The following is a 70,258-nucleotide window of genomic DNA, read 5'->3' as shown; positions in this document are numbered from 1 at the left end:
AATAAAATACCTTCCTAGCTAATTACTTTCTGTCGTATTAAGAAAATTATGTTGCATGACCTTGAATATACAATCTACTTCAACCTCCTGGGATTAGTGGAAGTCGTAAAGGATCGTCACTAGACGACCTCTTAACAGAAGGTGAATCGTCCACATGTTGTCACTCAAGTCCTCTGGTACTATAAAACACAACTACACTCTCCCAAAAGCCTAATAACGTTAAGCCGTATTGCTGACACTCATTAATACCCAATAGACAGACAACTACATTAATGTCTGACCCAACAAAGTCTGCTGGGATAATGCTTTCCTATGAATTCTATTAACAAAACATGTGTTAGTCATCGTTTATACACTGAGTACTACGGCATCATCTCTAGTGCATGATAACATATGAAAACAAAACAATACTAACTGATCCCGTCTTAATTTGTTCCACTTCATGGTACTGAAATGATGAAATTAGTGTTTTCTAACAAAGAAATAAACTATGGGGAATACTCTCTCTAAAGCACAAGAACTGCAAAATAAGCAGATAAGTGTGTCAAATGTCCTGATAAAGAAATAAATGACATTTAAATGTGAATAAATTGACACCTCGGATATTGTAATATTTAGTGTTAATGAATAGGAATTTCATGCCATCCCTTGTTTTGGATATCTTTCATTTTATATTTAACCAGAATTGTTATCACTCACCTGTCACTTTATAAATACATTTAAAGCATATGAAAAGTTCCCACAAAAAGGAGAAAAGAAATATACACTTATGTTTGACTTCTGTTTTCTAATAGGAAAGTAATCACTTTCACCAAATCTTTAGCTATCTTCTATAATAATTGAACTCTTATGTGAAATAAAAAAAAAAAAAAAAAAATAGGAAAATATCCGATTGTCTTGTAGACACGCATTCAGAACATTTCGCGAAAGGAGAATAGATGTGCGTGTGTATGGGTATGTGTGTCGTGTGGATTATTGGTTGGGAATGGTGCGATTAAAGAGTAAGAGCTTGCATAAAGGGAGGAAGTCACATGTCTTTCAGTGTATGATTGTTTAAAAGCAACCGAAATACCATAGAATCTTAGACAAAACCCATAGCTTTCAGTTCCTTTGCCATCCTTCACCGTTGTTTGCAAATAATTTTTACTTGATAAGTCCTTTGTTGTAGTTGTATTCATATCTTTTTATTTTGATAAATAGGTATAGCATTGAAGTAAAAATCATTTCTTTTAGCCTAAAGACCCTTGGGGTGTCAGATAAGCCATTACGAAATATTTGTACACTGTAATTTGTCTCATTTTCTCATCCACACCCTACTATTGTTTCCTTCTTCTATACCCAAAGTTGTTATTCACCATTCGTGATTGACTTCAATACTTTCTAATTTGAAAATATGCTATATACAACCCCGGATGCAATGTGTTCTCACTTCCATTTCAAGTTGTATCCTACATTGTACTATACTTTACAGTTACGTGACGCTTTGTCAATATCTGTGTGCCATTACCCGTATTGATAATTTCCGCTGTTGTGACAGACAATGGAACCTTCTCAATTGTTTTCTTGTTTTTATGTATGATTTTATAGTTCTATACACATTTTAATTTAACGTAGTACAGTTTCCGCCGGTAATAATTTCCCCCTTTATTTTATTGTATTTTGTTAGCTTTTTAAATGTGGAGACTTATTCTTCAACAACTGAATTCTAACAACAGTATACGAGAAAAGTCATGTCAACAGACAAGACATATTTCTAAGTTGTCCTAATGCTCTCTCTCTCTCTCTCTCTCTCTCTCCCCCCCTCTCTCTCTCTCTCTCTCTCTCTCTCTCTCTCTCTCTCTCTCTCTCTCTCTCTCTCTCTCTCTCTCTCTCTCTCCCCCTCTTGGAACCTAAGTACATTCTGTATGTAATTTGGATTAAGAAATATTAACGATAAAATTGCATGTCGGTTTCCTTGTTTAAAATTACATCAGCAGTTATTTTGTAAAACAGTGATAAGTTCTTTGGCAATAATCCATTTTTACTGACTTTAAACACATAGAACTACTAAGTATCTGTTCAATTTGCTACAGGAAAAGTTTAATAACTAGTTGCAAAGATAAAACGTATAACATATGCTCCACTTATTTTGTAATAATACCAACCACATTTTTTTTATATATGTTTGGACATGTACCATTTATTGACAGTTATTGTTTTACATCAGATTTGCAAAAACTACGGCATCTATCCGTCAACGTAATATGTGTAAGCTAAAAAATTGAAGCCAGCGACAAGATTCAATCTTTAATGGATAAATGAAATCTATATAGAATAGCAAATTATTAAGATAACAACATTTCGAACAGAACATGTATCACAGTTCCTTTACGACATCTACCTGTCTAATGAGAAATGTTTTCAAGACAAGTGTACAACTATAGTCACGAGCGTTTAATAAACAAACAAACAAACAAACAAACAAATCTCCAGGCTTATTAAGGCGAACAAAAACGATTTTTCAAGAATTGAGTTCGTTAGCATGTCTCGTATTTTTATGATTTACATTGTATATAAACACGAACTACTTTGGGAAAATTAATTCAAAGCATAATGGGATGTGTCCCTCTTTCTTTGATTGAGCCTTTAGCAGTGTTTTAAGGAAAATACAATTTCCATACATCATGATCAACATATAAATCTAATGTGTCATTTATCATTCTAATTAAATTGCTACACCCAAAAGAGTGCAAATAACCTATACATAGTAAGGATTGCGCAAACTATCAAGTGTATTTCGGGAGCCTGTTAAGCAGTTTTTGTTAAAGATTGTTCTAAGTAACATTATTTCTGCGTCGTTTTAACTTTTTGTTTCCCCATTGTTTTATTGTTTGAACATGGTGTTACTCTGTTTGGTTTTCGCTATTATGCCCAACAATAGCTTAACAAAGACAGATCTCTGCTGTCAACACTATGTCAAGGCTGTTTTAGCATGTTTTTGTCAATAAGAATCATGGTATCATGCCCACGCAGTTTTAGCAATATTCTAACCGGCTTAATTTATCTACCACACTATGTCGAAGCTGTCGTAACTTTTTTGTCTGCTTTGGTTATTCTTCTGAAAACAGACAGTTAGCTGATCCTTTCGTGTTGTTTGGTCGTTACAACATAACTACTCTGCTGATTTAAGATAAAATACAATGCCACGTCCCTACCGAATCACCTGGTGAGAACGATGTCATTAAAAGAATCTCGGTCTGTATCACGATTAGATCAAAGGTGTTAGCATCCATGGACTCCCTACATCAATGTTTAATCGCTTACAACTTGTAAATCCTTTGGGCTCCAATTGTCGCATGAATAACTTTTCACCATACTGAGGCTAAGAAACTGCTCCCATGTGTCTTCCAAACGATGTGTTTACTGTTTCCCTCTGCCATTCAAAAACATGTTTGTTTTGACCTTGCCGTTCTGTTTCTTTGTTCTATTGTGAGGCTTACTGGTAATTTACACTCATGCAACGGTTTCCATCAGAAAACATGACAAACATATTGCATATGGAGATGATGTTAATAATCTGTTGGTGGTAAGCAGTTGGTTGGTGGACTGTAGATGGTGTTTGGGACGGAGTTCATATTTACTGCCTTGAAGTGTGTTAATGGATTGTAAATGGTGTTTCGGATACAGTTTATATCTACTGTCTGCCTTGGTGAACTGCAGATACTGCCTTGGAGTTTGTTGGCGGACTGTATATCGGGATTGTGATAGAGTGAATATTCATTGCCTTGCAGTTTGTTGGTGTTATGTAGAGTTTATATTCATCGCCTTTTACTCTGTTGGTGGACTGTAGATGGGGTTTATGGTCTGTTGGTGTTAGGTAGAGTGAATATTCATTGCCTTGCAGTCTGTTGGTGGACTGTCGATGGGTTTTGTGGTAGAGTTTATATTCACCGCCTTGCAGTTTGTTGATGTTAAGTAGAGTTTATATTCATCGCCTTTCACTCTGTTAGTGGACTGTAGATGGGGTTTATGGTTTGTTGGTGTAAGGTAGAGTTACTGCCTTGCAGTTTGTTGGCGGACTGTAGATGAGGTTTAAGGCAGAGTTTATGTTCACCGCCTTGTAGTCTGTTGGTGGACTGTAAATTGGGTTTGGTGTAGAGTTAATATTCACCACCTTGCAGTTCGTTGGTAGACTGTAGATGGGGTTTGTGGTAGCATGAGTCCTTACTGCATTGTATTCTAGCTTTCAGTGAACTCTCTAGACTTGGGAGTTAATTATTGTTTTCTTTGTATGCTGTTGGTTGGCTTTAGAGCGTTTTTGCTACCAATTCCCTGTCTTGATTTTAAACTTCTTTTTATCAGCCTACTTCTTTGCCTTTTCTCTAAGGGGAAAAGGATGCATATATACGGCCTCATTATAATAAGTGATATATTATCTTAAAAAATTCCCTACCTCTTCCTAAGGGAAAGCAAAAAGTCGTATTTCTCAGTTAACTACCACATATCTCGCCGACTCTCACATCCACAGGAAACCAGACATACCTACATCACCTCACGTCGCTTCAGGTTACGAGACTAAATAAACCCTTTGTAAATATAGTTGCAACTAAGCGTTTTATTGAAGTCTCCATACACACAGACATTTAATGTCTTCACTAATTCAAGCCTCTAAAGGAATTCCTTACACATTTTAGAAAATCTTAACCAAAATCCCGTCGATTAATGAAATCAGACGATAGACATCATTGGTTTGGTCCAATGTGTATAATGAACCATTCAATATGGACTTTCATAAAACCTCCAACCTCTCCGACGAAACCAGACGTTACATATCAATCTCTCTAGTCAACTTCACACATCCATAAAATTCTATATTTTCACACTCGGTCCCTACTAACTCCTACCTCTGTAGGAAACCAGACATTACACACCAATCTCTTCTTGTCAAATTCGCAAATCTATAAAGGTTTATATTTTACCCTCGATCCCCACTAACTCCTGCTTCTGTAAGAAGTCAGACATTACACAATGTACAGTACAGCGTTATTCAACCACTGTCTTCACAGGAAACGATACATTAAGAACTCAAAATCTTACCTAGCCTAGCTCTCGTATATCTATAAAATCGGATTTTATGTACTCTCACAATCTCCTACCTCTCTGAAAAAAAAAAAAAAAAAATCATTTTTTATTTATCTCCTGCGTAGTCACAAAGAACTGCACCGCCGTTAATCAGACCCTACACATCATTCTCTATATTCCTACATAATATGGATCCAATTCAACCTTTAACTCTATGTCCCATTACGTTCCTTTGAATTCATAAAAATCCCCATAATTTAGGTATATTTCATTTTTTTTTAAAATTAATTGTACATGTATGCAGCCTTTTCCCCCATCAATATCGAATTCTCACGAAGGGAATCAATAGCGGTTAGCCGCATGTTCCACGATATAATGATTGGGTACTTTGATCATATATTTTAGGCCAATAAATAAGTGGTAATCTCCGGAATGTCTGATAAGCGTCCGACAATAGGATATCACTCGCCTTCTAAACAAACTGAATCACACATTGTTAATGTGTCTGATGCATATTTGAAATATACTATGATTAAGTCTTACTATATAAAGCATTAGATGTCGCCTCAATAGAGTGACGAATTAGAAACAATATAAAGACAAAGCATGATCACACACTACACTGTATATCTGTTGCAAAAAAGGCATCCGTGTCTGGTGTAGTAACGTGTAATTTCAATGGGTGTCTTCTGTGGCGATGTCACTGACGTGCTTTTCCTTTTAAGCACATAATTCTTGCGAGACAATTGAAGCTCAGGTGAAAGAAAAAAAATAGACTCACGCCTTGTTTCCATCTTGTGCATTACTGTCAAATATATTCTATTTCTAGCAAGATAATGTGTGGAAGTTAAAATATTGATATTAAGAAAAATGTTAGGTAATGGAATACATTTGAGTAATTTTAGAAAAAAACTGCTATTTTGTAATATGCAAGAATTAAATTAAGACGAGTCCATTATTTATGAGTGTTACGAGGAAATAGTAAATAGTGTTCAATATTAACTTCTGTCGTTCGTGCCGTAAATGAATATTCACATTACTTAACTAATTGAATAATTCATGAAATCATAAAATAGAAATGAAATTTCTCTCTTAAATACCCCCACCCCCATTGCCACTTTTCGCTCTAATGATGTATGTGTGTGATTTATAAGTATGAAAATGCAATGTAATATATATATATATATATAGATATGACTCATGTTTTATAAATGAATATATGTTCTGTTGTAGGTAAAGAGATTAGTATAAGTTGTATAACTTGTGTCCAACTCCCTTATAATCGAAAATCAGTAAAATATGTTGAAATACAAATAAAAAAAATTGTAAATTCATAATGTGCATGATGTATTTCTCCACAGAATGTATTTTGCTGACAATATTTTTTATCCTTTTTTATTATTTATCTAGCAAATGATCTAAATCTGACAGTGTACAGAGGATTTTTATAGGTAGTCACTGTGACGGTGACGAATTCTGTCCTCACATAGTACTTGTCAAGCCCCTTCACCTACCACAGTTTGCCCAACTCTAACGGCACCAAATTACACATACGAAACACATACATAAATATTTTGCGATTACAGTCAAATCATATTGTTTGGTTTTCATGGCTTGATTTGATGCTGTGTTTGTATTGAAAAATAGATGAACAAATTTTTTTTTTTTTAATTTTTTTTTTTTTTTTGAAAATTACTGTAGATGATATTTCACACTATATAAAATAGCAACTGTTACAGAAGGTTTCGTCTTACTTCTATATTTACATATGGTATTTGCTGATATCGACCCCGAAACCAGAGCTGCGTAGATATCAGAGGCGGGTGATACATGCCAAATTATCGAACCCATGTCAAGGACATGGAAGACCAATTTGTTAATATTAACGTCTTATTTAATTATCGTAGGGGTCACTGAATAATGCGATAGATTGGAAGCAATTAATTGCTGTCGGGAGAAACAGCTTGTTCATTTAGATGGAGACTTGGTCAAGTGAAACAGCGACCAGACGCGGAAACCAGTCATCTCTTTACGTTTAATCACATTTGTTTTTGTTTATGGTGAATGTTTAGGGTTTATACAACGTTGATATATGTCTATTTTCAATCGATACTTTTTTAAAACGTTCATTCTTTTTGTTATTTGTAATCGCGAAAACTAGATTGTAGTATTAAAACATTTAGTATTATTGTAGGGAAATTCTGTCATCATTATAGCATAAATAAAACTTATAATATTTTTTTAATAAAAGGGTTGTTGCTAATAACGATTGTATATTTACAGCAAATGCCGATTTTTTTATTTATCTAATTGACACATTTTTGTCTCATTAAAATCAACGTCATGGCGCTCAAGAGTTCCTTGTGAAACACACGCGACGATCTTCGCCGTATGCTGTATTATGCGTACGTCTCTAAACGCTGTGGTAGTGTACGAGCATCTCTCGGGAATCAAAAGGGAAGATTCTTCTTTCATGTATTGATCAGCATAGCATCCGTAATGACATCCTTAATTTTGTCCCCAGTAGGTCAGATTTCGATAAATAAGGATTAATGGTCTCTTATACGTCGTCACCCTCTACTCTGACCTCGTTCTCCTCAACGTATGTGTGGTAAACTTCGGTTGTAATTTTACCCATAGTAGTACATGAAAGTCACCAGCAGGCTCTTCCGCCATTAGACCTTCTCCTTCCGGCTCTTCTATATAAAGATGCATTTGGACACAATTTTCACCGGAAGTAGGTTGTAGTTCTGTAACGCCATTGTTCTAGAGCAATTTAGTGAAACCTTTGCTGGTCTGTACCTGAAATAAATATTTTCCTATGAGACAACCTGTAAGTAACCTAGCTAATGAGCCGTTGTTGACCTTATTTGCTTGACCTATCAAAATCACACATGTTTACTGCTATTGGTTTTGACAATATCTATCTGTCTTCTGGTTGGTATGTGAGAAATAGCACTGTACCTTAAGGAACTGTGTGTCGCTCATTTCCGGAATACCGTGAGTTTCAATGACAACGACCATGCTTTACAAGGTTAATGTACAACTTCACCAGCGCCCCCTAGGGATAAATGCACAATTTCATCAATGTCGTTTCAAGCTGGTTGACTAATCGAGGCAATCAATATTCACATTTTGAAAATATAATTACATAATATTACAGTAGCAATGTTTCGATAGTATATCTAATGCACATCAATTGCCGCTTGCAAGGATAGAACAATTTAAAAGTACAGATAAGCTCAATCGATCACCTATTCATTGGGTTTTGTTTATCATCGGCAATGTGTATTTACCTGAAATGTTCTCGACATATGTAATTTCCCAGAAAATAATCGATCTGTAATTCCAGTGTTTCGCTTAAGTTTCCTTTAAGACACCTAAATCTTCGAAATTTATACCCTCGTACGTGTGTGTTAGCTACAGTAAATGATACGATGTCGTGAACAAGACATCGGTCAGAAAGGAAATGCACGTGCACGTTAAGGAAGTGCTTATGCCTTTTTGTCTATGTCGATTACACGGCATGTAAAGACAAGTCAATTATTATGCTCTGAAAAGGAAGCGTAGAGTAGATATAGTCAATTCCTTTTTATACAGATATTTTTTTTTTAACTTTATTTCGATGTAAAGTTAAATAAGACAGAAATCATTTTCAGAACTGGCAAGTGATCCATGTGATTCGAAATTTATATCAGCGAACACAATATTTTAACCAATGAGCTGTATTTTCGGATATGCCATCATATGTGATCACAAGCTGTTTGTTTTGACGACTCATGATATATAAAATACTGACATAAACAGAAGGTCGTCGGTATTTACTACAAAACATAGACATGATCTTATGTTGGAATTGACATGTTAGACCAAATCATAAAAAAAAAATAAAAAAATATGGGATCTCTTCTGGTTATATAATGTTTACAATTATCTCAGACTTTTCATATCTTAGCCGCCTTTTTTGCTTCAAACTTTAGGCCCTTAGCATCACTGACGAGTCCTAGAAGGAGGAAACAGCTGTATGATGAAGTTTAATTCACTGTTTGGCTCCACTGTGTATCACTCTAAATTATGAAAAGGTGCTATCTACTTGTGTGTCTTTTGTATAATCCTACCCGATGTTACCGAACACCGACTTTAATCTAGTGCATGTATTTTTTAATATATATATATAAATAAATTTTAAAAAAATAGTATAAAAAGATGTAAGACGTACACAGTAGTCTCTGATTATCCAGACATTCAGGTGACAAGAGGCACCATGATCAAACAGACAGGTGATGCTCACTTTGCAAAAGTTCCAATATAAAATGAGATTAATGCACATTTGTTATACAGAAGTGAATCTTCCTGGGTACGAAATCTCTGGAACCTACGACTGGACTAACATTTAACACATAATTAACATTACGCCGATCTCAAGGAAACAGTGTCCAATGAAACCTATGATGCAGTATACTACATTATATATGCTCTAGTGTATCTAAGTTGAAACCTCTATTGAAAGGTGTTATTCTCTTGGTCTCTGATAAATGAATGGTGAAATGTTATTGCAACATGCCATCACCTAATATTAATTGTTAAGGATCGAAATTGTTGAAATGTAGGAGGCGACTGAGGAAAATTGAATTTTTTCGAAAAGAATTTAAAAAATCTGGATGAGGGATGCGCTAGCAACAGAGATAAATGATATTGTAATTTTCAAATAATGTATCATTTCAAAAGAGCGCCAATTAGCATACACACAAATATACCCCTAAAAGTGCTACTATTTTCTGAAAGGATTAAAACTGATTTATTTGATAGAAATTGCTTACGATATATCCAAGAACTTGTCATAAAAGATAGCATACATAAGAATTAGAAAACAAGAAAATATCTGAAACTATGATTAAAACGTCTTTTTCACCATTGTAATAACATTTTCGTTTTTGTTTTTTAATGAGAAACGATCTAGGTATACCGTGACATTACAGTTATTATTGTACATTAACGAAAGCATTTCGGTTTAGGCAGAACTTGCAGGAGGCTTACCATCATACACTCAACACCATTTATAACGCTGTCGAAACGCTATTAACAGGACCGCAAATCCTCCAGAACACGGTCAAGTTGGTTCATCCTTTAAAAGCAGGATTACACCACATCGTCGGAGTGAGTCGGTTAGCAAAATTATTTCTTATTCCGATATCGACTTAGGGAGGATTACTCTTTATTGGGAACCGATTACATACTTTCATCAAGTTAACAAGGCATCGGTACGATGACACTACGTTTATGCGTGTAACCAAGTTACTAAATTGTCTTTTTTTATCGTTAGTGACCCCGAAAGGAGTCCACTCCATGTAACCAAAAATGAAATTTTCTTCTCAAGCCAGTTTTAAAAGAGTGGGCGAAAATAATTCCATGACAGTCATCAATTTGATATAACAGCTAAAGTTCTGACTTACGCTTTGTACAAGATTGTACAGTGGCCTTAAACCAGGCAAGTCATAAAGTCGAAATTCTACACAATTTTTAGCTGAAAAAGGGAATTTTTTTTCAAAGTCATAAAAACTAAATGTATTAAGTTAGAGCTAAACTTCATTTTAGATTGATGTAAAGTTCTTCACTTTCCCCAAATAATCAGACTGAAATGTCCAGACAATTTGAAGTCTTATGTAGCAATATCGGACGATGTTTTTCATACCATCCACTTCCAATGACGTCTTGGACACGTCCCGCGTTTTCCTCAAACATGGATGCCTTTAACATTACTGACGAGTTCCAGAAGGACAGCACACGATACTCGGAAGAAGGCGATACACGAGCTAGTCAGAACGACACAGCTGTATAATGTTATTTAATTTAATATTTGACTCTAAATTATTTTTGTCTGTTTTTTTTTATTAGTGTGTCTTTTGTGTAAACTCGTAACAAAACGCAATATCGAAGTCGACATTTATATGTATTTGATTGTTTTTATTTCTGATTTTTTCTTCGGTTTTAGTTGAATGTGCAGTTGTATTTAGCTTCGTGTTCGGAAAAATAACCCCTGCTAATGCTGTCTGGTGACCTAAAAATCATTAATATATTGACAGTCGTGTATGATGCTTTATTTTTTTATCGCGTGCGACGACGTCAAGGAGCGGGACATTAAAGTTATTTTTAAAGCTTCGTCTGGGTCAACTTTAGTGTAAAACTTAAAGTTGTTCAATGATTTCAAGTGCTACAATCACCAAACCTGGTTTATTGTTATCTATATGCAAGAGCCATTCTCAGCGCATGGTTTCAACCATGATTTTGCCATATCTTTCATGCTTAAATTGACTTTGTTAACTAGCAAGTCGTGGCCGAGATCTCAGGTGCGTGGTTCGACGCTTCCTACCTGCGGTGATTTGTGTTTTACAAGATGATGATAAACGGACCGGCCTGTGCTGACATTGCTGTGTCCTTCGGCAAGAATATTTAACCCAATTGCTCTGGATGACATGCAACGGGCCCACGTGTGCTGTTCATTGTAATAGCCATCAGCAAGGTAACTCCGCCTCAAATTGAACCTGAATGTTCAAGGGATAATACACGTAGCAGACAGACAATAAAATGATCAAATCAATGTTCTGCAAGTTTTCCGTCGTCCACTTGGAATTTATTTGTAGATATGTATGATCTCCCCAACGCGCATAACGGATTGTTCTTTATTCTAAAGCTGACCGTTAATGTACTGAGTTATAGTTTTGCATTTAGCTCGCTGGTGAACTCATTTCAAAGAGCAACTGCTTCATAACAAGTGCTAGGCCAACCAATTATGAGTCAATCAAGTGTTACAGCTACCATTGTAGCAAATATCAGATCTATATCCGGCTTGAGCGGTTTTGCTTTATCATCTTTTATGAGTTTGTTTGTGTTTTTCAGAACAATAAATTTACAAAATGTAATATGTTGGACTAATCCTGATGATACTGCGAAACGGTCGACACGAGGGACATAACATTACGTATAAATCTTGTTACACAGATACTCCTTGATATCTTATATAATGCCTATCCAATGATCTTAATGCATATTTGGGTGTAAATCATTTGAAATACATACAAATCAACAAACTATTGGGACAGGGAAAGAAAACAAGCAGTCTGCAATAATGAATTATTTTCTTAATCACATTGCAATGCCGAATGGAATGAAGATTTCTACATGTTAAAAATCTTTGAACTTGCTAAACCCTAGTTTCAACGTAGAGTAATCATGGATTGATATACAAAATTTGTCAAAGCAAAGGACATTGATATACAAAATCTATTAAAGCAAAGGAAATTGATATACAAAATTTATTAAAGCAAAGGAAACTGATATACAAAATGTACAGTGTACCAAAGCAGAGGAAAACAACTATATTCTCGTCTTCCTTTAACTTTTAACAACCTTACCATATATACTGTACACTCTAGTGTTAGCTGTACATTTCAAATTAACTAAATGTACCTACTAAATGTGTTTTTGTAGTAACGTCTTAAGGAGTAAACGTCTCTTAACCAGAAAAGGATTTACCATGTCGCTCTCTTGTAACATTTGAACATTGACCCAGCAATGGTGTCAGCCGTTTCATTAATTGCTCTGACGGAGACACAACCCCAACCTCAAATGACCACGGACCTTCACATGAACTAAGACCCGATCATCAATTCTTATCCGACGCCTTCGTTCCCATGCTAATTAAGATGCTAAATATACATATTTGAGGAATCATTCATACGCATTGACAGGAGTAAGTGTAATCAAAACCAAAGGCTCAAAATGTCATGTCCTATCCCAGGATTGACAAATACGTTAATGCATATCATTGCTACAACATCAGAATGTATATCATGAGAATAGGGCAGCTTCTTTCTGTCAAAAAATGTTCTATGTTACGTCTTTGTTGAAATTGTTGTATTTTAAACAATCTAGAAAAGAATCCTTCATTTGCTATTATCGGTATGCTTCCTATTGAATAGATCAATCATTAGAAACAACAGTACAAGAACAATTCATTTAACATAGCAATTCAACATGGCGTGCAGTGATGCTGTCAGGACAGATAACAAAGTCGTGATGGATGAAATTGTTGGAAAATATTCTACACTCATTATTTATCTAATTAATATTTGAAGTTATTCATTCTCTAAGAAACTAAGTTCCTGTGATAAAAAACTTTGTTTACTGTCATTTTAGCATTATTTCTACAATATCGCCTTCGTGGAACATCAGTATGTTCCAGTTTCTCTACATTGTATGATGTATACCAATAGTTACATTCTATACCTTCTGGTGTTTCACTTTGTTCGTGATTGTGTCATGTGCGTGCGGCTCGGTTTTTTCTTACTTCATTGTCATGTTGTTATTACTAATCTATAAAATAGCGTGTATCTATGTAATATATCATTCTTTACCGTGTTATCTAAACGTTTGGCACCGATTTACAATCTGGTATTGGTGTCATTATCTTATGAAACTGCCAAGTGATTTGATAATGATGTAACTCTTTGTTTCGAAACTGAAATGAGTTTTCATTTGAAATGAGATTTTATGAACTGAGTCTTTGAACATTTCATTTCTTTGATCCTGACGAGATTTCAAAATGTGACTAAAATAACTTTTTTTTACAGGTTTTGAAGTCATCCTGTGAAGGTGTGAAGGACAAAATAAATCAGAAATGGCCATTTTGTTGAGTCATTTTCTTATCATGTTTCAGTGGCATTTTTATTTTATGACATCGATTCCTGGCTAGCGAAACCGATGAAAAACTCTCCATGGCATATAACATTAGTTACGTATACGCAAAAATATAACATGGGCCAATTTACTTAGATAACAGGCGGATATTGTGATAAATCTTAATATGTTGACTAGAAAACCAACATAAAGGAAGATGTCTGCCAAAATATCGTGAATAATTTTGCACTTAGTAAGACACCAATAACCAACATTTTTTTGTAATGTTGGGAACATGGCTATAGCAAAAATTGAAAAAAAAGAAAAGCTTTTAGCATGTTGCAAAAAATGGTTACGGCATTACGAATTTGATGGTTTCATAATCGCTTCTTACCACCTTCCCTTTTTCATTAAAAAAATCCGGTATACATGAAGGTAACACAGTTTGAAGCACATTGTATCAGTGTTCGGATTCATGCAGCGAACGTTATTAATGCACACATGTTAAAAATATTTTATATTTTTAATTGGACGGGCGATCTTTTGGTTATCGAATCCATGTGTCAGACAGCTGATAAACTTTGACATATAGTGACCCCTGGAAATGTAATCTCTGAGAAGAATAACGAAAGTGATAGACTATTCACTTCGGTGTTTTACCCATATTTCAATTAACATTTTGTATTTTCAAGCCGCCAGTAAAAAAAACTTCAGTTTTCATGTTCCTTGTTTTTTGTTAACAAAATAAAAAAAAAGCATATATGTAAATATGAAACCATAGCCAAATTGTGTATCATGATATACATATTCTCTGTATCTTGATTCCCAATCGACATATTATGTTACCGTCTTATACAAGCTAGAGAACTTAAGTTAATTTTGTATTAAACTATTCTGCACAGATCAATCTTTCTAAGGAGTACTAATTTGACAGTCCATGCATTGAAAGATACATCGTATTACACAGTATCCAGGGAATATTCTTCCCTCAGGAGAACATTGGTACAAGTGCATTTTTGCAGGAAACTGGACACTGTTTTATAGTTGAAGATAACAGTTATCATATTTGATTTGAAGTTTGATGTGCTCTCCAATGTTATTTAGTACGCCTAGTGGGTTCGTTAATGGTGTCCATTTTTCTCATGTGTGAACGCAACATTTCTTACTAGTATTAGAAAATGTAATAAATATTTAACTGGCTGAGAGTAAAACGGTAACTGGGAGTTCATTTACTCTTTTTTCACATCAGCCGATTACCTTGACCTTGACTTACAGCGCTACTTCGAATTCCAAAAATAAAATCCCATATTCTACATATCCCAAAGCAGAAAAACATACATTGCGATATGGGTATAGAAACATTGGAAAGATGTTTTGTTTGCTTTTGTTATAAATCTCATGGTTGATATTCAAGTATCTTATATCATTATATTAATGTCATTTTGATGTTTGCTTTAATTGTTTATGATATAATTTAAATCCTTTCATGCATGGAAAGGCAGAATAATTCTTTCCATCAATGCATTGCTGAAACCGATCCTTTAAACACAAAGAAATGTTAATCAGAATATATTTTATTCTGTTATAAACTTGGATTCAATTTGACAAAGTACATTGAATAACTGTAAATTTTGACAGATCGGTAGGTTTCGACGAGTAAGGGTATTGTTTTTTTAAGAATTGTAAAATGGCAATTTAAACAGTAACTGACTTCTGTCAATTCATTTCGTCCTTATGCTGGCAAATTACGACGTTAAATATGTCTTATCATAATACTCATTTCCTCTATAACAATCACATATCATTTCTATTTGACAAAATGCTAAGAATAACTACAAATAAACATCCAACTATATTAACGAAAGGATGAAATATAAATATTTATATGTATCAACTGTCAGTTTGTTTCCAAAGAAAGGACGAAAGGTCGATATTTGTTTTGCAAATGCTCGACAATCGAAATTGCAAATTAGTAGGTAACATCTTCGTTTGTGTTTTTGCTTTTTTTGTCAAAGGACGAACGATATCAATAAAAAGGACCAGTAACAGAATGGTAGAAATCAGCTACCACGAACGTATGAACTTCGTTTCTAAATAGAATAGACATGATCATCAACATCTTTGATCATGATTTAACATGTTAGAAAAAAGTTACAACCCAATAATAATAAAGAATATTAACAAATTCATATTTTATATAACGCTACAGAATACAAGATTCTGACAAGATATTTCAGGTCAAATAAAAAAAAAAAACGAATAGATCTCAAAAGCGGCATTCATTTGCCGGAAGATTTAACATCGGTAAAGGATAGAGAATATGGTCACATTGTTTTCAATTTGGTCTTTTCCATTAAAGGAAGATAAGTTATAGACAATAGTTGTCTGCAGAGTTTCAGTGTAAATGTCAAGTGAGCTTAAGTTTCTACTAATAAAACAAAGATCTTGAGTATAATGCTTAGTGCAAAGAAATTTCGGTCAATTATCCGACGTCAAAAGTGTAATGAAATAATTTTATTGGCTTATTGTTAAACTTGAACGAACCTCTGAAAAACCTATTAGCGGTTAATGTACCGAGTCTACACCTGTTAAATTTGTTGACATTTTCCTTTGTCGTGTTGTGTGAGCAATATTAGGAGAAATGTGTTTGTAAAACTGTTCGTCTACGATGTTGAAAATTACATTGTGCATCTCACGTCAGAAGTATAGTTATCAGTGGTGACAGCTTACAATATCGCATGAACTTAACGTTGTATTGAACTCTTCCATTGTCAAAATATATCAAATTGTTTGTAAGATAATCAGGTTTTGCTTTTTTAAAGTTTACAAACTTGCATTCATTGAGTTCCATTGGCTTTCTCTGTTGAATGACAAGATTGTTTTATAATGCAAAAAGAAAAAGAAGAAGAAGGGGTGCGTTCTTTTTGTGGTATCTGGTTGCTACCACAGAGAACAACAAGAGGGCGTCCCAATGCATGCTTCCAGAGACAAATAGTATTTAGTTCAAAGACACAAACATGACAACAATGACGTGTCCGTCTCTAAGCTTTCCAGGAAACGCTAATCACCGAGAGTAAGCAGCGTCAAACCACGCCCCTTCGGTAGCTAGTAGCAAGGTATAAGTGTATATGTACTTTAAATTTGTATCATATATCTTGATATAGTTTAGCAATATCAATCCCCCACTACGGGTCTTTCCGACGCTCCTATATAATGCTTCTGATTTGCTAAATTCATTAAAATTTTTCTGGCCTCTCCCTAATTGCCTTATTTTATTCTCTCCCAAATAACAGATAAGTACTGCAAATCCTCGCCATTGTCCTTTTATATATCCAGAGGTCATCCCCTTAAGTTATAAGCATCGCTTTTATTTCCGTTCCCGCCCGCTTGCCTCTGAATGTTTATGAGTGCACTTTCCACATTTAATAATGGCATATATTCAGCTGGCACGCAGTGTCTAACCTTTAAGGGGAATGATCTATTTATAATTCAACCTACTTAACATGTTTAAAGTGCATGATTATATCGTCCTCTTGTTTGCATCATTGTGTTTGTACTACTGCCTTGTACAAATGACTGAAACGTCTCTTTGTGACTTAATCCCCATTCCGAGTCAACCATAAGTCAATATGTCACCAATAGTATGCAAATCTTGACTGAAAATGCTTCAGAAAGCTTGAGAAATTTAAGGTTTAACAATTGTCTACATCACCTTAAGAAAAGTGTTTATAAGCCATAAATTTTGAGTTGTTGAGAAAAAAAAAACGTTTTTCATATCTATCATGGGATAGACGTTAATATTACATTCGATCTGTCAGTTTGATTATCAAATAAAATCACAAATAATTTGTATGCTAAAACTGCTAGAAATGCAGTATCACACATCTACGTATGCTTGGACATTAAGATTTACTTGAACTGGACAAAATCAATGAATTTGTTATTCTCTGTGTCGCGAGTGCATCTGTCCGATTGTTCTGCTTAATGGTAGAAACAATCGGGACATCAGTCGAATAATGAAAGAAGTGTCCTCTGTAGAAAATATTGCACCTTTTTACTTTAACATGCAAAATAATAATATTGACAACTATAGACCAAGAGCGAGAGTACTTTAACATCCAACAAGCATCAATAGGCATTGGTGATAACGGGAGATGCGTTTAATGCGATGATGGAAATAGATGAATAGTTTTCGATAAAAAAAGATCAACTTGAAATTAAAAAAGATGATAATTGATTGTTTCTTGAATCAACAAAGTTCTTCAAGCACAAAAACATATGGAGCTGAAGTGTGATTAGTAGTGAGAGCTGACGTGAACTAGACATTAATATCAGAACAAGGCTTGTAATACAACCATCAGCTAAACACGTACTCAGAAGTCGACATGGCAACGGACTACCCTTCAAGGGCAGGCCAATCTTAATTACAATCATGTTTGATATATCACAGTCTATCACGACAAGGTTTTGTCTGACTTAGAGATATTTTTCAAACACCATTGAGACTAGGCAAGCAGATTGCAAATTGCTTGCGGAAATGGAGAATGTTTGAATTGAAATGGCAACGTCCTTTACTTCTGTAGTTGATAGTGTCAAACACCATGAACATGAAACCTGTTACTTTTAAAAAAAAAAAAAAAAAAAAAAGAATCACTTTAAAAGATTATAACGTTTTAAATGTCATCTTATTTAGCTTCTTGTACTTTTGGCCTTTTACCGATACAGGCTATGTTACAACCTACTTTGAAAAACTACCGCTCTTTGAAAAAAATCAAATAGCGTTACTGTTTAGACAAGCTCAACGGATTTTTATTTTATTCCAAATCGCGTCAAAAATTGGCCTTGTCAACGAACAAGACAAAAATTTACGCGATTGGAATTTTTTTTCAAAGTGGGTTGGAACAAGGTTGCCCTTGATGTCCAAATTAAATATTTAAGCGATTTATGGGTACAGCTTATGAGTTCAATGCGTTCGTAGAGACTCAGCATTTGTTAACATCCCTACTAATTGTTTCACTAGACCTTGAGAAGTTGGAAGTCAGCAGAAATTATCACATCATAACATTATCGTTCCTAATAAATGCTCCATTTCTAAGGACTTTTTATTGTGAATTTTTGTTTTCAGTTATGAAGCTTTTAATCACTTTTCTTTGCCCGGATGAAAGCTAGTGAGCGATCTTGATGTGGAAGAAAACCGATGAATACAAGAAAAGTCAGCTGGTTCGGTCTGATGACCCAAAGTACCTGTTCACGTCCGTTCTTAGAATCAAACCACGTATGGCTAGGGCAAAGACTACTGCGTTCCTGATGCGCCACATGACAATCTCTAATTGAAATTTGATTAAGCACTCAGATTCCAAACTTTTCCTTTACTTTACGTTTCAAATGAATATAAAAAAAAATGTTTAGTGTTGGCATCTTTCGGTATAAAGGTTTATAAAAGAAAAAAAAAACACAAACCAAAGAAGACAAACCAAACAAGTCAACCTAGGTAACATTAAAGAAATGGAATGTTGAGTTTAAATTTCAAATTAATTTTAGATAGTAATATAACAACTACACAATTTCACACACCGTACGTAACAACAGGCGACATATTCAAATTATGATGATACTGCCTCTTTTTTCTTTTGTCCAGTCTAAAAATAAATATTGAACAGTTTATTACCGTCTTCATATTTACTATTATGATCACGGTAAACTGCATGTGCATTGCGTTAATGCATTTCTTATAATCAACATATACCTTTTTGCTCATAATCTGGTTGAGCTGATACTTTTTATTTAGATTCAACATATATGGAAGCCGGCGGTGTTTAATGCCTATTGTTTCGTTGTTGTTGTTGTTGTTGTTGTTGTTGTTGTTGTTGTTGTTGTTGTTGTTGTTGTTGTTGTTGTTGTTGTTGTTGTTGTTGTTGACCTTGTTCTCATTTGAGAACGCGACATAACTTACTTGGATTGACCAGGTTTTGCATGGCAGATGTCGTCGATAAAGCAGAAGACGCTAACTCATCTACAACACCTGGTCCTATTATCTTCGTACTTACTTTTCAGAAGCCTCTGGTGTAAATATTTCTTTCAAAGTTTGCTTTAGACTTATTCAATTTGAGTTTTGATTATGATTAGGGTAATATGTTGGTATTTTTCATTTTATTCATTTATCAGTATTCATGTTTCATTACGAAATAAATAATGAACTTTATTATTAAGATGCGTGGGTTTTGCAATTTATTTTTAACAATTTTATGATATAGTGATTTGCATATGCGTAAATAACTGATAATTATTTTTTTTATGCTGAACTCTTTTGAAGTGGAGATTTACTTGGCAAGTAAAGTATCAGACAACCTTACATTCATGTACACTTACATATAGTGTTAAATGTTGGCACCATTTGTGTTAAATGTCTGTATATGAAGTATGAAGAAACAAGGAGTATACACACATAAGGAACAGATTTGTGACGTGGAAAATTTCTATTTATGTTCCATTGATTCCTGGTTTAACACAATACATAACATTTGATTTATTGTGAAATGATAGAGTAATGTTATCAAACAAAAACATTTCGAAGTCTGACATCCGAAACCTTTAATAGTTGGTCCGTTATCGCATGAACATGTTACAATCCACTCTAACTGTTCTATTTACAACAGCAGTGCTGTTTAGTCCGCAAGGAAATTTGTCCCACATGGAATACATTTTTCCAGAGTTCAGTGGGTTTTGTTCTTAAATCGAGATATTGGTAATAACTTCCTGTAGATCGAGCCGCGGTCTTCACTCCTAAGTACCTTCTTTACTTCCCGTGTTCGAGGTCCTATAGTGGTGTGGTATGAATGAATTTGATATTACGCTTTCTAATCGAAAGGTTGCGCAAACATGGCCATGATGTCAAAGACTTACCCAGACTCTGAAATATTTCGGACTGTGTTAACTTATCCTCGACATTTTCTAGAATCCTTGTAAACTATCTAACAGTACAAGATACCTATTCATAAGTACTTTAACGATAATTTGGCTACTGTAGCGAAATCCGCTAAACGATTGAACGAACATTTTGGTACAATGTTCTACAATATAGTTGAGATCCAATTGATATCGTCTTTTTTAACAGAAGTTCATCAAAATACCATGGCTGCCTTCATGTAATGTGATATGAGCTTGAAGAGGTCCGACCAAGCCTGTTCTACTTCCGGCGTCCATTGGTCTCCGACGGAACTCTGGATAGCCCAGATGAACTGGGGACCAATCAGCTGTAATAAAGAAGGATTACTCCATTGATTATAATGCATTTTTATGTAACTAGATGGATCATTATACATCATTATGTACTTCCATATACAGCCCATAGATTTGGCGGGGGGGGGGGGATATAAACTACGTGTTCTTCTGTTTCCTAGAGATACAGGTTGCGTTTAATTTGAATACCATCTCACCTATTGTCATTTTATCTGATGTATTGAAAAACCTATTCATGACAAAGCTGAGATAATGAAAGTATGACCCCACTCTGAACTACATAACTCCGCTAAAGAAGTTTTACCATACATCTTTATGATGAAATTGGTTATTACTTTTAACGTATGAAATCATTCGCAAATACCATTCATGGTTATACCAAAACGAACACAAAAAAAAACATGTATCTTTTCTGAGAATCAATAAAAAAAGGACTTACTCCCAACCAGATTAATTTACCGCTTGACTGCTTCGTTAGGAAAGTATAGTAAAAATAGCATGTTAGAAACACAAAACAATATCATTGGGCGTGCGCGCTGACGTTAAGCAACCGTGCGGTCCGTTGCGCCTGCCTACAAACACATTAGTCGGACCAGTAGTTTGATGGTATGGTCATCATATAGGGACACAAGAGTGACAGACAGACAGACCCAGGCCAGCAACACAAGCCAGGAATTACAGCTCAGATTGGCTATAAAGGACCGACGAGGTCCAAGTCTAAACACACTCGTTTTCATTAGAGTTTCCGCTGTGTGCTGTACACAGCCACATAAACCTGTTGGAGCGACTGATGTAGCCATGCGAGAGAGCTAACACGTTCGGTTTTACTTATTACTGTGTTTCCTTACCTATAATAGTCCTACACCGGCGTCTTTGCTTTGCAACGACAGCAAAAGCAAATAGGTCTGTCTTATGCTTTCTCGCAATGTTTACGAGAGAGCTGTCTCAAATCTGTTACAGATTTGTTACAAAATAAATCGATTTAATTCAAAACAATTCCTATTTCTAATTGTGTATTACAGAATGTTGGTAGATTTAAAAAAAAAATTGTTGCCAATGTCTAATTCCATATATATTTATCGACCGAAATCTTTTAAACATATACAGCATGTATGATAAACATGAAAAAACCCATTCAACGACAAGCGAAAGATTTGGGTTTGATCTATCGAATATTGTAAAGTCGAACATGATTCCATAATAGATATGACCTTGACTTTTAGAGATATTGATATGCCGTAAGGGTTGTGTTTGGTTGCCTCGACGACAAAAAACAGGTGGCCTGAAGGAGGTCCTTGTCCGCCTCAGATATAACCCCAGGTCACAGACAGGACAAGTGGCCTATAACCTTTTCATAATCCACCGAAGTCCCGTAGTCGTTTGACAGAGATCATTGTTCCAGACAGCCCTGCCATCTCATAATGGCGGATAGCATTTTCAATTCTTGATAACAGACGTAACAGAATTTTAATGACCACTTTAGTCGGGAGGGGGTGGGGGGATGGTGGTGGTGGTCGGGGGTATCATATATTTCTCGTTGATTTTGCATTCAGGAAGCAAAAAAACTTTCTAGACGCAATACAAATGCAAAATAGCTGGTCGCAAGAATGTAAATACACATCCATCAACACTCTAACATTATAAAGTATGCGTACTTTAATTATTAATTCGGAAGGTTGTGTCAGTTGTGTCAGCAAAGCGATACAGAAATGTGTTTACGTAAAAGATTAATCGAACTTTTCTTAATGTTTCTCCACCAGGTCGATATTACACACAACGAGAAGCTAGTTTTTTTGACGTAATTGATTTCCATTTTTACGAATAATTGCAACTGTTGACGGAATACTTTTCTATTATCCTGAAATATTAAGCCAAGAATTTAATAAACTGGTCATTGGTTCCTTATTGCAGTTGGAATATTTGATGAAAGAAAGGGCAAATTGTTCACATAAAGGCATTTCCGGGTTAAATTAAGTGTTAGCTATTTTTGCCGCACTTACCGTGAGAAACGAACGTAAACAGAGCTGGACAGAAGTATGATAGATCGAGTTTCTGTTATTACAGAAATGAAACCACGTAACTGCTGTTTTTGTTATGAAATGTATTTCCTGTCTGGTCAATAAAGGCGTGTGATGTGGTCACAATGTTTAATTACAGGGTCGAAAACAATGGAATCGATTGGATTTTTGCCTTGTTTATGACTATATTTAAATCAAATTATTGTATGATGTTTGTATGGAACAAGTAAACAACGAATCACCCACACAGGTTACCTAAACAACCACCAATAGAGGCGTAAAATGATATTTCTGCCTCTCAAAACTATACCAGTTTACCATGAAATTACACTAGCTATAATTCATTTCAAATTACCAACACTAGGTAATTGTTTTATACAATACAATATGTTGCCTTGTTTTTTTTCCTATTTGTAAATGAACTGTTGTTGTAAATATTAATATAAATTTCAAAGTTTGAATGTTACAATTAGCATGCACCTTCTTGCTCTCTGTATACTGTTAAACTATATGTACATTACGGCTCAAAGTAATTAAAGCGAAAAATCGATATACAAAGGACGGTGATTTTTTTTTTAAAACATTTTTCGTTCATCTTAATTGATACTAATGAATGTTATTTGGCAACGTTTTCGAGTCTAGTTTTATAAAGTGAATCTTAATCACAGTCTCTCGGAAATAAATTGTTCACTTATGCACGTAACACGTCAAAACGTCTAATCTTAGTTTATGAATATTATTCAAAATCGGACTTCAAACGACACATCTTATTATCATTATTATTTCTTAAATCGATCTTTAAATATTACTGTTGCAACAGCTAATAGTAATAATTGTCTAAGGACACCCTGCTACTCACGTCAATGTAATCGACCTTGGCACTGTACATGACGTGGCGCGTGCCAAGGTCATGGAGCATTTCTTGTAGCTTTGCAGGCTCATTCATCCGCCCGAGGCATTTCTCCACCGTGTTCATTACTCTCAGCGCATGCGCCTTGAGCTGTGAACTGTGTTTCAAATCCTCTTTTGATTGTCCCTTGAAAGGCATGAAGACGTCTTGTACATCTGGATGTGTCTCAAACAATCTGAAACGTCAGAGAGAAAAAAATAATTCTTTCATAAAAAAGTTCCTAAAGATTGTACAAAAGACACACGAGTGAATAATATTTTAATGAATGCGCAAGCTGTTGATTCCATTCAACTTAATTGCTGACGTGAATAATAATACTTCTGTTTGTTTAAAACGTCATATTAAGGTTATTTTTTTCCAATAAATGATATTGATATGATTAGTAATTTGTAGCAACGCATTTCAGAGGTTATATAAGGACATTGACACACATATGAAAACATGGTATTTACAGGTGAAGTCAAAATATATTTCTTTGCAAATAATAAATATTTTTCATGTCCATTATCACGAATGATTCCGGTAAGTACAAATTAGAATTAAATGGCGTTATGTTACAAACAGTGATACTGCTGATAACCTTCAAAATGTTGGGTTGGGTTTTGTTTATTTGTCAGTAGATGCCGAGAAAAAAAAAGAACAAAAATATTATTAAACATTTATCAATATATTTATTATGTTTATGTGTCGTATATATACGTTTGGTATGCTTTGGGACAATTCAATAAATGTTGTCACAATGAGATCGATAACGTCGCAAAGATGACCAGGTGACCAAATATTGTTATGGTCTCAAAAAAACCTATACAGTCCTTACACTGGGCAATGGATATGTTCACTGTACACATTGTTACGTATATGTTCACTGTACACATTGTAATGTATATGTTCCCTTTACACGTTGTAATGTATATGTTCACTATACACATTGTAATGTATATGTTCACTATACACATTGTAATGAATATGTTCACTATACACATTGTAATGTATATGTTCACTATACACGTTGTAATGTATATGTTCACTATACACGTTGTAATGTATATGTTCACTATACACATTGTAATGAATATGTTCACTATACACATTGTAATGTTTATGTTTACTATACACATTGTAACAAGTATGTTCACTATATACATTGTAATGTATATGTTCACTATACACATTGTAATGTTTTTGTTCACTTTACACATTGTAACGGGTATGTTCAATATCCTCGCTAATTGCGTCAGGATATAGTTGTGAAAAGTACTATCTCTGTAAAACAAACTAGAATTGCTCTTTGCCCACAACCCGGACTTTATTGTCCTGTAACATGTGAATTCTTTCCATTCATTTTTTGTTCTTACACACTTGACGAATTCATTAAAAACTCTGTAACCTTGAAAACACTTGAAAACTAATTAGACGAAGATGCTCACAAAAGCTAATGTCTTTTCATCACTTTATCGCACATACTTATTCTTTTCATAGCAATCTAAAACAATCAGGATAGGATACTGAATTATAACATGTTTATGGTAAGTTTTATCAATGAAGTTAAGCATTTTCTCTAAGTGTTAAGCTAGAAAATATGACACTCATCGCTTTAAATGTCATCAAACTTCCATTGCCGACCTTGAATAGTGATTTCACGATATTAAGACAATATCCGTTAGGACTAAAATTGTAACGTCGTGATACAATAGTAAGGCATTTATAAACGAACCCGTCTGATTTGACATGCTTTAAACACATGTAATATTCATCAAACGAAAGACCGTAATGATATGTAAATATACACATTGATTTATTTTCTGCATTAATTAATCAAATATTAAGATATGTGCATATTTCATTATTGATTATTATGAAGCAGCTTGGTCCTGTTATGACGTAACGGAAAAATTCAAGAACTCAGATAAAATAATTGATACTGTTGAAATAAAACAGAATGGGTACCTATATGATAGTAAATTTATCACATAGCTCCGAATATTCTCTCTGCAATGATAAAAGTAATAGTTGCTAGTTTAACTATTAATGTAAAAACTTAAGAAGTGTTCTATTGATGTACATTTTATATTATATTGTATATTGTACATTGTTACATAGAGTATAGTGAAATTAAGTATGGTTAAGATAGATTTATGTTACTGACGTTAGTAATTTAATAGATAGTTTGACCTTAATACGTTTCCCACACGATTGATGCAAAGCACGAAAGCAAACTTCTAAACATAGACATGTAAAAAAAGAATTGTTCTGTTCAGTCATGTTGTTGTTACTTGGTCAAAGTTGTTTTATGTAAGTCCGTAAAACAGTCGTAGGAGTGAAAACACTGACATTTTCTTTCCTTTTCGAGATAGTGTTTTAGTGTAACTGCTAAACGAATCATTTCGTCCCCGTAGTCTCCATCCTGTTCCGGCCTGAACATGTTTATTTAACCTTTCGGTCGGTTGTGGCGAATTATGTCGTTCTGCAGGGAACAGAAACCGGCGTCTTTGTTCTAAAAGTGACATTAGACCAAAAGTTACCACACTCCGGGGGGCGACAGAATATACCAACGCAAGGATTTGGGAGGAAATACCTTTCCTTCTGTATAAAAAATCGACCTTTAGGGAATGCATTCGCAAATGGCGCAAAGTTTTGCTTAGGGAATGCTAGTGTCAGAAACGTGTTGCACTCTGAAGTTGTGGTTAGGAAATGAAACTTTAAATTCGTCGCAACCCCGTCATTCTCTCCTAGTGGACGTAGTTTCAAAATGTATCAACGCTATCTTGACAACAGTCACGGAATGCCAGTAACCTTGTTGTAGAGATCCCACAAATACAAGTACATCTTGAGGCTCCCAGCATGATTGTACCAGAGACACACAAGTGAATAGCACTTTTCAATACGAACACGAATTACATTTGATAGACCCAAAATATGCATTAAACGGAGTCATACAGCTGTTTCGTCCCTCTAGGACGCATCGGAGGACCTAATATTGGATACGTAATTGGCGGGTAAGAAAAACCAAAAATGATCGAAAGTAATGTCAAAAGCTAGAATGGCAGGTCACTAACCCCACAATTTAATAATTTTCGGAATGCATCTCATAAATTCAAAAGAACATCAAGTTGCTGAATTAATTAAAACAAGACGTTAAGGTTAAAGGAGACCACGGTGACTAAACGTTTACCAGCTCTCCGTATACCACCTGCCACCTCGATTGTACAAATTGTACAAAGGACATACACGTGAATATTACCTTTCAATACATATTTAAAATGTTAAGTGTATAGCCAAATAATGGATTAAACAACATCAATTGGTATGTCCCTCAATGACTCGTCAGTGATGCTAATGACCTGAAATTGGAATCTTAAGGATCGAGAAATATTTCTTAATGTTTGTATATGTTTCTGTCAGATTATTATTCTAAGTACATATACACGAATTTAGTATCCTGGTGAAGCACAATGGTAATTACATAGATTACATAGTTTGTTTGTTAAGCTAGACATGTATCATTCTTTCCCTAGAGTCACGGTTAAGCTTACTCTTCACTGATGCACCGCTCTTTGCTTTCTTAGTTGTTCTGTACTTGAGCTTTATTGTCCACTCTAAACAGCTTTAGGTCGGTATAATATCAAACCTTAATGCAGTGGTTACAAAAGAGGGTTGTACAATGTATTAAATATAGAGACAGTGCCAATTCTACTCGGGTAACATTAACCATTGGGTACCACCCATCACATTGCGGGGTTTTAAGTACAGACATTTGTGTTTATCTTCTACACGTCTCTGTCCTTTGTCCTGGAACAGTTTTGTATATAGTGAACCGTACAATTATGTTATGGTAAACGGAACAGCTAGACGCACATGAAGTAAAAGCATGTCTAGGTAATATCACTTTCTTATTCGAACATGCATTGTACACGTCACCTTGTAATCTTCTGCGCTATGGTATGCCATCTTATTTGCTGTTAAAGCCTAGAAGAGTGCTGCTGGTAACAAGGTGATGAAATAAGCAAAGGTTGTTTTGCTCCTGTTGTTGGTCTAGCCAGATATACGTTGCCTGGTTTGAATTCGAAGGAAAATGCATAACCTAGAAAAAACATGTCTTCTAGGTTATCTGGTACCTTTTTGTCAATCGGGAAATGAGCCTCAATCTTTGAAAGGCTTGTACCTCTTCCACCAATTACAATAGTGCAGATAATAGTGTTGTATGCACAGGGCCAGATCTTGATTTACTTCACTGATATGTATAAACTTCTCCAAAACGGTTTTCTTTTGCCTTATTTGAAATCAGATTTTGCCTGTCGGTTGAGTAATGTGGTTTTATCCTCTATGTACCTCATTTTAAATTATGATTTTTTTCGTCAGTTTCATTAAAGAAGCCGTTCTTTTGGATTGTAAAAAAGATGTATATTTCATTCCCATGGCGTAAATCGGAAACATTAACGGCATTGTTAAGGTCTGAATACATAGTTTATAAATGTATAAGAATGGAGCCACACACAGGGAATGTCGGCGAAATGAAAGAAATCGGTAGGTACGATTATTGTCGCCACACAGGCGCCTGTTAAAGTTTATCGTGTATCTGTTTTAACCTTTCAGAATAACCTTTCGCGAAAAAAACCTTCCAGAATCCTATTATCTCTAAAGTGTTAGACTATACACAATCATTTCCAGTAATTAAAGCTAATTTTTGGAATTTGCATCTAATCCTGAGTGAAGTGTACTATTTTTTTCGCACTTGGAAAGTAAACCATGTCTCCACTTAAACACTAGAATAGTTAAACATTGCCAATTAACGACCATTTCTCTCTCCTCAACATACTTTAGGTGTTTAAAGGTTCATGTTGGTATTTTCTTGATGCAAGTCTATCCTTGTGCCCTAAATTAATTGGGCGTTCTAATGTAAACACATACCGCGGTATGTTTTTTGTCAACAGCTTCGCAAGGTATGCACTCTTGAAACTGATAACATTTAGTGGGCAATACGGAACTGCCAAAATAAATCGGTGCTAAAGTGCTAATGTTTCCAACTATTTCATTGATCATCATTGACTCTGTCTTGATATTAGCTCTGACAGGGTCTGTTCCTATAAACAAAAATATCGCCATTGAAGGCACGAGTTCTTTCTTGAAGGGGCAGTACATAACCCTAGTAACTTACGCCATATACCGCTGGAATAGAGAGAACTTCTCTTTAGCTCGATCGGTTGAGCATAAGCCCAGGAAGAAAGAGGTACTGGGTTTGATCATACAGGTAGCCTTGGAATAATTGATAACATATGTTACTTACATTTTCAATGTACTTAAACATGTCTTTTTTTTCTTTTTTTTTTATAACTAAATTTTCCAACAGCAACCATATTTTGGATATTTCTGGGGGTTTTGATAAAAAATATTTATCGCTGGTAAAATTTAAAACTTTTTCATGCAACGTCTGAATTGACGATTTCTATTATGTACGAAGCGTTATCTATGTATTTCCTGAATAAAAATATGACAAGACGCATAAGCTAGTGTCATTCTAACTACAGAAATAAACCCCATATACTTGTTTGTTTTAGTTTACAAAGCGATCGCTTTCTATTGAAGAGTTTACGCTCAAGAAGTATGAATTTTAGTCATTCTATCGAGGAACAATTTCCTTGTTCTATATTAAGTTCGGCTTCGTGGTTACCTTGCTGAAGTTCTAGTTTGGAAAACGTGACACTACCGAGTTTTGGTGTCAATTCGATAAAGTTTGATTTTAAAAGCTAAGTGAAAATATTTTATATTGTGTTATTTTTAGCTTAATATAGTTTTTTTTTGCTACTCTCATGGAAACGTTGTGGATTTTTTTCATGAAGGGGTGACTACATGGAATAGTTTCAAATCGTGTTTATCTATCTATTCATTCATTTACATGGTTTTTTTTATTTACGATATTTCTCTTGTTTGACTTTGATACCTGTCTTCAAACGTTGGGAATACCGACGGATATATATTACCGTTTTCAATTATTCAACATCTATTGCAGTTCTGACATGATATTGAAATGTTCGGTTACAAATTTCACGCGCGTATCTTTGTTTATATCGTGTTTCTATCATTAAATGTTAACCCAGATACGTCGATATGTCCCTGTGCGGTTTTTGTTTTCTCGAATTGACATTGTCCTTCTTTACGTGTGCATTTGAATGTTTAACGATGATAAACAAAAAATGTTCCTACCTATTTCGAATTTATGAGCACTAAAAAAGTTAATTTAGAAGAACAAAGCATGTGGTATCATCGTAACTGGTGTATAAGCCATGATTAAACACAGATAAGCACATATTGACACAAGAGACGACTGCTGAATATTCAACACAATTTTTCCATGATACTGACTAATGTCGGTGGACTGGTGTCATTCACATTTGTTTGAAAATGTAAAAATCTACATAATTGGTATCTCATTCAGTTTTTAAAATGACATGTACAATATTTGTCGATGGCAAGCGCGCATAAACACCAGATCATTGATATTGATTTTAGATTAGAGTAGATGCAGTTCTGACGAAGTCCCATTGCACATTGGATCGTTCAACCATTACGTCTCACTCTGGCTATACTTGTATCATCATGGACAGGATCATTATCATCCCCTGGTACCACGGAAAATCACATTACGTACAGATATCTTGGTCTGACATCAATTCTCCAAGTGTGTAAAGCTGATTACATCTCAAGTCAAGACGTCGTCTTATGTATTAATCCTTATTTATATGCTTGCAATCTTTTTCGTGTATATTTTACACTTTAAGTGTTTTCTCCTCCTATCTACAATTGGTCACTACGTCATCATATTTCATTTAGTTATTACGCACGGTGAGATAGAGTATCGGCAAAATAGACTGTGAACAATTACAGTGGACAACATACGACGCCAAACCAAAGCCAGGAGAGTATCTCCCTAGATGCTATCAATATATCTTTGTATAGCTTAGAGGTCTAAGATTGTTTGAAGCCATGTATAAAAAATATGTACACTTTATTGAAAATTTAACATTTCGAAGATATATAGCTGAATCAGCATTTATTTGTTGTTGATGATTATACAATTTCAGAAGGTCCTGTCAAGGTCACCTATATAACACAAAAACTCCTGTGTATACACGTGTATGAACTTGGTAGGTTCTGTTAGATTAAGGGATGAACATGTGATTCATCCGCAATTCCTCTTGGATTTGTATAACTTCTTGATTTATATTAGCAGTGTATTACACTACCTCCGAACAGTTATATATAATGAGAAGATGCCCGATAAGCAGTAGACCGCATGACATATTTACAACTATTATCTTCCAACATTACACAGCTGGTGTAATTTCTACAGCAAAAGGAACCAGCGAACCATATTGTATTGACCGTACAGCTGTTACCACCTTTATATCTCAGGATGTTTGACACGTTGCATCATCAATTAAAATATGAATGATTTTATCAATGTGACATACACGTCTGGAGTGACATTTGATAGAAGCCACATGTGTTCCATGGAGTATACACATTTTCTGAAGTGCCAGAATTATTTATATAAACCTGTATACAATAACGGCCAATTGTGGAAGAATATTGTATTATCCTTAACGCTAATCAGTATAGATTAAACTCCCTCCAGACTTCACCCAATTTAACACTACATTACAATAACTTGCATTAGAATATAGGTAATTAGTGTATAATCATTTAAATGCGAAAAGAAATATACAAACACACATACATATATATCTATAAACACTTGCAAGAAATAATGTTTATGATGTTTAACTGAACCTTTAGCTTTCCGCTTTATATAAAGATGTCCTCGGTGAAAGTTAATGTAATAAGAGTTCGTGTTATTTACTTGACGTTATTATATACCCATACACTCATGATAGAACTAATGCCAGCAAAACTGACGTAAAATCAGTGCAGTGAAATCGGCGTTATCATAGACAATTTTCAGAAATTATTAACAGCGGACGACATAGTGTCAATATCGTCTGTATTTTAGATTCCTTGCCTTTTTCGGAGGGTTTTCCTTCTTACGTTTCGTCTTTGTTTCCACACTTTTGTAGCAGTATTCTATTAATTGGGTATATTTAAATGTAATTGGGATGTGGGGGATGTGGGGTTGTGGGGAGTCGGGTGTCGAGGCATAGGGTATCGGGTTAAAGGGTGTCCATGGAAGGCTTGTGTTAAGATATTGAGGAAACAATGATTGAAAATATGGATTATATTTTTCATCGACGACATTCGATTCGAAGAAAGTTTATGTTCTCAATCAGAGAACCAGGGCAGTGACCTCGAAAACACAAGATACTCTTATACAGAACATGATGAAATTGATATCACAAATACAAATTAATATTGTCAAATAATATCAGGAGAAATAAAAAAGAAAATAAATTGTTTTTGGCAACTAATACTGATGGAAATGTAAATTAAAGATACGTATTATATGGCAGTAAGAAGTTTCGATGAAGGTTTCGCTGAACAACTTGACGTGTCAATGTTGTTTATAAGTTTTATGAAGCTCAAAAATTAATTTTGTACAAGGCAGAATTCTAACCATGTCGTTGACTTGTACTGTGAAAGACTACAACATAAATGCGTGGTAACCTTGTTTTCATTTTCAAAAAACTGGAAGTTATATATTTCGGGGTTGTTTTCCAATCAGGAAATATGATATTGTTGGCTGACGATCATCAAGTTATTGTCTACATACATGAATGCAGACTTGTCATATGAATTGTTGGAAGTGGTTTTGTCATCCTGTACAGACAAATTGATACAATTGAGGACTGCTTTTGAATTAGAATTTCGAGACTTATAACACAGAAGTGATTATGAAGTCTGCTGTTAACAGCATATGACCGGTTGTTGTACATTCATAGAATGCCGAGTTGCTTGGAGATTATGGTTCTTGTGTAAAGAGGCTTAATGCATTTTAGTTTATTTTTAATGCCACGCCAAAAATAATCTTATTAATGTCCAATGCACTTCACAAAGGTTATCCATCAAAAGGGGTTTTATCTTAAAGCTGAATCATTTCGTAATGTTGGTTTCGAGAAAATGAACATCTGTGAGAGTTTTGGCCTGTTACTTTAATTCTTATTTAGAAATTCTGTATTTTGGGCTGTATTGATTCAGAAAAAAATGTTATCTGTTGCGTATGGTATATATGTAACAAAAAATAAAGCGGTTGGTATTGTTTTGTCCACACCATCCACTGACCTTCCAGACAGAACACCAAACGAAGGATAATCTTAAGGGAGGTAATTATGACTAAATTATCCAGTGATAAATCCCCTTTACTTGCGATAATTTGTTCACTTTTTCTGTTAAGCACGTAAGAAATGGCAACATCGCCTTTCAAAGCACACCACGAAACATGACATGTAACTATTATTGTGCTGACTCAAACAGCAAAAAAGGCATTGAAATGAAATATTAACTGTAAACAACTGTCTACACCTGTAAAATGGGGCAATTAGACAGGGGATTATTTCCTATACGCTCATCAACAAGCACATAAATGAAACGTTTTTATACGGATTGTTGTCGGAATTACCACGTTTTCCTGTTCCATACGTATTTGTATGGTATATGTAATGACCATACTATAAAATTGCTCGGCGCCGATGTCGTCAAAGCCTCTATATTGTCTCCACTATAACATATTTTCCATGGTATGGACTCGTTGCTTTTCTTCATGTGTCCATTGTTGATTCTCATATGAGTCGTTTCAAAAACAGAGTGCTCTCCCTTGTCATCGCGTAGTGCTTTCATTCCTTGGAAACTATTGATGAAGAATCATTATATTAGTAACGGTCTTAACGATGACTTTGAGGATATCAAGTACCTTATTTTAACCAGCGGTGTACTATCAACAAACCTTTACATATGTTCATATATAACTTAAGCAACATGGTAAAAGCAACAGTGTGCACACAATTCAATCCAATGCGTATATCTGTTAGTTAATTTAGTTAACATAAACGAAAACGTTTTCAACTACATTTACCTCCAATTGCAGTTAAATAATTCTGAGACGGTGTAATGAACTTATCTGGTGACAACATTTTATCGTATCGTATATAATCGCTGTTCTTTTCTCGGTATATATGGATTCTCTTTTCGATAAATGCACGTGTTAAAACCCAAAATAAATTTGATTTTCGTTTAAAGACACCCCCCCCCCCCCCAATCCAATCCTACTCTAACATCATACCTTACTCACTATTCTGTATAAACAACAATCATATATGTAAAACACGTACATTTATCATATATGGCAACGCCTCTTCCGTCTGGTAAATGACACCACGCGAGTACTGTTCATGGCATTTCGTAAGTACGTCTGCGTCATGTCCCGGGTCCGGACGTGAGTCGAAACTAGACAATATATATAAATAAATACCTATCCAGTGAATGTTTGATGTTTGTTTTGGGCTGTTAACTTCCGAGGGGACCAGTCTGTAAGTACGTCCGACATTTAACGTGGACTTAAGGAACTCCGAGGAAATAGAGGCGTCTCGAGAAACCACAGACAGACTAATAATTAAGATCATTCTGGAACGACAGCATTTCGTAATTGTTTGGTCGTATACAATGGTTTGTCGATATTCATGCATATTTAATGAAAGAAGCAACAACCTTTGGAACAAGGCAGCGTATGATATGCTCATTTTACAATGAAGTGACATTTTTTGCCGAATTTTACCATCGTTCTCTTATTGTGAGATTGAGAAATGTCAAAGGGTATCGACTTAGATCCATGATCAGATAAACATCCAACACACCTTGGTACATGAGAAATTACATATTTTTTTTTTGCAAAACTCGGCAAGTCAGTGTATAGCCATTTCATCATACCATATCATCATTTCGCTCACTTGGTAGTCATAGGATATACTAAATGTAACAATGTGCATATGTGGAATGAATATTATACATGCCCAAACACATTGCATAACATAAATTAATCAGATATGACAATACATCCTCAGCATCGCCATATCGTATGTTATATGTCAACCGACAATTTTTCTATATATTCGGAAATGTAGAAACAGAACAGAAACTATGGCATTGTTTTAAATTACTGGTCTTGACTTCACTTTAAATTAAACTAACTTTCAAATGCTTCAGATATTACTTCAAAGCTCTTCTTGATTCTCTTGCCCTGAGAGCTCTCTTGTCCTAGATAGTTGAAAAGTGTTGCACAGTGCGGAGTCACTATGGTAGTTACATGGTTTTCCTGATATTTAACACCTTTAGTGTAAACTATCTCGTAAGCATTCGTCACAATTTGTAACCTGGATTCTCATGTTATGAGTTCCAGCAATTTGTTATACACAGGAATAGAGTACAGTTCATCCAACCAGGAAAAAAAATCGATACATATTTTAGTAGAATGCATAACGACAAAACCTCTATGTAAACATTGTGTGGTCTGTGCTTAAGACAATCTGTAATTTACGAATATTCTTTAATTTTTGCTATCTTCAAAAATGGAATGATGTCGCGAAAAAGATGTTACAAATCACTTAAAGAAAACCATGGCCAGTTGCATAATTAAAAACATTTTGTCCGTCACGTCAGGAAAAAAAAACAGGTGAAACATTGAAACTTCGTAGTAAAAATACAGTAATTTGTAGTATCGTTAGTGTAGCTGTCAGTTCTGACAGCTTACTCACACAATTATCAGTTTTGCTGTTTATTAGATAGAGGCGCTAGTGGTGCCCTCACTGGTATCAACGGATGAATGACTCATATCAGTTGTCTTTAACCTAATACCATCGTGTATATTCGATGCATGTTTACACTTAGTAAGGGTTTATGGCGATACCTGCAGTATCTGTGACTGTTGTCGTTCCAATTACATCGCCGTCAGATAAACTCAAATCAGTATTACAATTTCATCCACATCTTGATCATGTCTGCCAAGCTCAAATCAAAACAAATCTCATATGATCCAAAGCGCTATCACGTATCTGTAATTCATTTGTATTGTTTAGTCGTAGTGTTGTTTTGATAACGATCCTTAATTAAGAAGCTTACACACAACCAGTTTCCATATTGTCCATCTAATCACAGCTTTTATACTTTAATCAACCTGAGAGAAAATGGAATGACGACGAATTAGGAAACATAGAATATACAACCATACCCGCTAGTGTTAGGTTGTTCTCGGGCAGCATGTCATGTTCCAGATTGAAGTGACGATAAATTACAACAGCTGTCCTTGGAATTGTCACATACATCTCGAAGTGTGTTATCTCTATCACGGTGTCATATATATGTTATCTGTTCAAAGGGTTTTTTTCACGGATGACACGTACATCAGTTATATGACGCCTCTGTGAACTGACAGTAGAGATAAAATGTGATGGATTTCCGGTTTGTTACTTCCGGTAGATCAATATTAGTTCTAACCTATCTGTGTCATTTTGATACCGGATAGAGTAGAATTCCGTTTTTAAAGTTCGTTTGAAAAGTCTAATTTTGAAAATGTCAATTTATCACGTAAATGCTTTTGAAGCTTAACATTAATGAACCTTCTGGTGACATTTTCTCCCATTCAAGTGCACTATACTTGCACAGCATTGAACAAGATCGAATACAAAAGTAAAAAAAAACTATAAATAAGGGGGTTATGCTGTCATGAAATAACCTTATGTGTGCTGAAATATAAAATATGTGCTCGATATAAGCGATATACATAATATGTACCATAGTGTTTGGATACCAGAATGTGTTTCATGATACCAGATAATTTCAGTTGGTAAATTGTCCTGGTATTTTAGATTCTACATTTTTATATAATACTTCTGATGGAGGTTTTACAGTGATAATGTGATCTTTGTCTCATCTTTTCCATATTAGCATAATGAAGTAAGGTTTGAACGATGCATGTTCGTTAGTGTTCTGGTGGCTCCGTTTTCGTTTACCTTGTTCTCTTTTTGGAACGTGACATTACTTATTTTAATTTACCAATATTATTTTTTTTATCTTTTTGTACTTTTTCTTGATTATCCGTGTAAATATTTCATCGATTTTTTGTTCTGTTTGCATATCGATATTTTCATTGTCGTTTTTGTTCCGCTATCGAGTGCTTTTGTAGACCCCGTTTAGAAACTGCTCCTCCCGTTTTACATCTACATGTAAATTCCGCATTGACTACGCTTGTGAAAATGACGCTTATTTTTAAATGTAATTTTATTGTTATCGGAATCACGTGCACAATTATTGATTTTGCATGAGAAAATGTTAATATGTATATAACATTTCCTTTTGAAATTAACTATATAGGGAAACGTTTAATTTTTTTTCTTTTTTCTTTTATCTCATATAAAATATGGTAATTCTCAATATTCTAGATACTTTCAGAATTGACTGAAATAAAAGATATCCTTGGCGCTTTAGTTCCGGACCGAGGTGGGACTGTTAGGTTATTAAATCATCACTGGAGAGATACCAGACATGTGAAAATAGGTATTAAGGAAAAAATACACAAAATTCCAATGAAATGTATACTCGTAATATTCTACGATGCGTGGATTTAAACACAGTTGGTTTTCGTTTATGGATGCATGACATGTTACAGCAACCAAAATCGAAATGTGTGAGGTCACATAGGTCAAAAGTTCACGTGATACAGCTCGACAAAATGGCGTCCGAAATACAAAACGGTTTGGAACCGATGTCGTGACGATACATGCAGTGGTTTGTTAGAGGGAATAAGTATTTTTTGTAAACAAATTCAAACTGTAATACACATCAAAATGCTATATGAGTTATCGTTTTATTAATACACGTATAATAGGATAAAGGATACCATCTGGATGGCGTGAATGAGGAGCATAAAACATTGAGTTTGCCATCCAAGGACACAACGCATTAGATCACACGTGTGGAACACAGAAGCATGCAAAGGTGAGAAATATATCGAGTTACTGTCACACAAACACCTATCGATCCCTGAAAACGAGAAACCAAATTGACAGCATTGTTTGTTTACCATCATTAAGTGATAATTGACACCTTAAAAACGTCTGGGTTTAGTCTAAACATAGCACAAAAATGACCTCCGGGAAACATTAATGCAATCAACGTCATAATGTATAAGCTATTGATGACTTTTTTTGTATCTGTCTACAGTAGCTGTTGACTACCTCACTGAAACCACATAGGAGGACCTCCATCTTCCATACAGAACAATTGATACAGTGTTTTGCCCAAGAGCATGACCATCTCAGAAGAGATAGGTTGTTCATTTGCTAGTCTCCTAAGAAACTGATAGCACCATGTATATGGTGCCCCGAGCTTCACCTTTTGATCTTCATCTGAGGTCCAACGGTCTACAGACTAAGCTAGCGTCTCCACGGTGTTTTAATTTGTAAATCCACTGTGTTAATAAGATGAACGTTATACAACTTAAAGAAAGATACCTTGAGACAATATAATAACAGAATAATACCAAAGTTGTCATTTTCTCATTAATGGAATTTGTACTGCTGTGAATAATAAACTGATCTGTTGCTGGAAAAATGAACTATAGCCAAAGGAAGTGACACTCTAGAGGTATTATGCGAAGAAGAGGACATCGCCCTGTATTTATACAACTTAATGATCCTATTAGAAGCATCATGTTCTTCAAACTATGGTTAAGGGGCTAGATAATTTCATGATATCTCATTTTACTCTTATTAATGCCCGTTTTGACATTGTCTAAATCGTTAATTGGAAGCCCTCTGGCTGAAGAGAGGAATATGATGTGATTACCTGCTGGCAGTGAGACAAGTAAGTGTCAACCTTCGTTTATATAGTCACAAATGAAATCAAATTACAAAGCTATCTTATCGGATTTGTTGTCCACATTAAATGCAGTTTGTCTGGTTATCTACTCATGGCAGATGGACAATGATATAGCAGACAAAAACATAAGAAAATGATATCAAAGAGAAACCTTTTCATTTTAACTTTCACTTGCTATTGAAATTGGTCTTATTACAGAAACAAGTCGCTTATAAGCAGATAAAATCGTCAAGTAGTTCCACATATGATAACATTTAGAGACAATGGTTATTGCAAACTGGAACGGCAGAGTTGTCATGCAAGTCGATTTATAGTGTCGACTTGTAACAGTCAACACAAGAGATAAGCCATTTTCTTCCTGCATTCATCAACGATATAAAGACTAACTGTATTTTGTAAATAGTCAATAAATGCGTATTTATATGTACAGACGCATCTCGTTATCTCGAACTCGTCGGGACCATAGACAATGTTAGGATAAGCGTTTTAAGTGAGTTTGCATGTTTTGTGTAAAGTAAGACCAACGAAATGCCTTGTATTGAACAGGGTCTTTGAGTGACACGAGTTCGCGATGAGTTCGAGATAAGGAAGTTCGACTGTATATTTAAGTGCTTGGATGATAGCAAAAGCTATTGATCACTTTAACAATAAATTGGAAATTGATGGTATCGATTAATATGGTATAGAATATATCGCTATCCTTTATAGACACCTATAGCAACAAATATGTTATTAACTGTCGGTGGACATCAATATGACATAGGTTTATAGGTATAACTAAAGGTTACATGTACTCTTAATTAAAGATTGGGAATTTTTCGAAGGATTGTATCAAATATACAGTGTATCATTCAGCTTTTTCGTCCAATTAGGACTATGAAATGAAAAATCGTTTTTTAGTGAAAAACTAAACATAAATATGGAAATTCAAGAATCACACAATTCAACGAATACTTTATTTCAGAACGTCAAGTATATGTATAAATTTGGAACAGTGCCGTAGTTCAAACCCATTTAGCCTTTGCTGCCATCTGAATGAATTGTACAATAAACACATGAGTGATTAGCACATTTCATTACTGTGAATGACATCTTTTGATCAACTGAATCCGTGTTAATGAAGTATTTACTTTAACCTCATCAACTCTATTAAGTATAATGAAAGTTTGCTGACTATGTGAATCAACGTGATAAATGCCTACCATAATCAGACAAATGAGTATGCCAGTATGTGTACCTTCAAATGTCAAATGTGATCAGTAACAAATTAAAGTCGGAATTCCTTTGATTTGTGTTTTCTTAATGGCATTGTACGTTTAGGTGATAGCAATTCATCGGAGGTTTCTTTACACACCAGGGAACATCTGTGGTAGAGCTCATCGCCTGATGAGAGTGACGGGTACATATCGCGACGAAAGTTCATATATAAAATAAACAATTGTGCAAAATATATATGTGACCAATATGTAAATAGCCACCTTTCAAAGCAGATTTAGAGTAAGATACGTTACAGCCAAACAATGAATTGCACTGCACCATAATAAGGACAAACATCGCGAAGACTAGAAGGCAACTCAGTGAAATTCAAATTGTCCTTCAAGCAATGTTAAAAAACCGCTTCAACGCATATACTAACCAGAACGAAGAAACATTTCCAAAACATCGCACTTCATGTACTTTTATTTTGGTATAAACCGACCTTGTTAAAAAACGGAAAATCTTTTCTTATCTTTTCTGGGTTTTTCCGGTTAAGAAAAAAGTAGATTAAATCCATCAGGTAAAGTAGGGAGACATGTACCTATTGGTGTTCCAGGTCTTACATGACCATTGCCTGGGGCGGACATCGAATTAGTGTCTGTAAGCTATTTCCTACTCGTCAATCTATTTCAAAATACAAAAGAAACAAGGCTAACATGTTGTCCTGGCATTTGTCTGATCGACTTAAACCGCAGACTCAACGAGCAGGCTTTTAGATCTCTTAGATAAACATAACCGGAGAACCAAGTTCGATTTGTCAACGCTGTAAATTATGACCGTTCGTTAACTTATTTTTATTATTGTTTTTTATTTATGAAACAAATAAAGGTTTTTCAAAAAAAAAAAAAAAAAAAAAAAAATGAAATATGTTTTATTGCAAAAAGAGGTCACAATTTTCTTCATCATTCACTACAGTTAACAGTAGATTATTATCTCAAATACTATAAGGTTTTATCAGAACAATAACATCGACAATGATCGCTGCAATTAAAGGATAGTAAAACATCATTTAACCGGTTTAAGAACACCTACACTAATATCTTACGATTGACCCAAAGACATATTTCTCGCAAAAATTCAAAAGGCCTGCAATAAAGAATTTGAGGTAAAACATCTTTTTGTTTATGTTCGATCTACGTAAAATATCTGTGTCCACCCTAATGTCTTAATATTCCAATAAAACTCCGCATCACCTGTTTTGTACGGGGACGGCTAACGTACGTAATTCATTATACAATGCTTCCTGGTGTTTGATCTTATCCAATATTTTTGGCTTTTCGTGCTCAAAATATCGTTAAAAAAGGTCTTCATTTATATTAAACCTTTAAATCCTACCAGTAACCAAAATAAATCTTTGAATATTTAAGTCTATTTCTATCGATGCATTCAACGCAAAAACGTTTCGAAATTAGATTGAAAAAATATTGAATGAAAAGAAAAGACACTGTTGTATGAAAGTTTTATGTTAAAATAGCACGGGAACGTATGTATCTATTTCATGACATTCCTTAATTGTCCAGACTTTGAATCTGTCTATTTAGTCTTTTGTACTCATCTATTGATCACTTCTGATAATAGCTTACTTAGCAACCCTAATAATGCGCTTCAATATCAATAAAGTTAAATGTCATCATTGTATATCGTTTCCTTAATATCACTCATCGAACCGTCAATGACATGTATAGTGCATAATGACCGTATTCAACTGTAAGATTTATGTTACTAACCCTATCACGATAGTAATCACAACATCACGTGACCTGTAAACAATTTTAATTAAACTCTCCAGAGTCAGATTGGTATCACTGTTAGTTCGTGGCAGGTGTTCAGGTGTAACGAGTGCACTTACTTCGACAAATAATCGAGTTTACGTAAGTATAGTGTACATTGTCTTGATCACACATTGGTGAACTAAGTAATTTAATTACAAGTGAATGTCTTATTGGCCCCCCAAGCCCGAGAAGATCACTCCATCTGGTATTTCATCATGATATTTCTAACATATCAAATGATGTAAATACATGACATCCCAATATGAAAAAATGCAATTTTTATGATATGATACACTGTATGTATCCCTCTGCGATTCCGAATGAAGCGTCCTGTCATGTGAGTTAAAGCCAGACCACACTAATGATACACCAGTTCTCCTTGACCACCCATTAAACGCCACAGAGGGTCAGCATGTAACTTTCCTATATACTTGACGTTCCCCCTGGAGCATCCATCACACATCAAGTATGTTTTCTATATATTTAGCCTTCTCCTTGGATCAATTACAACTGGGCTGATATGCTCATTGGACCATACGAATCATTAGAACGACTTAAATCAAATCTACGCCATGTTTAAGACACAAATCTTATTCCTATTCAGACAGAACTAATTGTGGTATGCGTCCAGGCGTGCTTGACTTTCACTCACAAACGGCAAATTTCTATTCATTCAATTAGTTGTTCAGTTTGTACAACGGTATGTATACTGAGTGTTATTGACATCGGCAAATTGAAATTATTTTACGTGAAGGATCACGGGCATAACCATCGCAATGTACTTGTAAACACAGTAGATCTGTCTGTGATAACATGACTTGTGGTGATGCCGTATGTGGAATTTAGAAATTCGATTTCCGTTTGTGTTGTCCACATTACTTACAGAGGTTGGGATGCTTAAATCCGCACGTCTGTTCTCAAATGTCAACAACAGCTGTATATTTAGATGCACTATGTAAGGCACCGGTAATTACTGGAGGGCTGATGAATGCTAAGGCCACAAAGAGGATATATCTTTCCTGTGCATACCTAGACATGTGATGCCAATCAAAGATACACTAAATCGGTGTTCGTTTTACTGCAGGATTCTGAGAATAAGACGGAAAAAAAATCAAGACATTGCTTTCATTTTATTGAAATGTGATTTTTCATTTGGAAACTGTCAAATGGAAGATGGACGTTTAATTCAGCACCTTTCTTATAAAAGGCCTTGTTCTGAAATGCATATTCGAACTTGATTAAAAGATCTGACAGTCTTTAATAATAACTTCTAGAAGCTTTTAGGATACTTAAACATGTCAATGGGGTATAAGAAGGGTATGATCTCGCCAAAAGATATGCTTATAGAACACTGATGGTTAAACCGTAAATGTCATGAACTAATAGCACCGGAGAAGTAATTTCTGAAGGCTTCCTCCGAAGTGTATAATTTTGTTTTATACAACAAAATAATTATATAACCTTGTTTGACGTTAAGAGACTCTCGGCGCAACAATAATTTCATCACAAGATGTAATTGCAATATAAAGTCATTTCAAATCTATCAAGTTCATTATGATGATTTGAAACTTTACTACAATGGTAATATACATCCATTATTATATACAATCAACGCGTTATTTAACCGTTGTATACGATGAACGGAAGATGCAATGATTACATTATCCAACCATTGCATCAAAGTGTCATTACATTAAACAGACACAGAGTTATTATAAACACAATTTACAATGGCCTGTTTCCAATTACGTCTGTAATATTGATGATATATACCCTTTAAGATAAGTAAGAAAAGTATTTCGTTCAAATCATTGCAAGATGCAATGATTACATTATACAACTATTCCATCATTGAGTCATTACATTAAACAGTCATTACATTAAACAGACATACACTTATTATAAACCTTTGATTTACAATGGTCTGTTTCCAATTCCGTCTGTAATATTGAGAATATATTCCCTTTAAGATATACAAACATGGCCATGTGTTCACAGGCACTCCTCATAAGATTCTGCAGCTTTATAAAATATTACAAAACATGTTACAATAACTTCAATATTTACACTATACTACTGGTGGTTCACAACTGACATTTAAGCATTGAAGAGCCAAAGAATACGGTCAACTGTAGTCCCCTGCATGATCGTAGTTGGCGACTAGCATTGCTCTTTTTCTTGCAGAATCGTTTTTCCGTGTCGCCTATCAAGAAGGTGATGCCGAATTTTCATTGTGAAATTAACCTATTGTTTATATTAAGTACACATGCATAGAACTAAAATGAATTACTAACCATGTCTAAAACATATAAAGAAAAATGATAAAGTGTAAAAAAAAACTGTTTTTCAAATATTTCATTTTTCAAAATCAGAGAAAACAGCAATATGATATCAAAATATCAGCTCAAGAATCATTCGCATATTCTAATTTATATTCAATATAATTTCTTAAGTGTTATGTTTAAAACCAGTTCCGACATTGGTTCACTGACAACAAATGAGGCTAAAATAATGCAATTCAGCAGCGAGTTTGATTAGAACTTTAATTTTTGATAGAGACGTGCTACACGAATGGATGAGGCTTCGAATGATATCTCTCATTCACAGAAAAGTGATTAAGAATGGAAGACTTTGAGATGGTGTATCAACAGAATAAAATAGCAGGTAATTTAATTTCCTCGCTTTCGTTTGGTGTTGCTTCATTTGAATTATTGATCTAATACAAATATGATTTCATAACGAGTATTAGGTTTTATATAATGCAATAAGCATTTGATTATAAAAGTATTGAAGTAATGAAGTTCTGCAGATGTCCGATTTCATTATCCTTGTTGGTTTTCAAGAAAAGAAGAACTTGTTGAGCTCGATAACTAGCCATTGCAACTTGTCATACGCTGTTTGATGCAACCTGTGTGTGTCGTATCATGTGATCCGAACTTTCCTTCTTAGTTGTGACCTTGACCTTTTTGTAGATGTCCAACTCTTTCTCTCTAATAAATGTTTTTGACCATTGAGCCAGGAGGTACTTCGCTTCGATTAAAACAGACAAAATATTATTTAATTCTACAAATGTGTTATACCTTGTGTGTTTCTTATGAGTTGTGTCTTTGGCATCGCTAGCCAGTCCCGAGGATTCGAAACATCTGTATGATGAAGGTAAAGTCATTGCAGAGTTCTATCGTGTTTAATTCTAGTGTTGTATTGAATGTTGATTTTTGCATTGTGCGGCCTTTCGAACAATATTTTAATTGATGATTTGGGCCCTGACCCATTTATTTGTATTGTCAGACTTGACATTAGAGTAGGAATAGCTTGCAAGTTATGAAAGATGTATTTAATTCGTGACAAATTAAATAGATCTCAAATGAAATGGAAGCGAACGTAAAGTTCTATTAATCACTTAACTTAGATACTTTTTCGTGAAAATATAATTCTATTAGACTAATACAAATTCTAAATTTCTACATTCTCGTTCTATATATTTCTTTAGAGACGTCATAATGTAAAAGACGCCAGGAAGTTACCAAATGGAAACAATGGGAACCTTTTATTCAATCACAAATCCGCCGCACCTGATTAAAAACAAGAAATGTGTATACTATCAACATGGTAGTTACGAAATTAGTATCATTCTGTGTTTTATTTCTTATACTCTTTCATAATATATGATAAATTAGTAAGACCTTGGTCATGAAGGAGATTTGACAGGAAACCATTCGTCCCACGTTTTTGCAACAAAAAATATAATGGCTTTTACACTTCATACGAGACATAGAAATATTTATTTCTCAACAACTTACATGAAACTCCTTCAATCAGAGTAATTTCATATCCAAGTACGTTGTAGTAGCTGAAATGGGAGATGTTTTTCCATTGGTCTTGGACATTTTTTCTTGTAAAACAAATTATGTTGGCTTTGCTTGTGTGTTGCTGGAAAGAGTATGTGAGCCGAATAAAATGATGTTGGATCAGGGAGCTCAGTGGTACATTTTGTTGAGAATCTCAAAACCGCGAAGAAAGATTAAACGGGATCAATTTGCAATTATATAACATAAATGTTTATCGACAAGAACTCATATAGCAAGAATCAGCAAGAACACTCGCTGGCTCCAGTGTTTTCATACACACAACTTCTCAATGTAGTCTCAACGCTACAGCCTTTCCTTATTTCATTATGTTGTCATGATTGCTAAATCTACATGATATACCCTACATTTATTTGTTGGCAAAATATCAACAAAACAACGCTATACAAAATGTGTCCAAGGTTACATTTTCTATAGCAATAAATTCAATATCTCTCTGGTTTTACCTTCTATTGCTGAATGGACTGTCCGATACCACCAAACATTTAGAAATGAAAAACAGTGTTTATCTTAATCCAGTCGAAGAAAGATAATAGATCCGCAACTGCATTACAGCAAACATTACTAAGCTGTTTTAAGCTTAGTCAACTGATTTTAAACGATTTGCAAATAGAAATAAAGAAATAGATTCCACACAATGTGCTACTTTTTCAGCATTTTTTCCGTTTACTAAGACCATATGTTCAGCGTTATCGATGCTATATTAAATACAGTTATTTATCATCATTATTATTTTATATTAACTATCATTAACCAATTCATAGCCATTTCTTTTGACAGAATTTATCATACAAGTCATTGATACTTTGATGTTGTACAGAGTTGTCTTTCCTGTAATTATCGTGAAATGGATAGTTGTGTGTTGTACCACCATGTACTTGTTTCACTGAACTGAAGACGACTCTATCAATATGGTTTCCTGAATACAGCTGCATTCCTGCTGTTCAGGAAAGAGTGAAAATCCAATACATGCCCTTTATTTATTATGGGTTAAAACATCTTTCTTTCGCGGCAACCAACTGTCCTGATTGGCATTTTGTCACATTTTGGGACTGTAATCTTTCGCAAAAAAGACTTAACTTTTTAAAACTAAAACCGTTAGGCATCATCCTTGCCTTCATTTGCAGCGATTATTTGCGCGAATTTGCTTTGATCGCGTAAACAAAAAAAATGATATGGAAACAGCTGTTTGATGCAGCTAAATTCATTGTTTGGCTCATTTTACTTAACTCTAAATGTGTATCTTTTGTACAATCTTCGAGACTGCAGGTGGTAGTCAACGCAGATGGACTTTGAATACTCAATGTTTGCTGTTCCCTGCATGTCACGTTTTAATTCTATGAAACAGTGGCACGGTTTAGTAAATACACATGTTCATGATGTTTCGGATTATCAGATATATGGAAAATGTATTGAACTAAGGGTCCGTGCACCTCCCCAACTATATTTTGACTTTTCTTTCGCCTCCTGGGCTTCAAATTTTAGGCTCTTACACCTCTGATGAGTCCTAGAAGAAAGAACAAGATGTATGATGCGGTTCATTGTTTGACTGATGTTTATGCAATTCTGAAGTTTTATAAAAAAAAATATTATTTTTGTCCACATTAAAGCACGTTTCCTGACTTTGAAAGATCGGGTCTTATTTTGACTTTTGCTTTTGACTTTACAGTTCAAAATATTTACTGATCAGAATAAAAGAAAAAAAATTGTTTACAGAAAATATTTACATTTCCGGTGTGAATTTCTTATATGACCTCACCAGGAACATTGATGGTAAAACTTCGATAAAAGTCAAGTCTAGCAATCCCAAAATCCAATTTATCTGATAAGAACGCAAATTACAAGTGTACATTCCAAATACTTCGATCCTCCGAATGAATAAAAACGTAGACAAGGCAGGTTAAGACAAACCTCAGAGATTAAACCAGCAGCAGAGTCTGTCACAAGTAATTATGAAGAGTGCGTCTATACTGTGTTTGGAGAGACATCCGGGTAAGAGAGAAGATTATGAGTCACGGGCCATGCATCGATTACATCTCGTCACTTTTGATGTTGATTGACAAGATTAGCTGATACCAACACTCATCACATATATATCATCACTTTAGAATATATAACATTTGTATTTGTTCGCTGCAGTGAAAGTAATGATGTCTATTAGGTTGACAATATTTAATACCCTGCTGTTTAAAATTTCAAAGTATACTTTAAAGCTACTTTACAGTAACCAAGTTTGACAAATAAAAATATGAAAAAATTCAAAATGTTGCGCATGGATAAAATCGAACATTTACAAGCGTCTTAATACACTGCAATTAATTATAAATACAGTTTGAAAACAACAAGAGAAATCGGGACGATATTACCGCAGATGAATCTGGTTGGCTGGCGCAATATTAACGCACTCTCCTTTCACCTAGTTGTCTGGGGTTCGAATCTCGGAACGGACGTGAAAAGGTAAGGGGCCACCTGCCCGACCATGTGGCCCACAATAAGACCCCTCGCGAACTTATATCAGAGTTATCAAAAGTGATTAGCATAAACTGAAATGAGTTGTTTAGCAGTTGCTGCAAATCAGTTTATATCATATCGATGAAGACCATTATAAAGCATTTCATTTTAAGACGGTTGTTCTGAACATAAATGTTTTGGCGCCTCTCTTTTTACAAACCCCAAATTTTGATTGAATATAAAGACAGTAATACATTCCAGTCAAGGCTTTAGCTGTAATTATTCATGTATTTCACGTTTGTTACAATCCATTAAAGTCAGTTGGTCCCTTATGGATTATGATGTCGAATTACGACATCGTTTTGTAACGAAGCATACATTTCTCGTAATTAAGGAAGAATTATCTCCTTATCATGGTTATCCGAATTACGACATTGACAGAATGTTCTTGAAATGAGCATTGGCGTCATCAGTGGTAGTTTAGGTATAAAAATCTACTTATCCACATGTAATAAATGACTAATTTTTATGGAGTTCCCGCACGCTGGTGATACATCTTTTCTAAAATCATCTTTTCCTTAAAAACATTTTCTACTCCGTACTCTGTACTCCACCATACCCCAGCCTCTTGTTATGAAAATTTTGCTTTCCATAAAAGTGAACGACAACGGAGGAAGAAATCATAAAAATGACAGAGTTTCTGTTGATAACATCTTCGTCGAGTTTGGAGGTGAGATCTTCCATTAGACTATTGACCTACTTGTAGGAACTAACTGCAGTCCTGCATTGACTGACTTAGTTTTGTTTTCATAGTGGGCTGAATTTATCAGAACTAATCAAAACAGATCTCAAAGACTTTTCAAACTCCTTCACATTAAAATATATTGATAACATCTTGTCTTCAAATAAACAAGAGATCGATTTAACATGTCCATTGTACTTTGTATATACCAATCAGAAATGGAAATCATTGACGCAACGGACTCAAAATCAACCGCTTATTTCGATATTTTCCTACAGCGAAACCAACATGCACAGCTTTCCACCACGCGGAATCATAACAAGAAGATGTCAATTTCCCTACTGTGAATTCCCCATTTCTTGAAAGCAACATCCCTTCATTCCCAACATATGATGTTTACATGTCGCAGTTGCTTCGATATCCAATGGCCTGTTCCCAATATTACTATTTTCGTATATGGACAAACTCACAACACGAGGTTTTTGAAAGATGCAGGTTAATGAACGTTTTTGGAAAGTTTTACGATCATTAGTGATCTCGTTGAGAATCTTTTACTTCTATTAACATGTTTGTGTTTTCTGGATGTTTTGATAACATAATAATATAAAATTAAGAATGATCAAGAGCAAATAGGCTAATTTGAAAAAAAGTAGTTTAATATATCATATTCAGTAGCTCTCTCCTCTGTGTACAATGCTATTCTTTCATTAAAAACTTAAAATAACAAAACACATATCCGCTGTGTGGATTATATAGGATCATTTCATCCAAATAATGATTTCTGACAGTTAATTTATATGAATTTCAACCAAACAGAATTGCCGGCTTAATGAATATTTCTTCACCTATGTACGCTTTTGGCATAATTAAAACGTTAACTATACATTAAGGTATCAAAACTGAAAATTCCAACTAACAAATCAAAAATGTAAATTAACTTAAAAAATCAAACTTTTTGTTTTTCGAAAATAAACGACAAATGTCCAACTAAAAACTATATGCTTTATTGACATTATTGGTTAATCAGGTGATAGTTTGAGAAACCTGTTCATGACAACATATCCCAAAAGGTAATCTATTAAAAGCGGAAATGACTTTCCAATCACTGCAAAAAAGACATTTTGATGCATGATTCAAGATTATGGTGAGAATGTTACAAAAGTTTGTCTAATTATCAATGACTGATAATGATGGATGAAGAGAGTTTATCAGTGCTTCTGTAAATTTTTTAAATCGAACTTTGACTTAAATCGATATTTTCTCATACAAAAATGAAAAAATACATATCACAGATAGTATACAACATTATTTAAACATCATACAACTCAAAACAATACATTTCTCTTGCAATGTAAGCATGTCTCTCCTACTTTGCATCACCTACCTTCATATTTTTAGGGAATATTGCGAAGGTACGGAAAATTTCAAAAGAGATTATTAAGTGCAGACCTCCTCCAGCATCTATCATCGTTCCGCGGCTGCCTAAGTAGTTATTTACTTCAGATGAAGGGAGTGGTGACGAGTACAAAATACAAGAACTTAAAGAGAAGGCGGAAAAACAAGCAAAATCATTTTCAGTTATATTGAATTGTCACTTATCGATTGTCTTGTACTTTCTGAGATATGAACAGAATGGTTGAGAATTGGTGCTACTGGAGAGCCGAAATTGCAAAAGAGCGATCACCCATTGACCCCCTTATCTCGGCTTCTCACGGACGCGACCCGAGAGATTAATAGCCAAACGATTCCTGACATCAAATTAGAACAATTTTATTCGTCCACCTCACCGGTTGAAGGTACTGGACGTTACTATTAAAAATGTGTTTCAGCAGTATTGATAACCAGAACATGTCTTTCCGATTCGCCTTTGGATGGAAATAACATAGTTCAAACAAATTAAACCCCGGTTATCGTTAGAGTTGGTGTTTTGATCCTGAGTAACAATTTGTCTATAAGAAATTGTTTTATGTTTAAAAGTAATAAGTTGTATCAATCATGAAATTGTAAAGTGAAGTCATTAAGATACATGTAGATACATAACATTTGTTATTAAGTTCGAAAGTTTCATAAGCTTTACAAGAGAATGACACATTTTCTTGGGTTCGATAGAGTACAAAGATAAACCAAAGTACATTTTACTGCTGATTTGTTTGCAGAGGACACGTTGATGATGGTAAGGGAGTACAGCATAGATACCAGGGAGGCGATGGGGACGAAAACAATCAAGAACTAAAGAAACTGTTGTTTCAACCATTTTATGTTACATACAAGCTCTCAGCATTCATGCTTGAGTTTTAATATATCAATACAGGATTGCCTTTATCAAATACATTGAAACTTCATCGTCATAATGACTCTGATATCTTGTAATGCATCTTTGCTGGCGTTTCATCATAAATTCAACAGTACAAAAAGGGCCTAACATATTACCGGAAACCATTAGTGATTATCATGTCTCTACATCAAGATGTTGGCCGTCCTGTAATGATGAAAGAGGTATCAACGAGAAAAGCCATTTCTTTTTTTTTTTTAATTTTTAGAGATGTTATGTTTTGAAACTTGAGAGTGCTCAAATTACAGCGATGATTTTTTTTCCTTATAAAACGTTCCTGAAATCCAAGGGAAGAGTAGTATCGGATTTCTTTCCATACCAAAATAATTATTTTAGATAAATTATTCAGTTAGTCTATTGATTGATCGAATAAAAACTCTCCTTAATTATCAAAAACAAAAAATAGCATGAGCTTTATCGATATATAATAAATCACAGTTTTTCTGTTCTGAAAATACAAAGCAAGGGTTGACATCGATTACCTAGAATATTTGAAGATCAGCGAAATTCTAATTTTCTTATAAAGATACTGAAAAATAAGCACAGAAACCGTCGGTAAATAATTAGTGAGTGAAGTGGTGGACCATCTAGATAGTAAGGATTAGACTTGGCAAGAGATTGTTGGATTGTGAATTGTAGGTCAGTCGACCGAGAACTACATTAGTATACTATAGCGATTTCTACTGAATGCTGGCATTTGTAAAAAGGACCCGAATTACACTCCTAACTTAATATTATCCGGAAATAGTTGATATACCATACTTCATTGTTTATATGCCATTAGGAGCTGTTTGTTTTAGTTTTGAATTATAGATGCTTAACGATTTCTTTAACACGACGGATTTGTGTTGATGATTAAAATCATGATAAGTGTCTCTATATACAAGTTCTGTGATTGAGTGTCTAGCAGGTATTTATAAACAGAGTTTATCGATCTTGCTTTCTGCAGTCTTTCACCAAAGATAAGCTGAGCTGCTGTCAATCCAAATCGTCATAACGGTATCGCCTTTTCAGAAAAAAACTCGATGTTTTGTGACATTTAGGAAATATCTTGTATCTACAAGCACTTAAATGTCTTCAAATATACAAAAATATCTCTGATATTGATAACAGTCCCTGTAAATATAACGATCAGTCCTTCAGTCAACACTTTAGATAATAAGCGTGCTCGAATACTTCAACAGTTTGGATGTTGGCCTTACCGTGTACCATTGGTTGTAATAAAAATTCGCAAGGTAATAAAAAAAAACACATTTATCGCTGATCGGTAGATTTTACATATCTGTCCAGGCTTTCTGGCGTTCGTTAGGCCTGAAAAAACTAACTCTTAGAAAACTGCAACACCAGTACCCGCAGAAGGTTGGCGACCAGAAGAAATATATATCCATCAACGTGTTTTTAATTATATCCCCAAGTCGTCGACACCTTCGCGGTTGTTAACTTTGTAGACATGAAGTTCGGTGTCTGATTCGAAAGATTAGCTCGGTGTCTTATTAATGACACAATTATTGACTTTGTAGCTTTACATGTGTGTGCTCTGATGCTAAAAGTTAAAGCGATGTACATTTCTGTAAAGGTATTTTGTTGTTGTTTGTTTTTGGGGTTAGGGGTGTTATATGTTTAACTCTTAAGCATCTGGCTCCACTTGTGTAAAACATCTCAACTTGAGATTTCCTCAGCTAATATCTCCTTCAAAATATCTTGTATGAAAATTCCTCAAGGAATTTCAGGACATCCTAGCCGATGACTTCCTCCTGTTCCTTGAGAAAATTTTATACAAGCCGTTTTGAGGAGATATCAGCTGAGGAAAATCTCGACTTGAGGAAATCTCAAGTTGAGATGTTTTATACAAGTGGGGCCTGAACTTATTACGACACTATATTATGAAACCGATTTTATTATCAGTTCAATAAAACAAAACTTGCTGATATCACATAAACCGTGGAGACTTGAAGTCAACATGTATTGTTTACGATCTGCTATCTCAAAGATAGCACAAAGGACACACAAATGAATATAACATTTAAATACAAATTTAGAGTTTGATACAGTAGAGCCAAACAATGAAGTAAATTGCGTCGTAAAACGGTTTCAGACGACCTTATAAATTCAGATCAAATGATTAAATCACAGATATATATATATATATAAATGACGTTAATAGAACTCTAGGAGCGGTGGGATAAACAATAACATATACACATTGTATATCTGATTCTTGAGATTGGTATCTTGCCTATACAAATAAGTCATAAGGAAGCGAAAAGGTTAAACGTGATTAGACAACTTGATCGCGCCAAACGCCAGAGGTAGTCATGGCTTCCTGTGCCACAGACGTCCCCGTCAACATGTTCCTTATCATCGTTAATGTGTAAGGTCTTCGTAACAATCAGATCGAATCTCTCCATTGTTGCTTGAAGCCACAATAGCCGATGGAAAGCATATAGACGGAATAAAACTGCAAAGAGCAAAGTGTTGATGTTATACGAAACATACTAATTAGTTTGGAAATGTGTTACTGTAATATGAGTTAGATTCCAGCATGAGATATGCTACCTTCTCTTGGAGATGTGTCTCTTAGTTTTGTTATTTTAAAACTTGTGTCCAATCCGCTTAGATGTATCAAACAAAAAATTGGCTTATATCAAAAACAATTACCACGAAGTCCTGAACATGAACATATCTGTTGAACAAATTGGTGGCTAATCTATCATTGCTACGATGGAAAACTTTACATGGGTATACAAGAACGTGTAACGTTAAACGACTTGAAGTTCAACATCTTGCTCCATAAGTGGAATATGCTACTTATTTGAATAAGATGGGAAAATATCTCCAGGAGGTGTCAACTGAACGCTCATTTTCTCGTTAAGTTGAAGAAGAAAACGCGCGTTATTGCAGTTATGTTGGTTCTGGCTCCAATAGAGTGGTACCAGCAGTGAAGCTTTCTAGTAAATAGTTGATGAGGCGTTAGATGGAAGACGAAATGAAGCATGGAGGCAATTTCACGCCTCTTGATTGACTATAGATCGTTGTACGGACAGGTGTCTTTAAAGTCTTATAAACACCAAGATAGAGTTTCTCTGCTGGAACCCTAGACCACCAAGGCGAAGCAAAACACTTACTTTAGAAGGCCTTTGTATATTGAGCCAGAATGCTATTTATATGAAAGTTTCTTAAGAAAATGTAATATTTTGCATAACATTTAAAGTCAGATAAAATGTTACGATAGATCAAGACTTTTAGAGTAATTTACCGCTCTTTGTTGTATCATATGAAATAAAAATCAGGTTGTAAAACTGTTTTCATTAGTTTGATATTTCGTTTATCATGTAGAAAATAAGGTAAGTGCAGCTTATAAAACTAACCATGACATGACCTTCACGCGTGCGTCAAAATGTTGTGCAAGATATAATTTATTTTGTTACCTTGTAACCAAGGAATCACTGTGTACCTATATCAAAGTGTATACCCTAGACCTACCTGACTAAATGAATAATTAATTTATAGGTAAAATCGTGTGTCATGCCAGTACAAAGTTTAGTCAATTTCCCAACTGATAGAGAAACACAATATAATATTGCGCTGGTGATGTCATAACTTAACGATGAAGATAGACTCCAGAATTCCCTACACTAAACATATAGTTATAGCATTTCGCATCAGTTCGATGATCTTACTGAGACCTTCTGCTACAACTGTTTTTATCTCATACTGTCAACACCGTCATGTCTTAATATTGTATATATGTCATAATTTCTTTCATGTGGTAGTTTTAAAAGAACTCGTCAGGAATGAGATGAGATAAAAATCTATCGAAATCATCGCCCTTTGTCTTACTCATTATCTGGCACATATTGTATGTTTATTTGCAATATAATAAGCGACATTTTTTTTCCCTTTTTATCCTTCATCTTTGTTGTAAGCGACTTTTTTTATCGAAGGAAGTATATGTAGGGCGTACCTAATACAGACAATTCCGCATTGATTGTTTTCCTACATCCTTTAAGGAATAATTTGTAAACATTAAAATGTAATGTCTGATTCTTGTGCTTTGATTCAATGAATAGATATGTTTTAAGTCCGAGAAAAAAGAAACAACTTATGGTGTAGCTTTTGAATTTTTAACGTCTCAGTAACGCAATCAAGAAGTTAAAAAATCATTTGAATCTTTAAATATGAAGTAAATTTTTTCAATGATTGTTTCACAAATTTAGCATTCACTGAGATACATTCTTGTAAGATTTGATAATTATTATACATTGTATATGTTTAAAAACATTTCCATTGTTGCAAATGCACTTATTACATCAGAACGAGTCCAATAATCGAAAAGGATGGATACACAAATGTCTAAAGGCAATTTTGATAAGCTGTTTTTGCCTGCAATCAGTTATGAACAAAGATCAAAGGGAATTGGAATGGTTCAAAAGACAGAGCCAGGACGTTTGAAACTAATAATCGTTTAATTGTGTGCTCTACTGTAGGCAGGTGCCAAAAACGATTTCAAAAATCTATTAAACATTTTGCTACAAGCTAGAAATCTACAAAACAGTGCAACATGTAAATACATTTCGCTTCACCATTCTTAGATAACCAGACGTTCAATAGAAGAATTTTGTACGTGAAATTGGAACATAGAATTATTTCTGTAGAAGGAACAGTCGCTGTGTCCAATATCACGTACAAAACATAGTATACCAGAGGGGCCAGGGACGATCTACAAAGAGCTTGTTACTTCCAGGAAATATCAGTGCAGGCCAACTAGATGGCGCATCCTTTGAGACCGCGCGTAAGCACATTAACCGTTTAAGCCTATCTTATATTCTTTATCCGCGCCCGAGGACTATTACCCAGAACAGTAGTGTTACACATGGCGGATATGTAAGAACCGTACAATGTAATTTGATCATGATTACACACAGGGGAAGTGTTTTATATTTAAAACTAAATCACATCTGTGGTTCTTTATAGTCGCGCATGATCAAAAGCAAAAGAGCAAATGGTCACATGAGACACGATACACATGATCAATATCGCTGCATGATATGGTGTTGATATCTGCAAATGAAACTTCGGGATATATTACAGAACGGAACACATCATTTTTATCTGTCATTTTCAAAAAGTACAGTTGAAACATCGTGTGTACAATATGATTTGATATCTTTATTAGATGCCCGAATATTGATGTAGGCTTCCTACGCTGTTTATTTTATCACGGATGACATCCGTTGAAATTTTACATTAATTCCGGCATCGGTAATGACATCACATTATGAATCATTGTATTTTTATGCGAACTACTCTGCAAACATACGTCGTTTGTCATTGCCTTTCAGTAACATGTCTTGATATTGAAAATAAAAATAATGTGTTTTGTTTACTGATACAATAATTATAACATGATTAGCAATACCTACGTGAATGATAGTACATGGTGTTTGATAAAATTTACCTGGCAGCTTGTACATTACTAGTGCACGTATTCCGAACAACATTTGGCTATGCAAAATTAAGATAAAATATCGGATATGTTTCTTGTCGGTTCTATTTTGGTAAGCTCCAGGAATGTTACATTATCAACGGTCAAGTAGATGTCAGTACTTGCAATGATAAGGTGATACACTAGCACCTGCATCTGGAACGTAAACAACTCGAGCAAAACTTCAGTCCTCTATGAATCATATACAAAAAGACGGAAGTACGTCATTTCTAAATATAGATTTTCAATGATCTAGCCGATTGAACTATAATTGAACTGAATGACGTATTTCCGTCTTAAAGAGATGAATTGATCGCCTGAGAAAGTCGAGAGAAGAAAGACATTTCAAGGCGAAACTTGATGTGGAATGCGTTCGTAACTTGATGTAATTGTTAGTCAAACGTGTTTTAGATATAGACTTGTCTTTTAAATGGCGCAAATAGCGAAAATATAAAATTTTGTTGTTATCTGAGTGCTCCGAACGTAATCTTTGCTGGGTTGTTTACGTTCCAGATACATGTGCTTATGGGGGATATTCCAGATTCTTTAATTCGTAGTTATTTAAACGTAATCACATGTGTCATTCTGTCCGGATCTCAGTCCCTCCCCCACTACCAATCTCAGGCTCTCCCATCCCCCCTCCACGGCCTTTTTTTAAAATCTGATTTCCAATCGTCATTTTTCCAGTGTTCTGTCTGATTTCACAACCAATCAATTGTACCAAATATGACCCGACATTCGCCTGGTTGGCAATTTGAAAATTAACCGAAAGAGACCGTCAACGTCATTATGGCTGTCATGACTTCGAGGATGTGACACTGCCTCGTATTTGCTAGAGTTGTTAGAGATGAAATAACTCTTTATCATATGATCGGCCTGTTATCAGTTATATCCATGTAATATTTTGTGTATATTGGCTACATTGGCTGTGCTAGGCAGAAATCAATTGTGGTCTCATGATTTGGGCAAAGACCAAAAAGAATGAAATAATTTCTTATTTGACACAATACGTTTTCAAGTTTTGAAATTGCGTGAACCATTTACAGAGGTGTTATGTACGGTACCGCAATACACTCGAGCGATAAATTGAGCATATGGATAAATATGTTTCCACAACAATTTGCAATTTGTTACCTTTTAGGAGCATGAGAAAAAAATCAAACATAGGTTAAACCTTTTGCTGACCAGTCAAACTTTGAAACTCGGGCCGAGATATCTCTGTCCACGGAACAGGCCCGTGTAAGATTATATAAATTGTAGTTGCTGTCTGTAATATTGCATTGCGTAGCCACAGCGTGGCGTTAAGTTTAACATGCTGGTAAAACTAATCAAATTGGTTCTATAGACTGGTAATGTTACCATGGAAAGATGAATAAATAAAAAATCGTTATGATTTATACACACATTTGTCTGGCAAATCTGACGATAAAAACGTTATATAGATGATTACTGTCGGTCAACGGAATGACAGAGGGTCAGCCGCTATATTCGCCCCTATAAATCTATCTGACTGTGGTTCTACATAGACCGACATTTATTATCCCATTATTATCACTTTTATTATTGTTTAACTTTACACCACGCAGGAAAGTCGTTAACCTTAAGTATAGCCTAGACATATACAGTTTATTCATGTAACAGTTAGAGAGCGAGCCAATAGGGGGAAACCATATGACATGACACAACAGACCTGTTCAATTTTAATGTCTTAATATGGACAATGACTTTATATCATGAATTAAAAATGGCGTTACAAAGCGACTGCCTCCATTTGATTTTGTCCTCACATTTTTACTTTAAAACCTGTCAAAATGTAACATTTCTCGGCATTGTTCACTTCATATGAGACTTGTCTCGTCTTGAAGTTTTAACTTTTGGTCCCAAAATGTCGCAAAAGTAACAATTTCTTGACTCGTTTCGTAAAATTCCATATGAAATGAGAAATAGCTTAAGGTCCTATATTTATGCTGACACGGTTGAAGCGGTAGGATCAGTAGACTTTTACTGAGGTAGACTCAGTCTTAAAAGTATTATACCGATTTATACACAAGTACTTAGCTGAACTATGTGTTCAGGACAACAGGTTTGTTCTTATATGGAATAGGGAAAGACCTAATATAGAGTCAAAGACAATACTTTACAAACAATGATATTATCGTAGCGCCGGAGATAATAATGTTAAGCTGACCTTGGCAAAATCGTTCTGTACTGATGTAGACGAAGAATATTAGAAATCAATTAATACAAAAACAAAAAACAAAAAACTAGGGATGGAATATTTACACTTAACGTGTTGCCAGGGATAACCACGGCGTATATTTAAGAGATTTGATTTTATACTGATATGAACGTAACATGTTGTGAGTTTAGATGTATATATGACAAAAGTTCTAGTGACTTCTTGAAGACTAATATATGCGTGAACCTACTATGTACCTATTTCACTCGAAAAGTCATTTTGACGGTATTGGTATACACCAAGCGTTAAGTTGGTAGATAATCATAGTAAGGTGATGTATTTTCAAGTTAATGGTGTAAGGTAAGGGCGGACGATTTACGGTGTGTTGGGGTGAGGTGAGGGATGGGCTAGGGGGAGGGGGAGCTGTAAAGTATTAGGAGTTATTGATTGAGAGCCCTTTTTTCTATTTTTTTTTTTCTCTGATTTCAGACAGCACGTATTTTTTCTGTCATATTTAGTGCAAGAAGGATTCAAAAGAAAAGAGATTAATATTAAATCTTTGATGATCTGGAGGTACGGAAGCGATTTTAGGTATGTGAAGGACATGCCCGACAGTGTGTACGTCAATTTGGTATGTTGCTATACAATATAACTAGGCTCGTTTCGATATTACACTTGGGACATCTATGATAAAGTAAAGACTTTGATTACCATGAATATACCACTAAGATTTGATATTCTTCTAGGAAGTCATGTTGACTGTTTCGTTAGGAAATATTTAACTCAGGCCATCATTAGCCATCATATATAGTCATTAAACATCGGAATGTAGTAATTTATTTTAATTATTTGTAATACATGGTGTTTTACTGAGATTTGTAGTTTAACTATCTTGCTGAAAATTAAGATATCAGATGTCTGGTCGGTTCTTTTATTACAAATCAAAAATACAGAATAATTTCCGATGACACTACATTCTAATATTTAAGAGTGAACAATCTTTTCTCGGTTATTAAACACGACGAAACAAAATATGACGCTATATGAAAAAGCAAATTTTACTTACTTCATAAACATGACAACACCGACACGTGCCATATCTTCCTGTATGATTCCCCATGTCTGGACCACTAGCTCCCTCTGTCGGTCGGTAAATTCAGGGGCAGGTTCCGTTAGTCCTCGGGACTGTTGAGGAGAGCCGTCACATTGGTTAACGTTTTTAAGATAGGTTTTCTTTCTATGTGAGTTTGAAGTGATATCCAAGCCCTTTCTTAAAGCTTCTTTTCTCCTTTTAGCGTAGATACATCCCATGTTGATTAAGTCAGTTATCTAATAACATCATTGTTATCTAATATTGATATAAAGAAAATAAATAGACCACCAGCTTTCAATAATTACATTTTACCTGTCACATATATAACACCAGTAGCTAGGAATGTAAGTCAGTAAGCTTACAGTACTATTGAGTTCGTCAAAAATTTCGACACCAGATAGTTCGAGCATGCATGGCGACCAATTAAATATATTTAATCTTCCGCGAAACAATTTATAATGGAAACTCCACCAATAGGATCCGGGAGTACGGAGTAAGGAACGACGAAAGATCGATAAATGTCAGGATGGTCAGATACGGATCCGTACGAACTACACGTACACTGAACACCGACCCTTAACACAGCAAACGAGGATACATCATCAATTAAGGTCCATAGATTTATCACACTCAAACACTTAATAGATACACTTGTGTGTTAAAGTGTACCATATCCATGAGGGACTACGACTATTTATAACAACCATGAAGAGATATGCTAGCAAGTGTTATGTTACGTCTCTGGCACAAAAACTACAGGAACTAATCGCTGTCTTTGTCAGTGAAGAGCTTCTGGAGATTCGCAAATGTGAACATTTAAGAAGAAGACCCAGCGCTTGTCTGTATTATCGGTAGAATGAATGAAGGTTGTTGATGGCTAGGTAAACATTGGCTCCCCCTTTGGCCCAGCTCTAAGGTATATTGATATTTTTGCGGCAGCACGTTGGTGGATTGAAAATCATCACCTTGAAAGAATGATGACTATTACACCTGGATAACGCCTTCCCTAAACAGTGTAGACTTATCCACCAATGTTGGTGGTTGCTCTCTCCACACGGCTTCCAACTGTCTGTATCACACGACGTAAAACTCTAACAGTTATCAATCAGTTCACAACCGGATTGTCACATTTGTCCATGCGCGCGATAGCAGCCTGTGTCAAACTCTCATCCATATATCGTCAACGCGATTTTTTAAAAAACTATTCTGGAGCCATTTGTATTTGTTAGGGAGGGATCATTTCAAATTTTTAAAATCTTAGTGGTGATTTCAATTTTCATTACGTATATCTCAATTAGAATCAAATATCGTGTGCGATGAAAAAATATCAAGCTACGTCAAACATAGCCTTTGTACGTGGTTCTGAGAAAATTAAAACGTTACGCATTGTCATGTGACATACAACTTGGCACCAGATCCCAGTGGTTCAAAATATAGTTAGAATTAATCGGTGATTAGTGAACATTTTAAATTGTTGCTACTGAACAAATAGGAGTGTTAAATGCAAAATCAACACTCCAAATATATCAATCTGGCCAGCTTCAATATATATACAGTTGTAAAAATGAAAAAAGAGTGTTTCCGATTTTGTTTAATTTATTTATGAAAATTTTCACCAAACAACCAGCCTATGAACAACCGAGGCCTGGCTGTCTTGGGAACTACATGTAAGACAAATTTTCTGAAACTATGTAACATTCCAAAACATTTTCACTCACTAATAAAGATCAGTGTCGGGAACCACGAGGCTGTTATACACAAGAATAATTACCCTTCTCAGTTATATTTAAGCACTGTTGATAGCTTTTTCATTTGCTGAAAATCACCGGAGCGTTACCACAGCAATTAATTTCCCCCATTTGATAAGAATTTAACAAATTTCTCATTTCCCATACCGAATTGATAATTAAAATATTTCGTAAAACTTCTCCAAAAGATCAACTTTCGGTTTATAAGTAAAGAACGCGTGTACATCACTTGTATTTCAAGACTTGTTATACTTTGTTAATAATATACGGTCCCGGGAGCGTTCGAGGATCTCTTACATGCCATTAAACGTCACGGCCATGTCGTACAATGAGTACCTCGTCTTTCTATATATAGACATATCTGAGTTCTATTATGAATCAAAAGACATGACTTTATTTTGGATAGATATATTCAAATTCTCATTTGTAAATGGCAAGGAGTAAAGCTAGTTTCCGTTTTGATTGAATTGACTCAATAGATTAGATGTCATGGTGATGTAAGTAATGATACATACAATACGGTGCTGTCTGTGCGGGCCTCCGTCGCTCCCTCTCATACCAACTGTCGTGGTATTATACTCAACATGTAATATGTCTTGTCAGCAGCGGCAATTATTAATAGTTAACAACGCATCGCAAGGACTGAAATTAGGCTTCAGGCTGTAGAAATATTCTCTTGCTTCGTCAAACTGTGACCCATTTACCAAAACCAAACGATATACTTGTGAAGGCATTCAATCTTCAAATTGCAACATAAGAATATGTTTCACATCATTTTTTGCGACATAATTTAGTTATCTTTCAATGGTTTTATCAGCTCTATGTCAAGTTACCTAAATTTGATGTTGTTCTGAGATTACCAAACGGATTTGGTTATGTAACAGATAACCGCAGTATCAATTTATCAACAAGATGTGCCTAGAAGCTAATTAAGTTTATATTAGATTATTAAATAAAAACCCGCACTCTCGACTACATCCTGAACGTTGTGATGTAACCACCCTCATGTCACGTGATTCTCTCCTCCAGACGTAAATCACAGTCTCCGCCATTTATACGATAAACTCGACGTTAACTGGATCGTACAAATCTAATATTCTATTTCTTGGACAAAGCTAACACGATAAAGTACCCATTTGGTAATGTAGTAAAATGAACGGCTTTGATGTCACACAGGAATGGTCTCTTACCTCAGTAAATGACATGTCACGTTACAAAAACCATAATCTCACTTGCGTTTCATCTTCTCTGTTTATGTCATAATTATGTAACATTTCATTCGTAAATTATTATAGAGTTTATAGCATATGTATAGTCACTTGCTTCATAAAATAAACATAGGTACGAAAAACAACCAGAAAATACCAACATGTAAATTTATAATCATAATCCGAACCCAAATTCCACAAAACTAGGGCAAAATATGAACAAAAGAAAGATTTACACGGAGATTCCTGAAAAAGAACAAGGATAATAAAACCAGGTGTTCCGGAAAAGCAAGCGTCTTCTTCTTCATCGACGATCTTCATGCAGTGTTATGATAACATAGAAAGCATAGGTACTAAGTATGATAATTTGATTCATGCTACTGTTATAAGGAAACTACCATTGGTTAGTAACCCGATACTGTAAATTGATTCAAAATATGTATATCATCGGTACGGTATAATTTGATAAAGTATATGTATCAACGATATAATGAGTTCTTATTGTTGGTATGGTGATTCGATTTATGGCATGTGTCATTGGTGCGATTAATTGACATCATACATACAGGATAAAGCATGACTTTCAATTGGATATGTAATTTAAGCCAAATGAAAACACAGTGACGAGTATTCTTAACTACATATCGAATAGAAATAAATTCGAGATCAGTGTTATGTCATGGTCAGTTATTTAGACAAACATTATAGAAAAAATATTTCCATTTCAAACTTGATGTCATTTCGGGTCTATATTCATGAGCTCCATAACGTTACAATGTAATCTATGAATGTGTGATTTCATTTCGTTTTTAAAGCCCGATATCACAATGTGCTGTAGTACACACGTAATCAGCAAAAATATCATGCACATGTGATTACTATTTTTTCATTGCAATTCCACGTTTTCTATTGGCCAGAAAGGACACCCGTGACAAAGTATAAAAAGTCGTATCGTATGCTACGAGAACACTGTAAACATTGAATAGAAATGATATCAGTAGTATTGATATTTATAAACAAGAAGAAAAAACTGCCATGCGAATTAAATCTTGATTTAAAACAAAACTTTGATCCACAAGGGCCGGCAGAGACAGGTTGTGCTCCCCGAATGGAACAAAATTTAAGCATGAAAAATAACAAAGGGCAATAACTCCTAAATTGTGCAGAAGAGATTTATGGTTCCTCTGCACTGCCCTTCTCATTGTGATCTATCTGCCTATAAAGTTTTATGTTAATACCTCTTATAGTTTTAGTGTAATGCTCCGGACAAAATTTAAGTATGACAAATAACAAAGGGCAATAACTCCTAAAGTATGCAAAGAGGGCGCTGGTTCTAGCGCATTGCACTTCTCCTAGCTGCGATCTATCTACCACCGAAGTTTCTTGTTGATACCTCTTACAGGTTTTGTGTTATGCTTCGGTCAAAAGCACGACGGACGGACCGACAAAGCAGCGACTATATGATCTCCTTTCGTGGAGCATACGAATAAGGACGCACATGGATACCATGGATGATCAAGGGTAATAAGAACAGATGTTCAGACAGGAATACGTTTTCTGCTTCAATAAGGATAAAAAAAAGCAGAAATGTTACCATTTAGACATGGAAAATTCATAATAGCGTGTGATAAAGTTGAGATGATGAATCTCTTTATAATATGTTTGAAGGTATTAGAATATCTAAAGGAAAACAAAGTAGGTATGAAGATAAATCATTGGTGCGAACAAAGGAAATTTATGGTAATCACGATCCTATCGTGTAATGACTTGTATTAAATGATGATACTGATCATATAACGGTACTTCACGAATGAATTGATCTCAGCCGTTTAAATCTCCGAACAGGATTAGGTTCTAGTAACAATTCTACACTATTCCTGTCACATGAATGTTTTACCACAGTTGCCAGGGGCCACAAACACACTGATGAATCTGCTTCGAGTCTTACAATTAGAAAATAAATAAGTTATTTTTGTCGACAAATCTTGATGGTTACGTTATCTAAGGTCTGAAAGAGACAATCGCCCAGTGGTGTTTGTTAACTTCATCGAGGAATTTAGGTTGGAATGTAGTCATCCCAGGAGCACCAGGATCAATGACCTGAAGCGATGTTGCTGATGTCGGCAAACAATTACTGATAGGAATAATCTCTTAAGATGTACTTTGACACGTTTGACAATCAGCTTACTGATGTCTTAATGCAGTTTTGTGTATGCTTGAGAATTTCTGATATTTTTTCATACTAACCCCTGGACAAATTTACTCTTCTTTCGATATTGTTGATAAACCTTAACAATATTGACTACAGAACGTATGTCCACCTCTGTATGTTAGATAACGGTCACTTAAGCTGTAGAAAACACGATGCATTGATTTAATGTTTGTAAACTCATAAAACTTATGACATGAATACCCATATATAGGTAATGTCACAATGTTTTCGCAATGTTTTTCTTTTATTTTATTTCATCTTTTTTTTTTTTAAATTTTCGCTTGTGTTTGTGTGTGTTAGGGGGGGGAGGGGGGAGTGGAAACAATTGAAATACAACCTTGATGTTTGTGGATTGTGCATTGTGATATTTCTAAATCGTGTGTGTACAGGGTTTCGAGAGAGGCATGTTGATGGATACTACATACAAGTGAACTCATTATATTGATGGTAACACGGTTCCAGGTTCTAGGTCTCCATCGACATTCAAGTAAATGTTGCCATTTTTTAATTGAATCCGTTCCTTTCCAAACTTGTAACTTTAAAGCTGTCATTTTATAGGAGATTGAAGAACAACATACGAAGGTCTGATACATTTCATTTCCTTACATTTAAGCGGCAGCAAAATGTCCTTTAATTAGTAAAGTTCCGTCCAGTAACCTTTATAGGTCATATACATTCTACATATTCAAACATGTTTCCAGTCTTAAAATCGTTTAAGACACTCTTTTCAACTATTGTCTTATAAAGGGTTCACATAGACCATGCATTTGCTGTAAATAATAGGATTTTAGATAGCCCTTGCCTTCATGAACCGTTCTTTTTCGTATAAAATGCACACTGACTTGACGATTAAACACACGATAACACAGAATGCGTTTTATTTCTATCATAAGGACATAGATTCTAGTTCCAATGGTTTTTGCGAGTAAAAATGCTCCTCAGCATGGTTTCTTTGCGCCTGTTTGCAACATCACCAACAATTAGTTAGCTATAAAAATAAATTATTCGAAGAGAGACCGGAATGTTTAACAAAAACCTCTCTGGTAGCATAGTACACGAGAACTTAGCCACTAAAACAAGACATTCAATGTGTCTGCAAACAGAGATAATCCCTGTTTTATTTAAATTGCTCCTAAGGGTCTAGATTTGGAATTTCTTCTCTATTAAATTAAACTATTACTAACAAGGATGATTCGCCATCGCAGAAACGCAATATAACATTTGTGGGAAAGTGCATTGACGCAAGCATAAATATTCTCAAAAGTCGAGTGTTCAGGTAATTAGTGCTTTTATAGCGCTGAAAAAATATGTATCGACTAAAAGTGCGAAGTAGTTTTTTCGAACAGTCTTGCTTTCTCGTCCTTCCTTCCTTCCTTTTCTTTCTTTTCTTTTTTCATTTCTTTCTTTCTTTTAAATCACATCAGTAAAATAAAAAGGGGGATGATAAATAGGTAATACTGATACCGCAGCGTAAGGTGTGGACCCTTAAATGTCAAAAAGTTATCGAGTTCCAGTGCATTCGTATCAAATACATCGTCGATGGCGGCTGGTGTAACATAACATGGTATTTATCTAGCTTGCGGCTACAACGGACATATTTCCTCTGAGGGCGTATCTTGTTCATTTACTTTATTTTTTAATTTTGCAAAAAGGTTATACAAACCACAAGCTCTCAATACCACAGAAACATGTGAGTTATGAATCAAGAATGCACTGAAATGAGACAGATCATTCGTATGAAGTTCCTATTCAAAATATTTTGCTGGTTCTTTGAAGAACTCGCAGATGTCTTAATATATCCAAATTTTACCGCCAAAAACAAATTTATAGAAATTTGGAATTCCAAATTCTAAATTTGAAACACTTATTATTTCAATAACATTTCGAAATCTTTCCTTCAAAACTTGATAGTGTATCAATTCAAAAAAGTCTTTATTCTAATAATATAATTAGGTAGAATTGAATAGAACTAATCAATGATACCACCATATATAATATCCTTAATGTTAATCTGTTTCTATAATTCAGCCAGCGCCAGCGGGCTGCTTTACACTTGTTCCCAAACTTAAATACTGTTACGTTGTCATTTGTTAAATACAAATAGCTTTTCATTTAAATCAGAAAACGGGATTGCGGATTGATTTTAAAAACCAAATTCCATAATTTATATGTGATAACGGTGTAGTGCTGGTCCTTCAATACACGAATCAGGCATACCTAAATGACATGCTTATGTCGATTTTGTTGACATGTCGATATCGTATTGTAGTTATGTCCATTTCCTGATACAGGTATGTCACTGACACGTTGATGTATGGATGTTTACTCAGAAAGCTGGATATAGTTGGGAAACAAGGCAAAGTATAAGAGAATCGAACGTCCATGTTTCAAGGAAATTGACTTCAACAGCCGTGTATTTTGCGAAGACACATTGACAACACTATTTGATTTCTAAAGACATTGTAGCTGTGCCTGCTTTATAGGTAAATGCGTACGTATACATTCTGTTCAAAATACAGGAAACAACTTTTACAGACATCAGGTTTTAGGTATACAAGTTTTGTACAGCCTTATGAAAGAGTTACTATACAACAGACATATTACAAGTTTTTTACTACCACAAAGAGGTATATAAAGAACGCATTTGATTTCAGTAGAAAAAATTCTTAAAACCACATTTTCCTATAGGACAAAAGCAAAGCATCGTGGCAATATAAATAAATGCGATACTCTGATAATATAAATACAACAAAATACCATTAGTGCATCAGTTTAAGTTGTTTTCAAGTATTATTTTAGCATAGGCTTCTGTAAAGAATTTTATCTTAACGTAAGTAACAACATTCGAAAGGCATGGTTGAATATCATAAATATCTCAGGCAAACTTCGAGAATGTAATAAATTCTATGATCACTATCTCTGTAGTTGAGATCGGTATAATGCGGACATTTAACCAGACTAATGGACGACAGCTAACAGTAAGGTAATATAATATCACAACATCAAACAAACAATTCGTAAATATACCTTTGTATAGTTTCTATAGCAAATACATTATCTTTCAATTTTAACCGATGTCCTCTCACGCCATGTTCCCCACTGTCTGGCTTTAGATCACTTTTCATTAAACAGTTGGAACTAAATATTAGTGGTACACAGAAATTTAGATTTACTAACTCAGGAAGTGCCCATGTCTGTCGAAAATAAGGCTTAGGTTTGTCTTTCTGTATCAAATGAACAACATCGATATGTAGCAATGTTAAATACAGACTAAAGCAAGATTTGCACAGAAACCTAAAATAACTATAATAATAATGATAAAATACAAAAAAAAAAAAAAAAAAAAACTTTTTTATTTTTGTTTGATACAACTTATAAATGATTTCCATTAATTGTATTTGATATTCAAAACAACATAATGATCTTTAAACTGTAACGAAGACTGATGATTCTTACTGTGTATCTGAAGTATGAACAGCGTATTACATCAGCTTGTTACATAGCTTTGTTGAATCACTCATTATTGTCTTGTTTTAAGCATTTGCTGACGTATAGAGCTGTTTACAATCATTGACTGATTTGTTTTCATGGGGTTCATGTTCTTGGCACATTTTCAAGGTTACTTATTTCGTGGAAATATTAATAATCTGTATTATATTGATAAGACGAATAGTTATATATTCTTTCAGAATAAAAAAATAACATACCCAATACGTAGGAAGGTAATGTATATTGTCAGCACTCACAAATATCTCATGAGAAAATCACGCGGAAATGTCAATACCGGTAAAAACAGGTGACGAAATTGACCTTGCTAATTAATTTAATACAACGGCACGAAAATGTCAACTTCGTAAAAAAGGGAAACATTTAAAATGTGGAAATGGATAACTCTATTACATACATATTACATTAATTTTTATATATGACACAGTGAGATCATATCCACATTCCGACGACTGCCAAAGTGCGAAAGCAAACAATACGGAAAAGGTCTAGAAGGGCTAGGTGTTGTTGCATTGATGCCGACTAAAATAAATAATAAAATATGTTCAATACTTTTTGAGTCATATTGAAATATCTTGACATTATGTAACACAACCTCGAAACCGAAGCTTCCGGAATATCCGCCTAACCTTGATAAAGACACTACATTGATCAAACGAAGGACGCTTTCGGTCCAACAACAGTGTTTCACTTTCCAACATCAATATAACTGCATCATGACTATCTCTGATTGGAGTTTCTACGATATGTCTACTTCAGTCCATAATGATTTTGGACCAAGGTATACTCGGATGCATGAAAGTGGGGCTTATCGAAATTGAAAATTGGATGTTTTTTCCAATTACCGAATCTTACAATGACCCAATATAAGACAAATATGATTGCCACTTGCATTAAAACAGAAATACATGCATACAAACAGTGTATGTCTGGTGTTGAAAATGCGGCGGCAGAGAGCAAATGGGGATAGCTTAATCCAGTTTCGTCCATTCCATGAGAAAAAGTCTTTGTTGCAGCGAAAGATCAGCCGATTGATATTTCCTTCCAATTAACTTCGTATGGCCTCTTCGATTTGCTATTCTGAAAGAAGATATGCTGTCTTCTAAACCCAAAGGCATGGGCGATTCGAGAACTTTTAATTTCGGAAGGTCTTCTGTCCTTTCCACCTCGTGGGCAGAAGCGACAGAGGACAAGGTGACGTCCAGTGGAAAATAAGTATAGTATATACAAGTGAATGGTCAATCTTCCTAGTTTATAACCAGTATTTAACGCACAGAATGATAGATATGTTAACTTTTTGGCTGATTTGTTGTGGTGTGTCTTGCGGAAGGAAGGTGCAAACTGGCGGGGTCTTTTTGGTTTTTATTTGTTTTGTTTTTTTGTGGGTTTTTTTTTTTTTTTTTTTTTCGTTTTTTCTTTTTTTTTTTTTTTTTAGTTATTGCTTATTGCTGGGCTCATTTCACTGTATTTTCTTTAAGAAACAATCATCTCCAAGTATAAAATATGTATTTTAAGTGAAAAAAATTAATCTTTCAAGACAAAATCAAATATTTGTAATTGCTTTATTTAATCATATTATATAGAGTTATTTGTTCGTTCTGCTTTAAAAGAGTCCGACAGGAAACTGACTAATGGCTCGACAGCCGACAATCTAATCAACTGGAGGATTTGAAATCAGGAGTAAT

At 34.7% G+C, this 70,258-nt stretch overlaps 1 protein-coding gene across 1 annotated transcript; it reads right to left on the bottom strand.

Moving 5' to 3' along the window:
• Nucleotides 1-20,858: 20,858 nt before the first annotated feature.
• Nucleotides 20,859-60,116, bottom strand: LOC132551816 (uncharacterized). Its single transcript, XM_060215964.1, has 3 exons — nucleotides 59,872-60,116; nucleotides 23,854-24,079; nucleotides 20,859-20,990 (listed from the first exon to the last, which is right to left on the bottom strand). Exons 1-3 carry the CDS (start codon nucleotides 60,114-60,116, stop codon nucleotides 20,859-20,861), a joined length of 603 nt encoding a protein of 200 aa, XP_060071947.1.
• Nucleotides 60,117-70,258: the final 10,142 nt, after the last annotated feature.

Source organism: Ylistrum balloti, unplaced genomic scaffold (genome assembly GCF_031769215.1).
Source record: "Ylistrum balloti isolate Yb309-2 unplaced genomic scaffold, AGI_CSIRO_Ybal_v1 Utg369626, whole genome shotgun sequence".
NCBI lineage: Eukaryota > Metazoa > Mollusca > Bivalvia > Pectinida > Pectinidae > Ylistrum > Ylistrum balloti.
The sequence above is the reverse complement of the archived record's forward strand: the minus strand, read 5'-3'. Positions and strand labels throughout refer to the sequence as shown.

Coding starts and splice junctions, on each gene's coding strand:
- LOC132551816 (XM_060215964.1), bottom strand. CDS start 60,116: ATGGGATGTATCTACGCTAAAAGGAGAAAAGAAGCTTTAAGAAAGGGC. Junction 24,080..59,871: donor GGTGTTGTCATGTTTATGAA/GTAAGTAAAATT, acceptor CTGACGTTTCAG/ATTGTTTGAGACACATCCAG. Junction 20,991..23,853: donor CCAAGGTCGATTACATTGAC/GTGAGTAGCAGG, acceptor TCTTTATTACAG/CTGATTGGTCCCCAGTTCAT.